The following is a 72,089-nucleotide window of genomic DNA, read 5'->3' as shown; positions in this document are numbered from 1 at the left end:
AGACAGCTACAGTGTACTTAGATATAATAATAAATAAATCTTTAAACAACAACAACAACCAAAAAAAAAAAAAAAGAGTAGCAATGAACATGGATGAACAAGTGTTCTCTCCTGTAAGGTAGATAATTCTTTGAGATATACTTAGGAGTTATAAAACTGCATGATATAGTGAATCTTTTTCCAGCTTTCAGAGGCACTTTATACTAAGTTCCACACTGGCTGTGCCAATTTGCACTCCCATCAAAAGTGAATAGGTGTTCTACTTCCCTTATATCCACACCAGCACTTGTTGTCACTTGTCTTTTTGAGCTTAATCGCCTTAATTTGAGTAAGATAAAATCTTTAAAAAATGAATTTGTATCTCTTCAATATAAAATGTTGAACAGGTTTTAAAAAAATAGTTCTCAGCCATTTTTATTTCCTCTTTTGAGGACTCTTTGTTTAGTTCCATTTCTCAATTTTTAATTGACTTGTTTGTTTTCTTGTTGGTTGATATCTCTCTCTCTCTCTCTCTCTCTCTCTCTCTCTCTCTCTCTCTCTCTCTCTCTCCTCCCTCTCAGTTTAATTCATCTTCTATCAAAGCAGTGTTCAGGAGATGACTAAGTCTTAGTGGGTTTGAGATGCCCATTTTCTACTATGGAACTGTTACAGTAGGTTGCTGGGCAATGTGGGAGGGCCTAAGCATAGGATATCCGAGTACAGAAACCTGTGTGGGCTGGGTTCCTCAAGTAAAATTCCTGAGAGCTGTAGGTGGGCCCAGTGCTGGAGTCTATGATCCTTAATTTTTATGAGTTTGTATGTGTGCCTCCTTGTCTTTATGTTCCCCACATCTATGAAGGTGTCACCAAAGACTAGAAGAGGCTGTAGGATCCTCTAGACCTGCACTTACTCAGTGGTAGTCAGCTGATTGATGTGAGTGATAGAATGCAAACCTGAGACTTCTACAAGAGAAGTGAGTGATCCTAACCACAGAGCCATTCAGCTCTGATGTCATGTTCTTAAAAAAAAAATTATACAGAGTAAGAGTGTTGGGGAATGAAGATGCAGCTGAAACAAGATGAGCCATGATGTGTTAATTGTTGAGAAAATACTCCACATGTATTATTTTTAATTTCTGTGTTAAAAACAGTACCTTGTGGACCACTTAGATTGCAACAAGTCTGAAATGGCTCTGAGTGTGTGTTTGTGTGTGTGTGTGTGTGTGTGTGTGTGTGTGTGTGTGTGTGTGTGTGGTTAACAAATCACAGCAAGAAAGAACTACTATAGGAAAGGAGCTGACTTATGTGGAGAAGTCAAAGGAGGGGCTGTAAAAGTGTATTGTAAGCAGAACTCAAGAGCAAAGAGGGAAAACAGAGCATGAAGGGTACATCTCTTTTATGGTTGGTGTTGCTTGACACAGATGTAATATTTAGATAATTTCCATCCCTTGATATACTTTCATTAAGTCCTAAACAACTGTTTTTCAGTGGTTCACTTTTATAATTATTAAAGTAAACCCCAAATTTCAGTAAAAATTATTTCTTCTACTTAGAGCATTGTATTATGAAAACAGCATTATAAAATATATAAACACAAAAAAGTCATTAAGAAATAAAAATGGATCATTCAGAAATAGAACTATTCAGAATATTTAGGTAATGCTCTAAAAACAAAGTTAAATAAAAAATTATAGTACATTAAAACAAAAGGCATATACATAAATACCTACATTTATACATTATTGTGCTGTGACAGGTATAATGCCTAAATTACATAGCAGTTCTCTCTAGAAGAGGTGGCCTGATGCATAAAAACAAGTAGGAAAGCTGAAAATAATAAGGCACAAATAAATTGAGAGTCATTCTCTGTAAATCAACAATGACAACAGCAACCAATGAAACCATCCTGGGGGGAGGGGCAATTCACACCTTCCCATGCCTTCCTCTCCCTTTCTATTGTTGTGCTGGGGGTGAGGAGGGCAATATGGCATGATGATAATAAGAGACAGTCAGACAGACATGCCTTTACTAAGGTGAGACCCGGAGGGAATCAGGCTGCACAGTGCTCCAGCAACTTGCAAGCTGGCTCCACAGCCAAGAGCAGACTTACTCACTCTGCTCATTTTAACACTAGTTTGAAAGTCTTTGAGTGACTGCCTATGACAGCAGTGGCAGCATTTCAATGACTAGGAGACAACCCAAGAAATTGCTAGCCTCTGGTATTTGATGCAGGTTTCTACATAATTTAGATCCACTTAACTTGGGGAAACATTTCAGGAGTTAGTGTGATTGAATCTTGTTCATTTCAAATGTTATTAAAGGCACTAAACAAATAAATTGTCAGAGCCTAACTATCTCCCATTTCCCACATACAATTACTGTCAGAGCCTGCATCTTCTTTCCCTGGGTCTCAAAACCCTGGATGTCTATGTAAGGTACAAGAAAAATGCCACTCCTAATACAATTTTTCCAAGAATTTTGCCCAGTCTCCAAGAAGTTTCTTTACCTGACCTTTAACAAATCACTTTTCTCACTACTACCTATCTGTAATGTCTGCCACTCATACAGCTATTTATAGAAAGCTCAGAGTTTCTATTGCTGTACTACTGCAACTCTTATAAAGGAAAATATTTAATTGGGGCTGGCTTGCAGTTCAGAGGTTCAGTATGTTGTCATCATGGCTGGAAGCATAGCAGCACTCATGCAGATGTGGTGCTGGAGAGGTACCTGAGAGTTCTACATTTAGATGGACTGGCAAAGAATGCCACACTGAGCCCCTCTTGACTATCTGAGACCTCAAAACCCACCCCCAGTGACATACTTCCTCCAATAAAACCACACCTATCCCAACACGGTCATACCTCTTTTATTAAAAACGTCTTTTTTTAAGATTTATTTATTTATTTCATGTATGTGAGTACACTGTCACTGTCTTCAGACACATCAGAAGAGGGCATCAGATCCTGATTACATATGGTTGTGAGCCACCATGTGATTGCTGGAAATTGAACTCAGGACCTCTTAACTGCTGAGCCATCTCTCCAGCCCAAGCTCATACCTCTTAATAGCACCACTTCCTATGGGCCTATGAAGCCCATTTTTATTCCAACTGTCACATAGGCTTGTATCAATTTCAAAGGCTCCATTGTTTATCACAGTACCTGTGCTGTTTAAAAGTCCAAAGTCTCAGATTCACGTAATTTCTTAATTATAAAATCTAAATAAAAAAGCAGCTCATATGCTTCTAACATGTAATGGTACAGGATGTTGCACATTACCATTTTAAAAAGTTGGAAAGGAAGCACAATAAGGAAATGTTCCATCCAAGTAAGAACAACACAAGCTGGGCAAACTCCAAACTGCATCTCCATGCCCAATGTCAAAATGCTCTTCAGATCTTCAACTGCCTTCAGCTTTGTTGACTGCAGCACTGTTCTTTCTCTTAGTCTGGCTCCACACCCTGTTAGCAGCTTTCCTTAGCAGGTATCCTATGTCTCTAGCATCTCTAACATCTTACAAACTAATCCAAGCTTCACTTTTATAGCTTCACGCAATGGTCTATCTAGGCCTACCTCCATGCAGAGACATGCCTGATACCTGCTTGGCCTCAGTGGTTTTCATACTCACAAAGGGAGATTTTATAACCCCTTTCTTTTATCCTTGACTCTAAGCCTGGAACCACATGGGAGAAGCTACCAAGTTCTGTTGCATGCTAGGGCATGGAACCTGACCCCCCCACCATGTCCACCCCCTGTTCAAACACATTTTTACCAGGTTTCTGGGGCTTGCTGTTCTTGTTTGTTTGCTTGTTTGTTCAAGACAGTATTTCTCTGTGAAACAGCCATGACTTTCCTAGAACTGCATTGAGACCAGGATGGTCTCAGGCTCACAGAGATCCACCTGTCTCTGCCTCCTTTCCTGAGTTTTGGGTTTAAAGGCCTGTGCCACCACACCTGGCTCAGCTTTCTGATTTTGATGGTTTCCTCCACTGCCTAAACTTGGCTGTTTTGAAACTTGCTCTGTAGATCAGGCTGACCATGAGCTCTGAAATCTGCCTGGCTCTGCCTCCCAAGTCCTGGGATTAAAGGCATATGCCATCCTGCCCTGCCCTAAGCATTTCTTTTTTTTTTTTTTTAAAGTTTTAACCAATTATATTTTTCAACATGAAACACAGAGCAACAATCATTCAAACAACAAAACAAAAACAAACATGTATTGACAGACATATGGACAATTTGGTGCACCAAAAACAGATAATAGACAGACAGGGAATAGAGCTTGGTGTCTCAAAGGGACCCAGATATCATAACCAGAGCTAAGAATATCTCCATAGGAACCAGAGAGGAAGCAGGACGTCTCCTGTTTTCCTTCTGTCCCTAGGAGAGCTCTGAAATAGCTTATTTTCATTTTTTCTCTTCTTCTGGGAAATCTGCACAGTGGCTGCTTCTGATAGTTACTCCTCTTTCCCTGAAAGCTATCTTTAAGCCTTTGATGAAGGCTGCCTCTTTTAGTCAAAGTTTGATCTTCATTCTTTATATTATCTTTTATATCTTTATATTTTATATTATCTTTTGTATCTTTATTTTTTACAGTATCTTTTATATCTTTATATTTTAGGTTCTTTTCCTTTTCTCTTTTTTTTTAATTTTTTATTAGGTATTTAGCTCATTTACATTTCCAATGCTATACCTTAAGTCCCCCATACCCACCCACCCCCACTCCCCTAACCACCCACTCCCCCTTTTTGGCCCTGGCGTTCCCCTGTACAGGGGCATATAAAATTTGCGTGTCCAATGGGCCTCTCTTTCCAGTGATGGTCGACTAGGCCATCTTTTGATACATATGCAGCTAGAGTCAAGAGCTCCGGGGTACTGGTTAGTTCATAATGTTGTTCCACCTATAGGGTTGCAGATCCCTTTAGCTCCTTGGGTACTTTCTCTAGCTCCTCCATTGGGAGCCCTGTGATCCATCCATTAGCTGACTGTGAGCATCCACTTCTGTGTTTGCTAGGCCCCGGCATAGTCTCACAAGAAACAGCTACATCTGGGTCCTTTCGATAAAATCTTGCTAGTGTGTGCAATGGTGTCAGCGTTTGGATGCTGATTATGGGGTGGATCCCTGGATATGGCAGTCTCTACATGGTCCATCCTTTCATCTCAGCTCCAAACTTTGTCTCTGTAACTCCTTCCAAGGGTGTTTTGTTCCCACATCTAAGGAGGGGCATAGTGTCCACACTTCAGTCTTCATTTTTCTTGAGTTTCATGTGTTTAGGAAATTGTATCTTATATCTTGGGTATACTAGGATTTGGGCTAATATCCACTTATCAGTGAGTACATATTGTGTGAGTTCCTTTGTGAATGTGTTACCTCACTCAGGATGATGCCCTCCAGGTCCATCCATTTGGCTAGGAATTTCATAAATTCATTCTTTTTAATAGCTGAGTAGTACTCCATTGTGTAGATGTACCACATTTTCTGTATCCATTCCTCTGTTGAGGGGCATCTGGGTTCTTTCCAGCTTCTGGCTATTATAAATAGGGCTGCTATGAACATAGTGGAGCATGTGTCCTTCTTACCAGTTGGGGCATCTTCTGGATATATGCCCAGGAGAGGTATTGCTGGCTCCTCCGGTAGTACTATGTCCAATTTTCTGAGGAACCGCCAGACTGATTTCCAGAGTGGTTGTACAAGCCTGCAATCCCACCAACAATGGAGGAGTGTTCCTCTTTCTCCACATCCACGCCAGCATCTGCTGTCACCTGAATTTTTGATCTTAGCCATTCTGACTGGTGTGAGGTGGAATCTCAGGGTTGTTTTGATTTGCATTTCCCTGATGATTAAGGATGTTGAACATTTTTTCAGGTGCTTCTCTGCCATTCGGTATTCCTCAGGTGAGAATTCTTTGTTCAGTTCTGAGCCCCATTTTTTAATGGGGTTATTTGATTTTCTGAAGTCCACCTTCTTGAGTTCTTTATATATGTTGGATATTAGTCCCCTATCTGATTTAGGATAGGTAAAGATCCTTTCCCAATCTGTTGGTGGTCTTTTTGTCTTATTGACAGTGTCTTTTGCCTTGCAGAAACTTTGGAGTTTCATTAGGTCCCATTTGTCAATTCTCGATCTTACAGCACAAGCCACTGCTGTTCTGTTCAGGAATTTTTCTCCTGTGCCCATATCTTCAAGGCTTTTCCCCACTTTCTCCTCTATAAGTTTCAGTGTCTCTGGTTTTAAGTGAAGTTCCTTGATCCACTTAGATTTGACCTTAGTACAAGGAGATAAGTATGGATCGATTCGCATTCTTCTACATGATAACAACCAGTTGTGCCAGCACCAATTGTTGAAGATGCAGTCTTTCTTCCACTGGATGGTTTTAGCTACCTTGTCGAAGATCAAGTGACCATAGGTGTGTGGGTTCATTTCTGGGTCTTCAATTCTATTCCATTGGTCTACTTGTCTGTCTCTATACCAGTACCATGCAGTTTTTATCACAATTGCTCTGTAGTAAAGCTTTAGGTCAGGCATGGTGATTCCACCAGAGGTTCTTTTATCCTTGAGAAGAGTTTTTGCTATCCTAGGTTTTTTGTTATTCCAGATGAATTTGCAAATTGCTCCTTCTAATTCGTTGAAGAATTGAGTTGGAATTTTGATGGGGATTGCATTGAATCTGTAAATTCCTTTTGGCAAGATAGCCATTTTTACAATGTTGATCCTGCCAATCCATGAGCATGGGAGATCCTTCCATCTTCTGAGATCTTCTTTAATTTTTTTCTTCAGAGACTTGAAGTTTTTATCATACAGATCTTTCACTTCCTTAGTTAGAGTCACGCCAAGATATTTTATATTATTTGTGACTATTGAGAAGGGTGTTGTTTCCCTAATTTCTTTCTCAGCCTGTTTATTCTTTGTATAGAGAAAGGCCATTGACTTGTTTGAGTTTATTTTATATCCAGCTACTTCACCGAAACTGTTTATCAGGTTTAGGAGTTCTCTGGTGGAATTTTTGGGGTCACTTATATATACTATCATATCATCTGCAAAAAGTGATATTTTGACTTCCTCTTTTCCAATTTGAATCCCCTTGATCTCCTTTTGTTGTCGAATTGCTCTGGCTAATACTTCAAGTACTATGTTGAAAAGGTAGGGAGAAAGTGGGCAGCCTTGTCTAGTCCCTGATTTTAGTGGGATTGCTTCCAGCTTCTCTCCACTTACTTTGATGTTGGCTACTGGTTTGCTGTAGATTGCTTTTATCATGTTTAGGTATGGGCCTTGAATTCCTGATCTTTCCAGAACTTTTATCATGAATGGGTGTTGGATCTTGTCAAATGCTTTTTCTGCATCTAACGAGATGATCATGTGGTTTTTGTCTTTGAGTTTGTTTATATAATGGATTACATTGATAGATTTTCGTATATTAAACCATCCCTGCATCCCTGGAATAAAACCTACTTGGTCAGGGTGGATGATTGCTTTAATGTGTTCTTGGATTCGGTTAGCAAGAATTTTATTGAGGATTTTTGCATCGATGTTCATAAGAGAAATTGGTCTGAAGTTCTCTATCTTTGTTGGATCTTTCTGTGGTTTAGGTATCAGAGTAATAGTGGCTTCATAAAATGAGTTGGGTAGAGTACCTTCTACTTCTATCTTGTGAAAAAGTTTGTGCAGAACTGGAATTAGATCTTCTTTGAAGGTCTGATCGAACTCTGCACTAAACCCATCTGGTCCTAGGCTTTTTTTGGCTGGGAGACTATTTATAACTGCTTCTATTTCTTTAGGGGATATGGGACTGTTTAGAAGGTCAACTTGATCCTGATTCAACTTTGGTACCTGGTATCTGTCCAGAAATTTGTCCATTTCGTCCAGGTTTTCCAGTTTTGTTGAGTATAGCCTTTTGTAGAAGGACCTGATGGTGTTTTGGATTTCTTCAGGATCTGTTCTTATGTCTCCCTTTTCATTTCTGATTTTGTTAATTAGGATTTTGTCCCTGTGTCCTCTAGTGAGTCTAGCTAAGGGTTTATCTATCTTGTTGATTTCCTCAAAGAACCAACTCCTCGTTTGGTTAATTCTTTGAATAGTTCTTCTTGTTTCCACTTGGTTGATTTCACCCCTGAGTTTGAATATTTCCTGCCGTCTACTCCTCTTGGGTGAATTTGCTTCCTTTTTTTCTAGAGCTTTTAGATGTGTTGTCAAGCTGATAGTATGTGCTGTCTCCCGTTTCTTCTTGGAGGCACTCAGAGCTATGAGTTTTCCTCTTAGAAATGCTTTCATTGTGTCCCAAAGGTTTGGGTACGTTGTGGCTTCATTTTCATTAAACTCTAAAAAGTCTTTAATTTCTTTCTTTATTCCTTCCTTGACCAAGGTATCATTGAGAAGAGTGTTATTCAGTTTCCACGTGAATGTTGGTTTTCTATTATTTATTTTGTTATTGAAGATCAGCCTTAGTGCATGGTGATCTGATAGGATACATGGGACAATTTCAATATTTTTGAATCTGCTGAGGCCTGTTTTGTGACCTACTATGTGGTCAATTTTGGAGAAGGTACCATGAGGTGCTGAGAAGAAGGTATATCCTTTTGTTTTAGGATAAAATGTTCTGTAGATATCTGTCAGATCCATTTGTTTCATCACTTCTGTTAGTTTCATTGTTTCCCTGTTTAGTTTCTGTTTCCATGATCTGTCCATTGGTGAAAGTGGTGTGTTGAAGTCTCCCACTATTATTGTGTGAGGTGCAATGTGTGCTTTGAGCTTTACTAAAGTTTCTTTAATGAATGTGGCTGCCCTTGTATTTGGAGCATAGATATTCAGTATTGAGAGTTCTTCTTGGAGGATTTTACCTTTGATGAGAACGAAGTGCCCCTCCTTGTCTTTTTTGATGACTTTGGGTTGGAAGTCAATCTTATCAGATATTAGGATGGCTACTCCAGCTTGTTTCTTCATACCATTTGCTTGGAAAATTGTTTTCCAGCCTTTCATTCTGAGGTAGTGTCTATCTTTTTCTCTGAGATGTGTTTCCTGTAAGCAGCAAAATGTTGGGTCTTGTTTGTGTAGCCAGTTTGTTAGTCTATGTCTTTTTATTGGGGAGTTGAGACCATTGATGTTAAGAGATATTAAGGAAAAGTAATTGTTGCTTCCTGTTATTTTTGTTGTTAAAGTTGGCATTCTGTTCTTGTGGCTGTCTTCTTTTAGGTTTGTTGAGGGATTACCTTCCTGTTTTTTCTAGGGCGTTGTTCCCGTTCTTGTATTGGTTTTTTTCTGTTATTATCCTTTGAAGGGCTGGATTCGTGGAGAGATAATGTGTGAATTTGTTTTTGTCCTGGTATACTTTGGTTTCTCCATCTATGGTAATTGAGAATTTGGCTGGGTATAGTAGCCTGGGCTGGAATTTGTGTTCTCTTAGTGTCTGTATAACATCTGTCCAGGCTCTTCTGGCTTTCATAGTCTCTGGTGAAAAATCTGGTGTAATTCTGATAGGCTTGCCTTTATATGTTACTTGACCTTTTTCCCTTACTGCTTTTAGTATTCTATCTTTATTTAGTGCATTTGTTGTTCTGATTATTATGTGTCGGGAGGAATTTCTTTTCTGGTCCAGTCTATTTGGAGTTCTGTAGGCTTCTTGTATGTTCATAGGTATCTCTTTCTTTATATTTGGGAAGTTTTCTTCAATAATTTTGTTGAAGATGTTTGCTGGTCCTTTGAGTTGAAAATCTTCATTCTCATCCACTCCTATTATCCGTAGGTTTGGTCTTCTCATTGTGTCCTGGATCTCCTGGATATTTTGAGTTAGGATCTTTTTGCATTTTCCATTTTCTTTGATTGTTGTGCCGATGTTCTCTATGGAATCTTCTGCACCTGAGATTCTCTCTTCCATCTCTTGTATTCTGTTGCTGATGCTCAAATCTATGGTTCCAGGTTTCTTTCCTAGGGTTTCTATCTCCAGTGTTGCCTCACTTTGAGTTTTCTTTATTGTGTCTACTTCCCTTTTTAGGTCTAGTATGGTTTTGTTCATTTCCATCACCTGTTTGTATGTTTTTTCCTCTTTTTCTGTAAGGACTTCTACCTGTTTGATTGTGTTTTCCTGTTTTTCTTTAAGGACTTGTAACTCTTTAGCAGTGTTCTCCTGTATTTCTTTAAGTGATTTATTAAAGTCCTTCTTGATGTCCTCTACCATCATCATGAGATATGCTTTTAAATCTAGGTCTAGGTTTTCGGGTGTGTTGGGGTGTCCTGGACTGGACGAAGTGGGAGTGCTGGGTTCTGATGATGGTGAGTGGTCTTGGTTCCTGTTAGAAAGATTCCTACGTTTACCTTTCGCCATCTGGTAATCTCTGGAGATAGTAGTTATAGTTGACTCTGTTTAGAGATTGTTCTTCTGGTGATTTTGTTACCGTCTATCAGCAGACCTGGGAGACAGATTCTCTCCTCTGAGTTTCAGTGCTCAGAGCACTCTCTGCTGGCAAGCTCTCTTACAGGGAAGGTGCGCAGATATCTTGTTTTTGGACCTCCTCCTGGCCGAAAAAGAAGGCCCAAAACAGGGCCTTTCTCAGAAGCTGTGTTGCTTTGGCAGTTCCCAGAAGCTGTCAGCTTCTGTGGTGCAGACTCTCACCTGTGCAGACTAAATTCCTAAGTTCCAGGGAGTCCCGGAACCAAGATGGCGACCGCTGCTGCTGAGGCTGAAGCCGCCTCCCAAGCCAGCCGGACACCTGTCCTCTGGTCCAGACGGTGGCCGGCTGTCTGCAGCCCGCCAAGGGTGCTGCCTTAGCAGCTCTGTGCTTCCGCCTGTTCCAGAAGCTGTCCGGTTCTCTGGCGCACCCTCTCACCTGTTCAGACTAATTTCCTAAGTTCTGCTGAGTCCCGGAACCAAGATGGCGACCGCTGCTGCTGAGGCTGAGGCCGCCTCTCACGCCAGGCGGACTCCTGTCCTCTGGTCCGGACGGTGGCCGGCTGTCTGCAGCCCGCCAAGGGTGCTGCCTCAGCGGCTCTGTGCTTCCGCCTATCCCAGAAGCTGTCTGGTTCTCTGGCGCACCCTCTCACCTGTTCAGACTAATTTCCTAAGTTCTGCTGAGTCCCGGAACCAGGATGGCAACCGCTGCTGCTGAGGCTCCCTAAGCATTTCTTTAATTCCTTTTCACAAGTTGGAAGTTTAGTTGAGTGGGATCTTGCTCTGAGGTCACAACTCCCTTTATTCCACCTAGCATCTGTCTTTTCTTTAATCTTCTTATTGCCTTGAACATAGGACTTTGTTCCATTAGACTTCCTGGTGCTCCTCTCTTCTCAAACTGTACATTTTGTATTTTCCCTTGCTCAGTTTGCTCCTTTCCATTATAAAAGTTTAGTTGATTTATTGTCATGGTGGAAAGCATGACAGCGCTCAACCAGATGGCAGGAAGAGAGTGAGACACTGGACCTGGCTTAAGTATCTGAGACCTGAACGCTCACCCCTAGTGACACACTTTATCCAACCAAGCCATACCTACTGCAACAAAGCCGCACACCCTAACAGTACCACTCCCTATGGGGGCCACGTTTATTCAAACAACTACACTCAGTGACAATGACCAGGGAGATGATAAGTCTAGCATTATTAAAACCATAATCCCCAGAGGCACCACAGTTCTGCCTTCTCTTCAGTCCATAGCACCTCCTTGTGTAAGTCAGAGCAAAGCCCTCTTACCTCATTGTGTGTTAGGAGAAAATCTGTTATTTTCTCAGTTGTCTATGAGCAAAATGAGGGTTCATTTAGCAGAATAAGTAGGGATTTTTCCAGGCACACTGGAACATAAAAACCCATGGCCTTTGGGCTATGAACCTTCTTCCTGGTTCTTCACTAGTCCTTAGAGCAAAACCACTTCAGCACCTTCCTTCAAAGGACTCAGACTGTCTACAGGCTCCATGGGGCAAAGGTACAAACTGTCCTTGTCATTGCCTATTCACCTCACTCTAGCTATATACAAAACCATTTCCACTTGACCAAACCTACCATCCCTGGACTCCCCTGGCCACCATGACCAAAATATACCCCATGCAAAATACCCAAGAAACTAGCCCATCTAAACTCAGAATTAACATACATCCCTACAGGAGAAAAGTCCTTTGCCAAGGCCGTTTCATAAGTTTGTTCATTATGAATCTCCACAAATAAAGCTTGAATTGTCTCTTCATCATTAAATATTGATAACTTCATCAGCCTAGTATCTGGAAATATAAATAGCAAAGCAGTGTTAGAGAAAATCATGTTTGTAAAGCATTATTGATCTTTCCAAAAAGGAAATTATATTAATGATAATACTACTGGTATTCCCAAAGATAAGTTCAAATGAGAAATCCACCTTTTTAAACTACAAAACATACACAAAATGTTTTTAATACTAATTATTTGAAATTAACATATCCCTACAGTCATATGCATTTACTAGCTGTGGAGAATTTATAAGTAACTGATGATCACAGTCTAACAGTTAAGTGTGTATATTCCACAGGGAACTCTCACACTGTACTGGCTAGTTTTGTGTCAACTTGGCACAGCTGGAGTTATCACAGAGAAAGACGCTTCAGTTGGGAAAGTGCCTCCGTGAGATCCAGCTGTAAGGCATTTCCTCAATTAGTGATCAAGGGTTTCAGGTCCCTTGTGGGTGAGACCATCTCTGGGCTGGAAGTCTTGGTTCTATAAGAGAGCAGCCTGAGCAAGCCAGGGAAGCCAGCCAATAAAGAACATCCATCCATGGCCTCTGCATCAGCTCCTGCTCCCTGACCTGCCTGATTTCCAGTCCTGACTTCTTTCAGTGATGAACAGCTGAATAAACCCTTTCCTCCCCAATTTGCTTCTTGGTCATGATGTTTGTGCAGGAATAGAAACCCTGACTAAGACACACATCTTTGAGTGAAGGTTTTAGTATTGAACTTTAAACAATGATCAGAAACATGAAGCTTTACAGAGGAAGCCTTACATAATTATATGCGAGCTTGGGAAGAAAAGAGACTACTTAGATCAGATTTTGCCTGCTACTACAGTGAAAATAAGAACAAGGTATTCAGGTACCTATTACATAGCCAGTCTGCCAAGTGTGAGCTTGTTGCACTAATCTAGATTGCTTCAGGAATGGTGACATAAAGCCAACACAAATCATAGGCCTTTGTGTACTCTGCTTGCTTGGTGACTCCTGCTGGTTTGCTAATGTGGAAATGTTCCCAACCAGATGGGAAATGCCACCTTTCTGAAGACAGGAGACTTCCTCAAACTGTAGACTAAATAAAATATGAGGTCCCTTTTCTGATAATGGAGAAGTGACAATCCCTAAACAGGTAGACAGGCAGAGATGTTTGTGGAGAGACTCAGGTCAGAAGCAGCAAGAGAAGGCACAAATGAAAATGTGAAGTCTATGAGCATTTAGCACTGCAGCAAGGTTATCATCAGGACAGCTCACCACATGTGTGACGTGCCCAATATGAACTTCCTTAAGGTTACCAGAGGAGTCAGTCTTGATCAGTGTCAGATCCAGACCAAACAGTTCTTCATCACCTCCCTGACTTCTCCTGTGCCTTAAATTCCAACAATATAGACTCATTCTTTCTCTTCACATGGTTTCCCATAGAAAATGAAAGCCAGCCATGTGAATGTCAGATTTTTGAGACAACTCTCCCAAATATACATATCTAGTCCCTTCATGACTATTTTGTTGAAGAAATTTGAGAAAATTCTATGTATTTTATTACTTTTTAGTACTGATAATACTAAAAGTTATACTAAATAAAAATCACCTAAAATCACATTGCAGACAAAGCTTTATATAATTATTGCTGTTGAGTTCAATATTTGCAAAGTTCTGACGAGGAAATACTAAGGAATGCTTTTTAGCATCCAGAATACTGCAACATGAACTCACCATGAATCATCAATGTCTGGAATTGTGAACAATGTGATCAGCAGCCAGGAAGCCAGGAATAGTTACTGGGTGACTGGAGCCCTTGTCATGGCAAGTACTTATTGAAAAAATAGTAACTAAGCAATACCAGCAGTGTCAGGATTTTCGTGGTTAGTACAACCATTAGAGAAGGACATTTCCTATTCTACGTATTTCACAATTTTATCTATCAAGAGGAATCAAATATAGAACACATTGAGTCTGTGAGGAAGGAAACATTTGGTCAGCTGATGAATTGTACAGTTCAGGAAGTAGTCAATGGAATTGGACTGAGCGTTGAAGTGTGAGTCGCATTTTGGGGCACAGAAGGAAAAGGCCAAAAAAAAAAGAAGAAGAAAAAAAAAAGGGAGTGAGCAAAGGGGAGCAGCTGCTAAAGCATACCACACCAGCACTGGGAGAATCATCTGGAGCCTCTGCAGACCAGTGCCACATGAAGCAATAAACCAGGGAGCAACACTCCTCAAAGGGAAGTATTGTGGACCAGAACTATCTTCCAAATCACAGCTAGGAGACATTGACAAAAACCTGATGCCACCCAGCCAGCTGATGAGAAGACTGCTTCTGACTACCCATTGACCAAAAAAAAAAAAAAAAAAAAAAAAAAAAGACTTGACATTGACATTTAGAGGCCTAGTAAATGAATTAAAGATTGCCTTATTATCCAGTATTCTAGCCCTCTGTTGATTCTTGCTAACAATGCAAATGTGTTCTAGCATTGACACAAGGGTGGCTACTCAGATGTTGTGCTGTTAGAAGCATCATTGACTGATGCTCAAGATGCTATACCCCTGGACCTAATCATATCCAAGCTCAGTTACGTTTATCATGTATGCTCATAGTTGACAGATAAGCCTACTAAGCATACTTATGTAAACCCATTTTCATGACATGGAACTTTCTGGATGCTTAGGAAATATTGGCACACAGTTCCCCATGTACCTGGCTAAACATTTCTTGGAGGTTTGATACAGACTCTCCCTGCACACACTTCCCTCCTCTTCTAAGTCTTCTTCATAGACACACCAGCAGAGTGACCTGATGACCCACCCCTGTCTTTCCAGTACCATGTCCCTTTACTATTTATGGACTTTTTTTTTTTCTGATTCCTTTCCAACACAGCCAATTCTGGCTTGGTATTTGTTTCTTAGGGAACCCAACTAACACAGTCAGCCAGCCATGATAAAAACCCATTCTAAGGTTCTATTCTGTTGTGTTTTGCAGGAAGTTTATCTCTCAGAAGTATCCCAGGGCTCAGCTATGATTCTAAGAGAAAGACTTTCCTTTCCAATGCTGACATGTTCTAGGTATCAAGTAGGATACCCAAAGTTACCCTATATCCTAAATGTACTTCAGTATGAAAAAAGTCAATATTAGATTAAGGGATTTAAAAAGAAATTAACTTCTAGAGATTTAGCACTCGATGTGAAGAGTTTAGAAATGCACAAGCAGGATGGGAGAGGATAAAATAGAACCAGAACACCAGAGCCTAGAAGAGGTCACTACTGAGATTTTGCACAGTGACCACCTCCTATGTGGAATATGTTGAAGACCTAGAGGTTCATGCCAGAGTGGATGACTAAACATCAGAAAGTTATTCTCTTGGAGGATGGACACTAGCCATTTAAAAGCCAGGTTGTCAGTGTGACTGTACTCTCTCAAGGTATTGTGTGAGAAATTGCTACATGGTTCCTGGTATTATCTGCTATCCTGGGTGTTCTTGGCTTCTTGGGTCACTATCTTCCTCTGCAGTACATAGTATTCTACTTGTGTATTTTGCTGCCTCTTCTATTTCTACAAGGACTCCAGTCATAAGAAATTGGAGCCACATCTAAAGACAACATCTTCAACATTATTATATCTGAAAGGACCCTTCTCTCCAATTTGATTATGTGCAGTTATCACATCTGGGACTCTTTTGAGGAAGCACACAATAAATTGGCTGCTGAATCTTGTCCACAATCTTTACACCTTTACAATTAGCCAGCACTTATCACTTTGTGTCACTGGTAAATATTGCTGAATAAAAATGATTGGAAACCAAATGGAATTTCCTAAACATAGTCTGTGGGTGATATGCATTGTCAGGTATATTTACTAAAACTGGCAGTTTCTCAGAAAATTGGGAATAGTTCTACCTCAAGATCCATCTATACAACTTCTGGGCACATAACCAAAAGATGCTCCATCATATCATAAGGACACTTGTTCAACTATGTTCATAGCAACTTTATTTGTAATAGCCAGAAACTGGAAACAACCCATATGTTCTTCAATGAAAGGATGGATAAACAAAATGTGATTCATTTTCACAAAGGAATACTATTGAAAAAACAAGGACATCATAAAAATTTTAGGCAAATTGATGAAAGTAGAAAATATTCTGAATGAGGTAACAGAGACCCAGAAGACATGCATAGTATGTACTAACTTATAAGTGGACATTAGCCATAAAGGAAAGATAACCATTTTACAATCCACAGACCCAAAGAAGCTAAGGAACAAGGAAGACCAAAGAGATTATCCATGATCTTAACTACAGAAAGACAAAGCAAGGTAGAAGACCTCGTTAGTGTTTTCATCAAATGGAAGAAGCACAAAGTAATAACATTCAGGAAGCCTCACTACACTGTAACCTGTCACATTTTACAAAATTGTAAATTAACCAATACATATGTCTTACCTTTGTTACGATTTGAAGACACAATAGTATTTAGTTGAAATATATAAAACTTAGCATTTTTCTACCATACTTTTAACAACTATGACACATTCTGGAGACTAATTTGAGGATTTAAACTTGATAGCACTGTTCAGTAAACACAGGCATATGAAATTAAAAAGGCTAAATTATATTTATTTTACAGGAATTGACTAAGAGACTGAAAATATCTTAATTAAATCTCCAATCATAAGATATTTTAGCAAATTATGAGAGTACACAAATAATTAAGGACCTAGATTTTTCTTGCCTTTCCACATTTGGTTAGTTTAACTCTTCCATTTCAGTTATAAAAAATAACTTCATCAAAGGCTTGGGTTTGGGGCTAACTAAATAAGACAAGTTTCTTAGTTAGTGTTTCTATTGTGATGCAGTACCAGGAGCAAAAAGAAGAAAAGACTTATTTAGCTTGCACTTCGATATTACGGTACATCCGTCATCCAAGGAAGTCAGGAGAAGACCTCAAAGAGGGGAGGAACCTGGAGACAGGAGCTGATGCAGAGGCCATGGAGGGACTCTGCTTATTGGCTTTCTCATCACAGCTTGCTCACCCTACTTGCTCATAGAACCCAGGACTACCAGCCCATGGAAGGCATCACCCACAGTGGGCTGGGCCCTCCCCCATCAATCACTAATTTAAGAATACTCTATAGCCTAATCTTATAGTTGCACTTTCTCAACTGAGGTTTATTTTCTTCAGATAACTCTAGCTTGGGTCAAGCTGACACAAAATCAGCTAACACAGGTTTTTTTGTTTGTTTGTTTTCTATAATATAAGCCACCAACACTTCTAGGTCTAAACATGAACTTCCATATTATGTGGACCACATTTAACCTTACTATTTAAAAGGCTGATAGGATAGTCCTTCAGATGCAGGGAAGCAGGAGAAGCTGCTCAGTTGATTCCACAGCCCATGTTAGGAAGCTATCCACTGACCCAGTCACCATTTATCTTTATTGTACTTAAGTCTCTGACTGCTGCGACAGTAAGGCTCTAGCAAAAGACAACCTTATTGTGAAACTCATACTTACTCTTATTAAGGAGAACACAAATTGATTTAAGTGTGTACTTTTAAAATCTTTATTTATATTTTCTCCGTGTAGAATAAATTAATAGTAATCAGCAGTTTCAAGAGTCTTTTAGGATGGTAAAACGATGCTGGACTCTCTGTCCTACCTATAATTCCTCTCCGTCTCTCCTCTCAAGGTTCTTACTGCCATTTCGGTCTCTGAGTTCCATTGACACACCCCTGTCTCTCACATGTCTTTTCACCTGGTCCTTCTCATCCATCCTTTCTGTTCCTAAAGGGAAGGAATTCCCTGAACCCTCTTTGTTTTTATGTGTTACGGACCTGTATTTCTTCACAATATATTTGTAGATTTCACTCATTTTGTGCATTTCCTTGTCTCCTATAAACCCTTGCTACTTTATTTTGCCTTATTAGGGAATAGTAAAACATGACACTATGTTTCTGTTTGGTTCAGAGTGTTGTTATTTTGGTAAATGATACAATTTATAGTTTGAGTGATTTTAAGAGACAATCATGGTGATGTTCACTACTTTTACAGAGTTGGAAAGAATCACCACCTTCTATTACCAGGCTAATTTGTTTTGACCCCTTGAAGCTGTGTACCTATAAAAACAATCCTTATCCTTTCCTATCTCCAGATTCAGCATCCAGTATTGTATTCTATGAATTCGAAAATTCCGGGTATTGCATATATGCATCTGCTGCCATTTTGCATGCCTTAACTCTCTCAGTGTGATGCATGAAGGCATACATGTGCCATAATTTTCTTCCTTTTTTACAGCTAGATGAAATTATATTATGTGTTCATATTGCATTTCTCCATTTTTCAATTGTTAGGGAACACTACTGTGTTGATTGCAGTTGTAGCTACTCTCCTTTCCATTTTCCATCAGCTATGTCTAAAGTGTCCCAAAATCTCAGCTCCCCACCAACCATTGCTATTTTACAGGGCAATTCTTTTTTATTAGTAACTATCTTAATGGGTATAAAGTAGCATCTTTCTGTGGGTTTTAATTAGTGATATTGATCATCTTTTCATATTGATTGAACACATACACACACATGCACATGCATGCACACATAAACACATGCACTCACACAACCTTTGAAGAAATAACCATTAAAATCTCTTGCCCATTTTTCGATATTTTTTAATCTAAGAGAAATATTTAATGTGTATAAATGTGTGTCAGCTTAAGTGTTTGTGTTTGCCTGTTTGTGGGTGCATTGTGTGGGCAAGTGCACATGTATATTTGTGAGGGTAGGAATAGAAGCCAGAGGTTAATTTTAGGTTTCTAATCATTTTCCAATTTATTTACTGAGGCAGGGTCTTTTGCAGATGCCACAGGCTGCTGATTAAGCTAATCTAGGTGGATAGTTTGCTCTGTGGTTCCCATTTTGCCTCCCGAGTACAGGGAGTACAGGCAAGGAACCATATTGGCTGACATTTACATGGGTTCTGAGGCCATAGTCTCAGCCCTTAAGCCTGTCCACTGGGTGCTTTATACAGTGGCCATCTCCCAGGCCCTTTTAAATTGTATTGTTGTACGCAAGCCACGGGAGTTCTATATGTATTCCAGTTATCAGCCACATAATTTGCAAATATTTCTTCTCATTCTGTGTTGTCTTTTCATTCTGTTGATCGTGTCCTTTGATACGCCTAAAGTTAAATGACAATATTTAAACACAGTTTGCTTAATCCTAATTAAAAGGAAAAAAATTCCGTAGAGTACATCACTATTGTTTCTAGCTTCTTTATGAGGAAACTGAGAAAGAGGGGGTTTGAGAGATGTACAGGAATTCCATAGAAGTAGCAGAGCTTATGTTTGAGCCCTAGAGTTTGCTTCTAGGGACACTACATCTTGAAACCTCTTATAATGGACACAAGTAGCTTCCAGAATACTAAATCCAATTTTGTTTCTTCATATTTCATTCTGCTGATTGACATCTCTGTTGGTTAAAATTATGGATCCCTTTATGTGAATGTCTTTCTTTGGCTATTCTGCTTTTCCTAATTCCCTGCTAATTCCACAATATACACCTTTCCTGAACCATACTCAGAACCTATTTTATCTGCTCTCTTTGTTTGTTCTAAATTCTTTAAGTATGTTCAACTGTTTCAGGAAAGATAGCTAAGTCTTAATTCACAAATTCATGAACAATTACCTTATTTGAGACTAAGTATTTACCTACAATCCAGTTAAAATGAAGTTATTGGTGTGAGATGAAAAGTAGTATGTTCATGTCCTTATAAAGGCAGACATTCAGACACAAGAAAAAGGTATACTCATAGGGAAAATGATGGGAAGACACAAGAAGACCACATCTTCAAACCTAAGGTTCTCAGAAGCTAAGAGAAGGATGGATGGGTAGCGCTGCCCACATCTTGATTTTAGAACATCCAGAACCCGGAGACAATCATTTTGTTACTGTTGTGACTTAAGCCATAATGTTAATGGTACTTATGATGGCATCTCCAAGTATATAAGGGCTGGGGGATAAACTACTTCATAAAGTTTCTATAACTCATACTCTAGTCCTGATTTTCTTTTTAGCATTATATCCATAATTCCAACATCATCTATTCCTGTCTAATTTTCCTCTTGCCTTTCAGAATATTACTCTGCTCTTCTCTTTTCACCTTTGATGCCTGCACTGAGCCTTTGTAAGTGATGTATCTTTGGCTCCTCAACCACTCCAGAGAAAGCACAAAGTTACCTTTGAAATCTCATTTTCCATTCTCTTAAAGTTATCTCCAGTTCTGTAATCCAAGAGCCATGTGTGGTCCATTAGTGTAAAAGATTGGCTCCAGGCTGCTAAACTGGGCAAAGTGTCTTTCACCTTGTGGCCAAAATCTCATACAGATGCAACACTATCTACTAAGCTGAAGAATTAAAGGAACCTTGGCCCAGTTGACACAGAATACGAAGCCCCTGCACTTCTCCCAGTATTATGACACAGTGCTTGGCCTTGTTTCCCACCTTTTGAGCACTCAGCTTTTTGCCTAGATTCATAACATATGCATACTCAGGTTTAGGGATTGGGATGTAGCTTAATTGTAGAGCATTGTCCCTGACACATATATGTTCAGTCCATAGCACTGCTAAATGGCCTAATAACTAAAGCTGGACTCAAATCTCAGCAGTGGCTAGAGTTCTGAACCTTCTTGTGGATGCCTTTGAGGTTTGAAATCCCAACCCTTGGTCTAATCTAATTACTCATCACAGACACCTGAACATCCCTAGGAAACTAAGATCAACCTCTGTGTCTAATTTAGCACATACTGGCTATGTCGCTTTTTATATGGTCAGATGTACATAAATATGCATATCAAATATCATGTTTACATTTTTGTATTTAATTCTAAGAACCTTAAGGAAAGTAGAAAACCCAGGGTTAAATATTAATAAAACTTTGTACACTTAATTAGCATTGATAGCACTAGCACTTAGATATGAACCTCCCATCTCTAAGTTCAAAATTTTAAAAGTCCCTACATTTTTGGAATCTTTTGTTCATACAAAACTTCCTTTCAGATTGTATCAGTCCCAAGGTGTCCTGTAACTAGATACTTGTCTTCCTTTGCTGTAGATAAATAACCCGTGTTTTGTCAGGTCAAGGTTTCCTTAAATCCAAAGATTTGATGGATGTTTTTAAAGTGACTTTAAGACAAATGGTTTCCCTTCTCAAAAGCTTGAAATGGTTTAAAAACTTGTAGGACAAATATGTTTCATAAAGAAGTATGCAAGTTCCTGAGTGCATGTTTAAACAATGTGTCTCTGATGAAGACAAATGCATGATCAGATGATAAAGAGTCTGTGAAAGTCTATGCAGTGCCAAGGTACGCTGTAACTGTAAGATGAGAGAAATTGCATTTATCTTTTGAATATTCACCTAGGAGCACCCTCCATTTTCATTTTCTGTTTCGAGATGTTGTTAACATCTTGTTGGTCTTCTCTTCTTAGCTTAATTCTTATAGACATCGTGCATGTCTCTAAGATACAGGCTCTCAGGGTAAAAACACAGTAGTGAAAACATGGGCTCTAGGATAAGTCTGCTCTCATGATAGTTTCCACAGTACCATCAGTAACTATGACCCTGAGTGAGTTACCTAACCTTTCTACCTCTTACTCTTTTTCTCACTGTAAAATGATTCTATTAATGGCGGCGTCTCTCAGAGAGTCATTGTGACAATTGAGTTATTAATAGAGGTAAGGCACCCAGAATAATGCCTTCTTCCACAACTGCCTAGCTAATTTTCTGCTACTATATACATACAGGAACAGGAAATTTATGGGCCCCAATCCCTTGAGGGATCCTTGCTGCTTGATAGACAAATTTGAAAACAGGATAATTTCAGAAATATTATTCTATTATTTGCCACAGGATCTCTCTCTGTCCCTTTCTGCACTCAGTGAATATAAATAATTACTTTTCCTCTAGGACATTCTTTTTTAATCTAATTAATATGGATGATCCTATGGTGTTTGTTAGAAGGTATCAGCAATGGACTTAGATTCAGAGCAAGGAAATACTGCTGTAAAATAAGTAACTAGTCACTTTATAAAATTCTTAGGCAGATAGAAGGATCTGGAGGATATCATCCTGAGTCAGGTAACCCAATCACAAAAGAACACACATGATATCCACTCACTGATAAGTGGATATTAGCCCAGAAACTTAGAATATCCAAAATACAATTTGTAAAACACATGAAACTCAAGAAGAAGGAAAGCCAAAGTGTGGATACTTCGTTCCTTCTTAGAATGGGGAACAAAATACCCATGGAAGGAGTTACAGAGACAAAGTTCGGAGATGAGACAGAAGGAAGGGCCATACAGCGACTGCCCTACCTGGGGATCCATCCCATATAAAACCACCAAACCCAGACACCATTGCACATGCCAAAAAGATTTTGCTGACTGGACCCTGATATAGCTATCTCTTGTGAGGTTATGCCAGTGCCTGGCAAATACAGAAGTGGATGCTCACAGTCATCTATAGGATGGAACGCAGAGCCCCTAATGAAGGAACTAGAGAAAGTACACAAGGAACTAAAGGGGTATGCAACCCTATAGGAGGAATAACAATATGAACTAATCAGTACCCCCAGAGCTCGTGTCTCTAGCTGCATATGTAGCAGAAGATGGCCTAGTCAGGCATCAATGGGAGGAGAGGCCCTTGGTCTTGCAAAGATCATATGCCCCAGTACAGCAGAATGTCACGGCCAGGAAGTGGGAGTGGGTGGGTTTGGGATCAGGGTTGGGGAGGGTATAGGGGACTTGTGGGACAGCATTTGAAATGTAAATGAAGAAAATAACTAATTAAAAAAAAAAGAAAAAGAAAAAAAAAGTTGCCATGAAGGGCAGAACATTCTGCCCAACAGAATTTTTTTTCCATCCCACCCCCTACCCCAGCCCCATCACCTGACCACACACATCAAGTTGCTGCAGGACTAGGCACATCCTCACCCTCTGACGCCAGACAAGGATTTCCACTTAGGGGTGATCCTGAGGCAGGCAGGTAGATAATGGGCTCAGGAACAGCCCCTATTCCCGTTGTTTAAGGAACCTACACGAAGACCAATCTGCTCATCTGGTACATATGTGCAGGAGGCCGAGGTTCAGCTGTGCTCCCTCTTTGGTTGATGATTCAGTCTCTGGGAGCCCCCAAGGATCCAGGTTAGTTGACTCCGTTGGTCTTCCTGTGGAGTTCTTGTCCTCTTTGGGACCCCTAATCTTTCTCCCAACACTTCCATAAGACTTCTGGTGCTCCGTACTCTTGGTTATGAGTCTCTATATCTCTTTCCATTGGTTGTTTGGTGGAGCCTCTCAGAGGACAGTCCCAGTTATGCTAGGTTCCTGTCTGCAAGCATAACAGAGTATCATTAACAGTGTTGGAGATTGGTTCCTGCCATGAGATCATTCACAATTTGGGGCAGTCATTGGTTAGCCATTCCCTTAGACTCTACTCTATATTTGTCCCTGCACATCTTGTAGGCAGGACATACTCTCTCAATGGAAGAATGGATTTAGAAAATGTGGTGTATTTATACAGTGAAATACTACTCAGCCATTAAAAACAAGCACATCATAAATTTCAGAGGCAAATGGATGGAACTAGAAAATATCATCCGGAGACAGGTAACCGAGACCCAAAAGGACATGTATGGTATGTACTCACTTATAATTGGATATTAGTCACAAAATGCAGGATAACCATGTTATAATGTACAGACCCAAAGAAGTCAAATAACAAGGAAGGCCCAAGGGAGGATGGTTGAATCTTTCTCAGAAGAGGAAATAAAATACATCCCAGAGATTGATGGAAGGATGGGACTGGATAGAAGAAGGGATGGGGACGAGAGCGGATCAGGGGGAGTATCATATGTAGGGAAAGCAAGGGAGAGAGAAGGGCTGTGGGGCTGGGGGGCAATCTCTAGGACATGCTAGAGAACTGGGATGGGGAGAGCCCCCAGCAGGTATAAGTGGACAATGCTAGCTGAGGTTCCTAGCAGTGGATGATATGGACCCTGGAGTTGCTTGCCACTTCCTGTAGCCAGGCAGAAGTCCCAGTGGAAGGATAAGGACAGCAACCCAGAATTTCTTACAGAAGGTCCTACCGAATTCTGGCTCTGATGACTTAAGCAAAAATCTCTTAGCATGTTAAAGATCTGTGGTGAAGATGCTTCCTTGTACTTTTATTGTCTGTTTTTACAGATTAATATATGAGATAATTCATACAGAAGCTAAGAAAATTAATTAAAGACACTGTCTTGTCCTTCTGGATTCTTCCTTTATACTGGGAAAGTGAGTTCTTCATAGCAGTGTCAGATTCTACAGAATCCTTCATATAAGGTACAGAGAATTGTCTTTCCTATTAATTTCTATTCACTCCTTCCTCTTTGCAAAAGCTGGGCCTGGAATCAGAAACATTCTAATGGGTTATTACCCTTATGAATTACAGTATAAGTTGTATGAAGGCAAATATGAAGCATCATCAGACAGGCAGCTTCATGCTATATTATGAATAGAGCTGTCAATTAGACACCATGTAGATATAATACGTGTGCATTGCAAGAGACATGTCAGGAAGCATGTTACCGTGTCTGCATTTCAGAAAAAGGGAATCTGTGTAGTTTATAACATACTTTATACAGTCACTTTAAAATTATGACCATTGATGAGCCTATGATATAATCTACATTAAGGCGCAATATAAAGTAAATAAGGGCCAGTAATAAGAATTTTATTAAAGAGGTTAAAAACAGAAGATACTGATCACAGTAAATGAAGAAAATAATAAATGAAATTTGAAGCCTTTCTCAGGTCTGTGTTCACAGTGTGTTGATAGACTATTGCCACAAGCTGAGCACTGTAAGCAGACCATGAAGTAACACTGGGAAAGGCTGATTTAACTAGTTCATTTTCGACTTCAAAAAGGTGTATTGAATATCCAATGGCAAGATTCCTGCTCTGATAAACTCTGTCTATCTAAATACTTGCCTTTCTTCTAATTGCCATTGACTCCACCAGCCCTGACGATAGTGACTGCATCTGATTAAAGATAGACTTCTGGGCCTGTTTTCCAACTTCATTGAAGAAAACCTTTGAATTTGTGACTGGGCAGAAGATATTCATTATACAGTCTTCATTCACTTGCCAGGAGTGCTGAAAGTAGGCCATGGTGACTCTTGCTAGAATCAGGCCTCTCTGCTTTTCTTTGTTTTTTAAAGTATTAGAATGCATTTTTTGAGAATTTATGAGTTCTTTATCTTTAATGTTTCTTTCCTTCCTATCTTCCTTCCAATGTTACCCAATACCCTTGTTCTTTCTCAACTTAGTGGCCTCTTCTTTAATTATTAATGTTTTACACACACATACACACACACACATACTCAGACAGAAACAGACAGAGAGAGAGAGAGAGAGAGAGAGAGAGAGAGAGAGAGAGAGCAAACACACAAACCTCCATTTAGTGTTACTGTGTGTATACGTTTCTAAGGACTGACAACTTTGTATTGGACAAACACATAGGGGATTCATCCCCTAGGGATGCTGATTTTTCCTCACTTAGATTTCATTATTTACCCATAGCTCTTCATGGAGGGTGGCTTCTGTAATTTTCCCCATTTGCATTAGCACATCAACTGGTATTACCATTGTTCATGTCTTGTTTAGGTGACCATATCTTGAGACTTCATGGGTTAGCCTCTCTGTCATATATAAAAGAAGGTATGTATAATCTTTGCAGCAGATGTCATGGTCACTTGGCTCTACACTTGGTCTGCTCTGTCTTCTGAGATGTTCCCTCAGCCTTAGCTGTAGAGATTGTGTGACAGATCTATTAGTTGAGACTGGGTACCATGGTCAGCACTCCTGCACCTTGACCCGTTTTGAATTTCTGCACTGGTCTACATCTTCTGCCAAAAAGAGTCTCCTTGCTGAGGGGTGAGATGGGGAGTGGGTATAAGGTTAAGCCCTCATTTAGATTGCAGTCTGAAATCATAATCACTTAGTAAAGTGGAAGGAGTAGGATATCTTCTGGGTTCTAATGCTTCAACAGCCACTTGCCATGTTGGAAACAGCATGTCACTGTGGGGGTGGGCTTTGAGATCTAACATGCTCAAGCTACACCCAGTATGGCATACAGCCTCCTTATGCTGCCTATGGATTGAGATGTAGAAATCTCAATTCCCTCTCTTGCACCATGTCTGCCTGCATGCCATCATGCTTCTTACCATGGTGATAAGGCACTAAACCTCTGAAACTGTAAGTCAGCCCCAGTTAATGTTTTCCCCTATGAGAATTATAGCAGTCATAGTGTCTCTTCACAGCAATATAAACCCTACCTAAGACAGTACTTTCAGGATATGGCTTCCCTAGCTACTATAGTATTTTCTACTTCCATTCATTTTTATTCATATTTTATGATTTTATTTTTCATTACAACTGAATAGAATCTTGCTATAAACATGTTATCTCTTTTTCATTAACCTACTCATCAGTTGAAGGACATTCAGTGTGTTTCTACTCCCTTGTTCTTGGGAATAGAGCAGGAGTGAACATGGCTGAGCAAATATTTGTGGAATAGGACTTTGACTCCTTTGGGCATATGCCAAGGAGTGCTATAGCTCAGTCATATCAGTGATTGGCTTTTAGCTTTTTAAGGGTTCTCTATGTAGATTTCCAGAGTGGATGGACCAGTTTGAAGTTCCATCAATATCATCACCAACATTCGTTGTTTTTGGTTTGTTTGTTTTTGTTTTGGGATTTGGGATTTTACATTGTTTGGTTGGTTTTTAAAGACAGGACTTTTCTGTTTCACCCTGGCTGTCCTCAAACCCTCTGCTTCCACCTCCCTAGTACTGGGAATGTGCCACCACCACCTGGCCTCATTAGAATTTGTTGTCTGTCATTTTCTTGATCTTAGCCATTCTCACTGGGATAAGATGAAATCTCAAAGTTAATTTAATTTTCATTTTCCTAATTGCTAAGGATGATGAAAACTTTAGAGATATTTCTGAACTATCTTTTGTTTCTTCTTTTGGGAATTCTCTGTTCAAAAGCATAGCCAACTTTTGCTGTCATTCTAACTCTCTGCTTTTTAAATTCTTATGTGTAGATATTATGATCTACACATTAATCACCTATCAAATTTATAGCTGTCAAGGATTCTTTCCATTCTGGCAACACTGAATTTTGCTGCAGTAACCAGGGAAATCCTTTCTTGTCTTGTGGGTGAATTTGTTTAACGTACGTGGTATATTTTCTAAAGGAAAAACTGCACCAATGTTCCAGATCATACCTCCTCCTGAGAACCCACCACATTTCTAGTTCTCTTGGACTCTTTGTTCTTCTAAAATAGTGTGTTGGTACAGATGCTTTGCCAACATGATCTGTAGTAAGTTTCCATCAGAGAAATTAATTTGAAGGTGACTCAAAGCAGAATCTAAGAGAATGGCATTCTATTTTTAAATCATTTATTATTTGGAACCTTCATACAGATGTGCAATGAGTTTTGATTATATAACCACTGATCCCCCCCATCCTAATCTGTTGGACAACCCCACTTACATCCTTAGCCCCACTCCTCCATCACCTGTTATTGCTTTAACTTTCTCTCTCTTATAACCTACTGCGTCCAACTCCTGTTGCCTATATGGGCAGGAGCACAGGACCCTCTACTGGAGCATCATGGACATTCTACCATAAGCCACACCTCTGAGGGTAAACATACTGTTTCTTCCTTAGGAGTCATCTACTAATGTTCTTGAGCCAAAGATGTCCCATAACATCTTAAATGTGCCTCATATTGCAAGAATTGTTAGCTTTAAATATATAAGCTCAATAGCAAAGAACATTTAAAGAATGTCAAGTAAGACACTTTGTCAAGGAAAGAATTAGCTCCAGTTTTTTTTTTCCTCCTCTACATTTTCTCTTTCCTGCTGATATTCTGATGGGTCACTTTCTGGCCTTCATCCCCACTGTGTCTGCACTTTCTTGATCTAAGATATCAGGCCAGCCTGCTAATAACTAAATCTATGCTGCTATCCAAACCAGCCTCAAGGCCAGGCATGGTGGTAGTGTCAGTGCTCACAAGGCAGAGGCAGGTGGATCTCTCTCAGATCTAAGCCAGCCTGGTCTACATATCTACAGAGTTCCAGGCCAACCATTGCTCCATACTGAGATCCTGTTAAAAGGAAATTCTAAAAGATCCCCAAGAAATGCTAGTTTGCATTTTCTTGAAGCTTTCACTCTAACACCAAATTCACCCTGTACTTCAGTAAACAGTTACCCATGTTGGTAATTAATAAGTCAAATCTTGCCTAGTTAACAAATACTTAGCAAAATTTTGTAACAATGGCAAGAGTTAAAGCCCATGTTCTTCTTCTGTTGGTATTTAATAATATTTGCTGGCTACGGGCAATGCTGAAGTCTGGCTTAAATGTAACCAGTAGACAGGCACCTAGCATATAACACACCACAGAAACTGGAAGGTTGAACCATTGGAGCTAACATTATATGCTTTGAAATGAAAAGTCCTTTCATGGGAATGTAACTATGATGCTGAATCTGCTATGATCTATAAGTAGAAGCAGAAATTTATGAAGTTGAGGAAAGGAGAGTCCTTGTTTACCTAAAGCCAGAATAAGGCTGGTAATAAAAATATCTGAACAGATAGTTGTTATATAGTGTGCTGCATGGCACAATAAAAGAGTCCTATGTTACAGTCTTTTTTAAAAGACCTGACCTCTCTGGAACACTGGCAAAGGCTTCTATGTGAACATAACTTTAAACTGAGGAATGCTCTGGCGTGATACCTGAAGAACACTCAGGCAGCAGGATTTAAAATATCCACAAATAGAGTGGCCTTTACAAACACAGGAGGGTAGACAAGGTTCTTGCTGGTTAAGGAATAAATATTGATCTGACCACAGCATTTAGATTATGGGTGTGGTGAACAATGGAACTGATAAGGAACAAGGTGTGGGTTGGATTACAAAGGACTAAGAAGATTCTATTTAAAGATTAAACTGTACCTTTTCTTCAAAGGAAAGGCATAAAAATGTTAGATAGTTTCAGATCTGTATTTTCAAAAACCCACCCGCAAGTGAGTGGGCAACGAAAATGTGGCATCTCTCTACTTCTCTGCCTTTCTGTATCACACACACACACACACACACACACACACACACACTAGAGATTCACTATGCTAGCAAAAGGAATGAAATTATGTTCCTTGTAACAATAACAAAAACAGATTAAGAAAGATCTCTATATTAACTGAAATAAGCCAATCCCTTAAAAATAAATACTAGATGTTTTCTCTTATATGTGGAAGCTGGGTTTGGGGATGGAACATGAAAGTAAAAGGAGAAGTACTAGGAATATGGAAGCAAAAGGAGGTAAGAAATAGTGCGGGTGTATCACACACACTGTATGCATGCATAGACGCTTCATAGTGAAACTCTTTACTCTTTACTTTGTACTGTTAACATACACCAAAATATGATAATCTTAGCCATGATACTTAATAAGTCTCATTTGTTTTTCTAAAGAACAGATTGGAACACTAGACCTAGAAAATAGAAAATCCTAGGGCATGTTGGGAGATATGAAACCAGGGATATTTTTTCACAGGGTAGTTCTGCAAGGAATGATGAGGAGATTTAGGGCAAAATTTATCCATAAATGAGAAGGACTGAAGATGGAAAGAGATGCCAAAAATTTAAATTTAAACATAAGTTGAATTAAGGCAGGATTCACATACTATGGCCCAAATATAGTTATTGGTCAACATGACCAATAATCTCTTATATAATTTTTGAGGTCTTGGGAAAGAAATACAGAGAAAAATACTCTGATAGATTAAAATATACTTAGTGTTAAAGTTTCAATGCCAGTTTATGATACTTTATTCTAAATAGTTAGCCATAGTTGTCAATGTAACATTTTCTTTGCTTTTGTGCTACAGCAGAAGAGTTGAGGTTGAAAAACCTAAGATTTCAACCTCTTTATAGACATGCTTGTAGATGATATATAAAGAACACCATAAGAATGCCACCTTCTTCCATAATGCCACTAGGTCAGGAAGGAAATATTTGAACTAGAAGTAATGTAAATGTTCATGTACTGTGTAGTATAGACAAGCCAAAGACTGAAAGCCTTGTTCTACTCTTGTTTGAGCTCAGGGAAGTTTGACCTCCTGGGAAACCCACATTTCCTGTCCCAGTTTTCCAGTGTCTAGAAGTTAGAGGATAATTATTGTTATTCATCTATTTTTTCTCATGTATATATGTTGTGTGCATGCATATACATATTCACATGTGTGTATTCACATGTGTGGGGGTGGGTGAATGTGTACTTAGGTTTGGAAGCAAGAATTTGTCTTTGGCTGTTTTGGTCAATAATTTCCTCTTATATATTGAGAAAACTATGTTCACTTGAATCTAGAACTTATAAAATTTCAAATTTGGCAACTATCATCATTTCCCAGGGATTCCCTGTCTTCATGTCCTGAATTCTGAGATTGTAGGTAGCAGTTCACTTCTTCTTTGGCAGTTATATGAGTATTTGGGACCCAAATTAAGTTCTTTATGCTTATGTGACAAGTGCTTAACCTATACTCACTAAACTGTATATCCTTAGCCTAACTCTAATCCTATTAGTTTTAAAATGAGTTTTGAACATAATTCAGAAGGCTAACTTGGAATTTTAGCAAAATAATTACAATGTTGTAGAAATCAATTTTGAAATCAACCTCTTTGTTGTGGATGGGCCTGGTGCTGTTTGTATGTTGATACTAATTCCGTTCTCCTGGGAGGGGTTGCAGACAAGGATTAAGTCATACTCTGGTGACTTCTTGTGAACCAATCCCCTAAGGAATAAAGGAGGCAATCACTGGGCAAGTAGGCAGGGGTTCTGGGTTGGAGAGGGGAAGAGATGAAACAGGAGAGAGTTAGGTCTTTTTTTTGGACAGGGATACCATTAGGACAAGATGTAGCTGCGAGTGTCTCCTAGTTTTAAAGGCAGATCCATCAGGATTTAGATTTAACAAGACTTCCAAGATTAGGATTTTAGTTGCTGCACTCAGTGATTGAATTACCGTCATTTCTTAACTAAGTTTGTGTTGTGTCAAATACACGTGTACACACACACACACACACACACACACACACACTCTCTCTATATATATATATAGAGAGAGAGAGAGAGAGAGAAAGACTGGTTTCTTCTCCACTAGGGAACACTGCCTAGTGATTTAAGATATGTTGGGATTTTTACTTATGTGGTTGAGCCTAAGTTGATGCGACTTAAGAGCATCAACGCTTACAAACGAGTCAGCTTGGCAGCATGCCAGTAAGGCTTCCTGATGACTACACACTGATACTTCAGATGATTGATGGAAAAGTAGCACGTAGGATTTGACATTAGACATTAGTTTCATGAATCATAATTTATCACCAGCTTCAAATTATGTCAAGAGTAAGACATTTGGGTGAATATTCAAGAGCGTTTACATGAATTCACAGGACTTAAATTAAAATATATGTATTGGTATAATCCCTATGATACAACTCTGGAAAAACATTGGTAGTTCTTCAGCCTTAGTACATTGCATTAAATGTCACAGAGGATTATACTTCATCCATTGCAAAAAATAGTTTTCTAGTGCTAATGATGCACCAGCCTTCTAAAGATGCAAAGAAAAATGAGGCAAGGCATTCTTCTTCAAGTAACTTACTCCTATCCCAAAAGAAATCATGAGGGACAACAAAAATAGTTAGAAAACAACAAAGAAGAATTCATAGATAAAACAAAAGTATTTTGGGTTTAGTTATAATATGAGGGGTTGTCATTTCAAGATAAATACATTAATATGTATAAGCATCTGGAAGTTTGTGGCAAAATAACTCTAAGCAGACAAAAAGAATTATCAAAGGCCCTGCGAGTTTCTTTATTCCAGACACAGTAGAGAAGGTTTGGATGATTCTTTGGTCTTTGGTCCTGGAGTTACAAAGGCAATATCTATTCAGATAAACTGCCACATACCAATGGGCACATTCTTGACTTAATTAAAATATATGTATCCAGATGCTAGCCCCATACAACACATAGAAAAAAGACTTGGTATGCATGAGCCTGACTACTATTTGATGGATGAGTAGTTTGAATGTATTTGCAAAATGTAACTCCAAACCTAGTCTTAGGAAATTTAAGTCAGTAATAAAACAGTATTGTTTTAGCTACCCTGAATGACAATGCAGAGTGAGACAAGAAGCTCTGACACATAGTTACTAATCCTTCTGTAAGGATCAATGAGAGGTGTCAAACCCAGTCTGTTCTTTAAAATAGTCCTCAAGTGTGTTACTCTACACAAAGTACAAGACATCTTAATACAGTAACAAAAAATATTAGCAGCAATAATAGAACCAAGTTCCAATGTAATGATAGATAGCTCAATTGATATTATCGCTTTCCAATTTTTAGGACTACATGGGAAGTTCAAGTATACATCAAGCTATGCATTCCTGATCACCAGGCAGGCAGACAGACAAAAACAAGGTAAGTTATGCCAGATCTAGTGGGGTGACACTTATAGCTCTCACTCAACATTAAGTGCTCCCCTCAAAAGAGACAGCCCCACCCACAGACAGGACCTATATACAGTTGATAGTTGCTGGTGGGAGGCAAGGGGGTGGGGGTGGGAGGTGAGGGTGGGAGAATGGTTCCTTTTAATGCACTGACTTCAGTATATCAACCAGATGCAGGGCAGTCCTTCTCATCAGGAATAGTTGGCCAGCACAAAATGGATTCTTTTTTAATTTTGCTTTTTAATTTAAATGTTTATATGTTTTGCTTTTTAAGTTTAGTTTTACTTTGTTCTTGTTCTGTTTTTTAATAGAGGGATAAAGAACATGAAGTTGGATAGGTAGGAAGAAAAGAGGAACTGGGAGGAGTTCAGGGAGGGGGGAGAATATGATTGAGATATACTGTTAAAAATATTTTTTTAATGATAAAGAAGTGTTTCCCTTAAGAAATAATGCTGGAGAATAAATTTGTGGATTTAGTGAGGTATAGCTAGGTGTGATAGGTGTGAGTCAGTTGTTCCAGCCTGAGAAACAATGTCAATACATACATACATACATACATACATACATACATACATACATACACATACACATACACATATACATATACATATACATATACATAAACACATACATATACTTATACATAAACACATACACACATACACACACACGCGCGCGTGTGTGTGTGTGTGTGTGTGTGTGTGTGTATGAATAAAAATAAGGAAACATATAGAAATGTTATATACATGTTAGCTGAGATACAAGCCATAAATCTGGCTTTAGGTTTGGCTTCTTCAACATCAAAAGCAGTGACATTTAGCTGCATATGTATCAAAAGATGGCCTAGTCGGCCATCACTGCAAAGAGAGGCCCATTGGACTTGCAAACTTTATATGCCCCAGTACAGGGGAACGCCAGGGCCAAAAAGGGGGAGTGGGTGGGTCGGGGATTGGGGGTTGGGTATGGGGGACCTTTGGGATAGCATTGAAAATGTAAATGAGGAAAATACCTAATTAAAAAAAAAGCAGTGACAAAGATTCAAGTGCACACAGTTACTTATGGGAAGTATGCTAGTGGAAAAGGTAAGAAAGAAAGACAGGCAGAAAACAGCAGCCATTTGAATACACTGCCTATTCCCACTGAGAGTAAGCCCAACTTACCACACAGGGGAACCCTGAGAGGTGGTGTGGAATGGCAATCTCAGTTATATCTATTTAAAAAGAACATCCTGGGCAGATGTCATTCGGACCCTACGACAACACAAATGCCAGCTCAGGCTACTATATCCAGCAAAACTCTCAATTACCGTAGATGGAGAAACTATGATATTCCATGACAAAACCAAATTTACACAATGTCTTTCCACAAATCCAGCCCTACAAAGGATAATAGATGGAAAACTCACACTAGTCAAAATGACTAAGATCAAAAACTCAGGTGGCAGCAAATGCTGACCAGCATGTGGAAAAAGAGGAATACTCCATTGTTGGTGGGATTGCAAGCTGGTACAACCACTCTGGAAATCAGTCTGGCACATCCTCAAAAAAATTGGACTTCTGGGTATACCCAAAAGATGCTCCAACAGATAACAAGGGCATGTGCTTCAATATGTTCATAGCAGGCTTATTTATAATAACCAAAAGCTGGAAAGAACCCAGATGATCTTCAACAGAAAATGGATACAGAAAATGTACATTTACATTTACAGTACCACTCAGCTATTAAAACCAATGACTTTATGAAATTCTTAGGCAAATGAATAGAAATAGAAAATATCATCCTGAGTGAAGTAACCCAATCACACAAGAACGCACATGGTATATTCTCACTGATAAGTGGATATTAGCTCAGAATACCTAAGATACAATTCACAGACCATATGAAACCCAAGAAGAAAGAAGACCAAAGTGTTGTTGCTTCAGTCCTTCTTAGAAGGGGAAACAAAATAGTTCCTGGAGGTAGAGGTTGGGAGGGACTTGGGAGAAAAGAGAGAAGGGGGGAGGAAAAATTGGACAGGATCAGGAATTAGAAGAGACAGGGATGATATACAGAGGGTCAGGAATTTGAATAGAGGTGTGTAGCAATGGGGGATGGGGAACAGGGTTAGCTACCACCAAGTCACAGATGCCAGGAAAGCAAGAGGCTCCCATGACACCACAGGGTTGAGATTAGATGAAATGCCCAGTAAAGGGGAGGGAGAACCTTTAGAGACCATATCCAGAGGTTAGGCAATTCCTCCAGTTGGGGTTGGGGCCACCCACTCATCTCCAAATTTTTAACCCAGAATGGTTACTGTCTAAAGGAAATATGGGGACAGAAAGTAGAGTAGAGACTAAGGAAAGGCCATCCAGAGACTGCCCCAGTAGGAGGAGGGGGATGGGAGAGGGGTTTTCAGAGCAGAACCCAGGAAAGGGGGTAACATTTGAAATGTAAATACATAAAATATCCAATAAATAAAAGAGAATTGGTGAGTGCATTTATCCATCAACTTTTTAATATCTACCTTAACTGTTTATATCAAAGAATATGATAAAATTACAAAAAAATAGAACAATATAAGGGGATCAATGGAGGGTGGGCATGTGTAAAAGCTTAAAAAACCAAATCCGTAAAATCTGGCAGCGCAGATATTGTGTGCAGCAACTTGGTTGTTTTCTTTCAGCTAAAGACAGCTTGGAAAGAAAGAACTCAAGCTGCAGGATGTCAAATTTCCTACAGTGGTAAGGCCCTTGTTTGGGATTGAGGAGGCAGGCAGCACTCACTGACAGCTTACAGCAGACAGAGAAGGCAGGTTCTATCAGAAGAAGTAAATAGCGAGGTTTTTATTTTAAATAAATGGCTTGAGCTTTATTCTGAATATTAGAATTTTTTTTCTGAAAGAGTTGGGGAAAATAGTCTGGGCTTTGTAAAGCCTATTCCTGTCTCTTTGGAAGCTGAATTGCAAGGGTTGAGGTTAGGTGTAGGCGGCTCTAATTTAGGAGCTATGCTTCTCACCAAAAAAAAAAAAAAAAAAAGTCATGCTGTTTTCCACAATAGCTTTGCATTTGTGTGTGGAAAAAGCAGAGCCCTCATCAGAGTGCCTCTTTTTTTTTTTTTTTTTTTTTTTTTTTTTTTTTTTTTTTTTTTTTTTTTTTGCAGTAGATGGTCACATACACTGGGCAGAGTGCAGAGACTACGAAAATGAAATGATAAGCCTCAATGGAATGTCTATATCGCATGTCTTCTTTTCAAGGTTCCGGAATCACCATGAAGGGGTGTGTGTGCTAGAAAAATTCTAAAAAGCCAGAGGTGTGGGGGAATTGGGGAGAGCTATTTTTCAGACATGATAAGGACATTTCACACAAGAACTCACAAGGCTGTGGCTGTATGCAGAAGGCCTGTATAAGTTCAAGCCAGCCAAAGTTCCAGCAGGAGTCAGGGAGGGGCCCATGCATACCCATAGCTAAGGAGTTATTGGCAGTTGATGACTGCTGAGACGAAGAATACATATAAAACCAACCTGCCCAGGCTACTTAGTGTTACTAGTATAATTTATGATTTCAGGGCTGACCAACTGGTAATTATCATTTTGCTATAACCTAGAATCACTGGAGAAGAGAGCCTCAGTTGAGGAATTGTCTTGATCAGTTTGCTGGTGGAAATGACTGTGGAACGTTATCTTGTTGTTGCTTGGTGAAGAAAGACCTAACTTATTGTGGGAAACAGCAATGCCTTAACAGAAGGGTCCTGAGCTATGCCAGAAGAAAGAAGAGAGAAACCAAGCAAGGAGCATTCTTTACTCCCTCTGTGTTTTTTGACAATAGACATGATTCCTTAAGTTCCTGCATTGTCTTGAGGCACAGTGGACTGTAACCTGGACTGGTGAAACAAGCAATTCCTTCCTCCTGTTGCTTTTAGCCAGAATATTTGTCACAGCAACAGAAAAGAAACTAAGAAGGAGACCTGTGGGGATACTCTCTGGCATGTAATTGGCCTCTCTTTACTCCCTTCACTGACCAAGATCTGAGGACACTAGCACATAGGTAAACTCAGCTCATACTTTTTGGGTGTAACTTGAAATTTGAATAAAATTACACAGGAAGTAAATATGGGCAGAACATATTTATTTCCTTTACAATATTTGAAGTCATTCTGTCTACTATAATGCTAGATTTTTGGGTTGGATCTTTATTTCTTTACTTCCTACATAATATAAATGTTCAGTTCAGTTTAATACAGAATTAGCTTCTGTTGCTTATTATCAAATAATTCTAATGGTATGTAGCTCCATGATTCTAGAAAGTATAAGAAAACGAAAAGTAGGAAACGACAAAGAAGTGTGCCACATGACAGATACATTAAAGTCTGTCTATAGATGTGTGTTTAACGCACGGTTGTAAGATTTACTGAGCATGAAGATGCCTTAAGGATCATGCAAATTTGTCCTCCCAGAGATTTCTCTCAAAGGTTTCGATTTGGACTTGCCTTTATGTGACCAGCAATCCTCACCGTTTAAAAGCTTCCCAGATGATTTTGAGCCCAAGCTTTTGGAAACCTTCCTTTCAACCCTGTTGTATACAAAAATGGCAATTAATCAAATCTGTAAGCACAGCAAAATCTGCCTACTCCCTGCTATTTTGCTGAGCAGTGCCAAACTTTCAGCACAATCCCTGTTTGATGAAATGCTGTAGCTTTGCCAGTGACCATGCTGCCCTAGTAAGTAAATGTGTAAGATCTATTTACACATAACAAATAGCAAAGATGAGCGTCACTTTTTTATTTTGTTGAGTAAGAGCCAATGGAACTATAAGATGGAATATTTAGCCACAAAAAAACAAGACTAATAATGATACTACATAATCCAATTTTATAATTTACATAAAAGGAGAGTTTTAAAGACAGGGGTATAATTTTATTTTCTATGTCTTTACGTAAATTTATGTTCATTCCAAATACCATTATCTGCCTAAGGCTATCTCTAGCACAAGAGTTAAAAATTCATGATGATATTGTATCTCTTCAAACTGACATGAAGCCACATATGGTGGAATTCACCTTTAAGCCCAGCACTCAAGAAGAAGAGGCAAGCAGATCTCTTAATTCACAGTCTACATAGTGAGTTACAGGACATCCAGGGCTCTGTAACGGAACCCTATCTCAAAATAAAATAACGAAATCAGACCTTTGAATCACTGGCATTCTGTAAGGTATGTGATAATTTCTTTAGGTAAGATCTCTAGAAAACCTAGATATATCATTTAATTTCTACAAATATTTAAATTTTTAGTTTACATTTTCAAAAGAGGGGAAAAACAAACGGTATATACCAGGTAGAACTTCCCAAGCATCCTCAACAAAAAAATGATTACAGACACTTTTGCGTTAATGTAGATAATTCTTTTTCAATATCTACTTATTAACAAAGAAAAATCTGTACAAGTTATAAATTGTGAGACGAGTATACTGTATGAAGTAGTCCCAGTCTGACTATGCCTGTGGTCAATGTCCAGCCTTTATTAAACTGTATTTGCTTAACTAATTTTATAAAGTTGTTTAATAGAGCCCATGCAAAGCTTTCATACTAGACAAAACCAATATGAGTTTTTAATTCCTTTTAGGTTTTATTCAGCTTAAATAAGGACTTCTTTATAAAGTACAAACCATTCCCAACATCCATATGGTGCCTCACAACCACCTGTAATTCCAGTTTGAGGGTATCTTCTTTTGACCCTCTTCGGCCTCTGTGGGCACCAAGCGTGCATGTATGCACATATAAACATGGAGAGGACACACACACACACACACACACACACATTTTTAAAGCATGAAATGCAGACCTTTTAACAGGAATATAAAACCAAGAGCATTAAAGACTGATTTAAATTTTGCAAGGGACATGTGGGAAACAGCAGCATGTTCACAGAAGTTTCTGCCACCATGAAGTACCCTCCCTAGGATCCCACTGGGGAAGATTTAAAATGTGACACACAGTGTGCAGCAGAAAAGAGAGTTGTTGATACCAGAATGTAGCTCACTTTAGAGTGATTACCTAGCATATACAAGGCCCTAGGTTCAAGTCCCAACAGTGTAAATTAAAAAAAAAATGTAAAAGAGTTTCTTGCTAGTAAAGAGGCAAGAGTGAACAATTGCCAGGGGGACTATGGTGCCAACCACACTCTCTGCAGGCTTTTAGTCTACTTCCTCAGTTTCTGCAACAAGCAGCTTTTTCTGTGGCCTCAATCTTGTGCATGTGATCGAGAGGCCAATTTGCAATCTGTTACTGGAAAGACCAGTGGTATGCCATTGTATTATCAGGAAATTTCCTGCTGAACACTAATCTTACAAGGTTTAGAGTTCCTAGAACAAGGTAGTTGTCTATTAATAACCTTTCATACAGTTCAAGATATCATGTCTTGTCCCAGGGCTACAGACAGGAATTGGATTCCCTTCTTCCCAGTGGTAATTAGGGTTCTTCGGTTCCATGCCTTAGTGTCCCAGGCTGCACATTAGGCAGCAGGGATCCAGCACCAATGTCCTCATAGCCAGCTCATCTCTAACTAGATACCCACCAGTCCTAGTAAAACAAGCACCGGGTCTGTCCTCCTGCCTCCTTCTTTCACATGACACTCTCGGGGTTCTCAGAAGGAAGAGAACACACAGGAAAAGCCAATTTGAAACACTGATTAGCATTACTGAATTAGTCATGGACTTGAAGCTGTAGCTTTCCTTATTCACACATGAGTTCATGGGGTGGGAGGGGTTTAAAGAAATGGTATGAAATAGACACAGAGCTGTTTATTAGGAATCTCCTCAAAACTGCTTTGTGCTACGTTGCTGAAGCATGTGACAATCACAAGGGACTTTATGTTGTAACATTTTTCAGACATCCCCTTTCTGACACAGAAATAAGGTCTAGTTGAGAGAGGAATTAACAGTGCTTTTAACTCTTTTGCATTGTTTGGCTTTCCCTGGCCTGTGATCTTAGTTCATCTCATAGCCTTTATGTTTAATAATCTGTGATAACAACACATTTTGTTGTTGTTGTTGCCTTTATTAGCACCAAGAAAACAGAAAACTTTTTTGAAGTTAGTGCAGCTCAGCAATTACTTTGTTTTGGGTTTTATTTTATCCATTCATTGATGTTATTTACTCATTTATGTCAACTGACACAGAAAAGCTGAATATGCTAATGGTGTCCAGAAACAGAAGAAAGAAGCCGCCTTTACTAAAATACATGAATTCTACACCCGCACCTCATCCTTCAGCTATCATGCTGCCATCCTTTTTCACTTTCAAAATTAATGTATTTAACAGAAGTGCAGAAGTCTGCATCTTTCAGAAAACTGCTAAAGTAAAGATAGGAAAAACTTGAACTCTTCCCCCAATGAAAATTGTAGTTACCAATAAAAACTTCGTTCTGCCTGTCCTGGAACAGGGTGGATTTCTCCATCTCCTAAACTAATGGGGATTTTTCAGATTCCATTTTCCTTCCCCAAACTTAAATACAACTCTCTGGAGACAGTGGTGGTCTCAGTTTTGCTTCCTCCAAACAAAGAACTAATTATGCTGATAGTTAAATTAGCACATTTCTTGCTTTTGTGGTCCTAGCTTTCTATAAGTTGTTGTTATATAGCCACAGAGACAGCAAGGAAGAAATTAAAACTTTTCCCCAGAGCCAAACTGGAAAGAAATCCATATCCTTTCTTTGGTTTCTGTTTCATAATTGGATTAAATTTAGCTGAAACAGTGGGGAACTGTGCAGTGAATTCAATGCCTCCAAGTGTCCAGTAACAAACAGTACTGTGAGATATTACAATGCATGAAATCTTAAAATTGGAGTAAACATGACCATCTCCCCAAACACTTATCATTTCATTATGGCAAAAGAATTCAAATATCCATTCTTTTTGTTAACTTTTTGGAAATATACAATGCGTTGGACCAGGGTTCCAAAGTGCTGCTGAGGCCAGGCTTCACAGCAGGGCTGGTCTCCCTGCACAGATACTTGAAAGAGCTCTTTGTCAAGCCATGAAGGTGAAGCATACATTGCAGTAGAAACCCCAGAAGATGCCCGAACCATGGGACATTCGGTACAAAAAGCTGTATCAAATGTATTGTGGATCCCACTGAAGACAGAGCACCTCAGATAACAGAGCAGTGAGGGTTCCTGGAGCTGATGCCCTAAGATCCTTGGGATCTAACATGGAACTTCAAGGTTTGGTGTTTTCTATGCTGGATTTCCGTTTTGTTTTAATCTGATGTTTCCTTGCTATACCCCCATTCCTTTGTATATCCCATGCCATTGCATATCGGACATGTGTATGCTGCTTTTGGATTTCTACAGAGGCTAATAGTTACAGAATTTATCTTGTCTCTCAGAAGAGACTTTGGAATTTTGAACAGCATTGTGATTTCTAACACTAAAGTTGAACTAAATGCATTCTGCTTTATTACATGGCTATGAGCCCAAGGAAACCAAAGGTGGAACATTACAGTTAAAAATGATTGTTTGTATGTCCAATTGACAAGAGATGGATTCATGGTGGTTATTCTCAATTATCAACTTGTTTAGAATAAGAAACACTGGGGGTACTAATTGATAATACTTCTGGGTATGTCTGTGACTGTGGTTCCGGTGAGATTTACCTGAGGACTGAAGATCTAACTGAAATGTAGAGAACATCCTCCAATAGATTGAGTCACAGGACTACTGAGTAAAAGGTGGGGAGGGGGCGGGGAATAGCTGAGCATTTGAATTCCTTTTTTCCCCTCCCAGGTAGCACTGTAAACCATGCCTTCCCTGTGTGATGGACTATATTCCTCTGAACTGTAAGACAACAAAATTCTTCTTCCTTTAAATTGCTCTCTGTTGAGCATTTGGTCATATGACAGTATTAGTGGCAAAGCATAATGAAAAATACAATACCTTAGCTTCACTCCTGGGCTGTTTATACCACATCAGTGAGTTTCAAATGAGGTTCTCAGATTGGCAAGATCAGCCGTAAATAAGAGCACACTAGAAATTCTGCTTTTTAGGTTGTCTAGTGCTGTCTTTAATCCATTGACTGAGGTCTGAGAGAGAGGACCCAGAAACAGGGTTTACACAAGTCTTTAAGTGTGTCTAATGTACAGTACTGGACCGAGGTGATACACTGTCACAAAGGTAGAATATGCCCATCTAGATCATGATTATATTTGTGCAGTGAGAAATCCAAATACTGGGCTGCAGCATGTGGAAGCAGCCTTAGAGATCACACTGCCTGGGAGAAGGAGACAGTGTTAGTTAGAAGTACAAGTTCAGCAGCTAGATAGGAGCTACTCTGAGTCACTGGTTCTAAATCTGCAGGGAGAAAAATGATCCTTCCAAGGGACTCCACATCAGCTATCCTGCATATCAGATATTTATATTATGGTTCAAACAGTAGCAAGATTATAGTTATGAAGTAGCAATGCAGTAATCTTATGGTCGGAGGTCACCACAACATGAAGAACTGTTTTAACCTTCACAGCATTATGAAGGTTGAGAACTACTGCTCTGAACACTGCTGGGTCTGCTGAGGGAAGTGGGGATGGGGGGTGGGGGAGGGGGGTGAGCTTAGTGCCTTCCTAGTTCAGAGAGCTTAACTCCAGTTACATTTTCTACTCCACACATGGGCACAAAAGAACTTACTTTATATAGTAAATGAGTAGAAGGAAAAGGGCTTACTTTTCAAAACATCTCTGTTGCTTTTTTAGCTCAAATATGATTATTTTAAAAATGACATGTGTAAGATTAAAGGAAAGGAAACAAAAGATCCTTAGGATGAGGAAAGATGTGTCTGCCAGTATTACGTCACTATACAGTTCCTTTGCTCTGAAAAACAAACATATTTTTCCATATGGCTCACCAGCAAGCATTTCTTCTTCAGATGTGGGTCCTGTGCTGTGTAGCTCCAGATATCAAATAACCATGGCTTATACTTTAATCCAAGAATTTCTATCTCAAAGAACAAAACAAGGAGAATACTTTTTCATGATCAAAAAGATTGCATTAAGCTTAGCAGCATTAATCAAATTAAAGTATTTTTGAGTAATATCCCCAGGACAACTATGGATCATACAGGCTACAACAAACACTGTTAGCATTAGTTGAACTTGGTTCATGAAAACCCTTATAAACTGTTCCTAAAATAGGCACTATACTAAATTTCATCTACTTCCTTTTATTCCTTTCTGCTATGTCTGGATAATACCTTCTAAACTCATTATTAAATAATTAGGCAATAAATATCAACTGCTACAGAGAAATAGAACTATCTGGACTCTCAAAACTGCACCATTCAGGTAATGATGAAGACATGTGCTAATAATTTCATATCTCTAAATATCTCACCATGTGCCTGTGCTGTTATGAAAAAGTGTTTTCTATTACTTTCTACCCTACAGTATAAACATAATGAACAAATGAGAAGAGGAGCTGTTAACTTAATAAAATAATTACCATTTGGAGAAACTATCCCAGCCTCAAGGATAAAAGGAAAGCTTAATTGTGTGAACAAAATAAAAATATTGAAATAATATATCTCTGTTTTCAATGCATTTTTGTTTTGTTTTGTTTTGTTTTGTTTTGACCTCTCTTCGCTCTGGTCAACCCTGTTCCCTCAGGCCCAAAGATTTATTTATTAGTATACATAAGTGCACTCTAGCTGTCTTCAGATGCACCAGAAGAGGGCTTCAGATCTCATTACAGGTGGTTGTGAGCCACCATGTGGTTGCTGGGATTTGAACTCAGGACCTCTGGAAGAACAGTAAGTGCTCTTAACCGCTGAGCCATCTGACCAGCCCTTTAATGCACTTTTAATGCACTACCACTCTCTCCCTCTCCCCCTCCCCCTCCCTCTCTCTCCCTCCCTCTCCCCCTCCCTCTCTCTCCCTCCCCCTCCCTCTCTCCCTCTCCCTCTCCACCTCCCCCTCTCCCTCCCTCTCCCTCTCTCTCTCTCTCTCTCTCTCTCTCTTTCTCTCCCTTTCTCTCTCATAAAAACAGATTCTGAGAGTCCTGGCATTCAAAAACAGCCACTTAACAGCAAGCAATTTAAATTCATATCACAATTGTAGCTAAATCCATTATAACTTCCCTACAAAAAACCATAGAATCTCATTTATAACATTATAATCAATGCTAGAGAAAAGAAAGAACATTTTAGTAATTCTTCTTCCATTGCAACTTTAAAATATGATTTTCTTGGTCCCTAATTAAAAAAAATTACCACTTTCAAGTCCATTCTAAAAGTCATACCTAATGGCAGTGTATAGAGCACGTCACAGAGTTCAGGAAAATGAAGCAGGAGAGTCATACTTTCAAGGGCAGCCTGTGATAGACAGCAAGAGTTTATAAGAAAAATTAAAGGCAAACAGGCAAAAAAGACAATTGCTGTAATGTAAAACAGCAGATTCTCCTTTTGTTTTTTTCAAATTATCAATTTTTATTTATTTTTATCTTGATAATTTTAGTTAAATAGAAATTAAATATAGTTGTTTACTTCACAGATAAGAATGTGGGTTTTTTCTTTTTTATTTTTCTTTTATTGGATATTTTTTTTTATTTACATTTCAAATGTTATCTTGTTTCCAGGTCTCCCTTCTGGAAATCCCCATTCCATCCTCCCTCCCCCTGCCTCTATGAGGGTGCTCCCCCACCCACTCACCCATTCCCGCCTTCCTGCCCTGGCCTTCCCAGTGCCCTTCAGGACCAAGGGCCTCTCCTCTCACTGATATACAAGGCCATCCTCTACCACATATGTGGCCAGAGCCATAGGTCACTCCATGTGTACTCTTTGGTTGGTAGTCCATCCTCCGAGATCTCCGGAGGGTCTGACAGGTTGACAGTGTCAGCAGATGCTCTTAACACACCAAAGATTTGCTTCATTCTAAAGTTATGCTACTCTTTACTATTCTACCTGCCTTATCCATCCCTAGAAATATCCCCTGAAGGAACCTGGAACAGCTTATGGTTTCTTTCAAATATTTTTAAAAGAAAATTGAAAATAGGAAGAACACATATTTGTAACAAATTTACTATATTTGAAACACAGAGTTGACAGGTTTTCATGTGCACCCTTCCCAGTGCTATCATTACAAGTACTTGGTTTTGTACCCATTTTACATGGGACTAAATCAAAACCCAGAGATACAGCTTGGCCATAGACCTAAAGGGGAAAGAATCTTATTTGAACGTAATTCTATGCAAATCCTAAATGTATTTCTTTATAGGCTTTGCGAGACATTAACCCTGTCATATGTATTAGTAAATTCACTATAAGTACTACCTTTATTTAATAACTAAGGTTTCAAAGCATTCTTATATGCATCACTCCATTTTAAGGCAGAGACCAGAACAGTGGGCTTGCCTGGCTTTCTGTGAAAATTACCAGTGCTGTATATAAAATATAATATCTACTGTAAGGCATGGGCTCAATAACTATTGTTATTATTATTGATTGTCTGAGCAGGTTTAGAAGTTATATAATACAGCTGCCAACATTCCCTTTTGACAGAATTTCTCTAAGAAGATTAATCTCTTTCACATTATACTCCAGAAGGGAAAATTACTTTACAATTTTACTTTCAAGACAATTACAGGGATTTCAAACATACCCTCCCCCTCTTCCACTCCAGCTTGCTTCAGACTGGGTGGGTATTGAGTATTAGAAACATAGGAGTAGGAAGGATTAAGGTCTTTCCCAGCAGAGTCAAAATATGGACTGGACCCTCTGTCTGCCACAGTGCCTTTTCACTACACTTCAGGAAAGTGACATGGAAGGCTGATCTTTCTCCTGTGTTTTGCTATCAGAAACTTAGACAAGGAAGGCAAAGCCCTGCTTCGGATCTGTCACAAGGAGGGACAGGAGCACACACTGATGAGCTCGCATGCCCCTCGTTTGCAGCTGGGAAAATGGTTATCACCGCATACATGTTTAGCGTCCACAGCCTCATTCCTACTCTCCTGATAGCAGGCTATGGAGTGCAAGAAAGCAGCTCTGTATCAATGACTCACAGCAACAGGAAATCTCAAACAGGCCCGCCCTTCCTTCCTCTCTCACAAAGAGCTGAGTTGTAGAACCACAGGCCACAACCAGTCTCAAGTCTTGGAGAAAGGAGCTGGAACCAGAGACTTTTGCATGAGTCCTGAGATGTTCTCTTTATTGTGGGAACATAATCTCTGTTGAGATCTCTTCCACCACACAGTGGCATAGTCTGGGCTTGGTTCTAATTTTAAACATGAAAACAATGGATTGAGGTAGGGGATTGAGTACAGATGTGCCATTAGTCATAAGGCTGCAGAACAAGACCAGGAAAGAAGGAAGGAAGGAAGGAAGGAAGGAAGGAAGGAAGGAAGGAAGGAAGGAAGGAAGGAAGGAAGGAAGGAAGGACATTCCACATTAAGAAAACGGAAAAGGCATTTGCCTTGACAAAAGATTTTTAATGGGCTATAGAACTCTCTCATTAATGTCATATTATTTTTCTCTTTCCTTGAGTGGTAGATGACAGTGGGTGTGGTGGTGATATTGAAGACAATGACGTTGATGTGAGGGTAAGCCTAAGAGCTGTTTGTTACTGCAACAAGTGCTCTCTTCACCAGTCACATTTCAAAGTAATTATAAGTCTTAGCGAAACTCACTGACATACCCATCTCTGTTTCCATTTTAGAGTAAAGGAATCTGTCAAAGTGAGCCCCTCTTCAGTGTCCCTCCATAATGGTTTTTAAAATGTAGAAATAATAAATAAAACCCAAACAATATATATTATATACACAACCATACATCAGAAGTGCAGCTACTGTTTGTGGTAATTTGTTGTGTCAAATGAATAATGCTCCAACTGACTGTCTATGTGTTTTTCACATCTGTCCAGATCCTGTGAAATATCTTGAGTTCATTCACAAAACGTTCTAAGATTGCTAACATCAAAGTTGGAACTTTAGTTATATCAGATCAAATACTTTGGTGTCTTCTGTTACATTCATTTCCTTCACCCTTTTCCTCAAGGCACAAGGTTGTGTGCAAGTGTGTGGTGTGTGTGTGTGTGTGTGTGTGTGTGCGCGCACACACACACACGCAGGCTATGATGAAAGAAATATCATTTCTATTTTTTTCTGTTCCTATTCTTCTTGAATCTTATTTTGTACTGTGAGTTTCAGGTACAACAACATTGAATGTACTTGCTTTCTTATGTCTTATAACAAACTCTTTTCCATGTCTAAAAATCCATTTTCTTTTCTAATCTGCCCAATGTGTGCCTGCTAATCCTCCTGAAATTTTCTATTTATCTTTTCATGTATTATGGAGTAATATACTGACAACATGCTTAAGGACAGGCGTAGGAGTGAGAAAAAAATAAGACTGATGTTTCAATGGCACTGGAAGGGAGGGGGAGATGGGGAGAGGAAGGAACGGAGGAAAGAAGGAAGGAAGGAAGGAAGGAAGGAAGGAAGGAAGGAAGGAAGGAAGGAAGGAAGGAAAGAGTAGTGGTAGCTAGAAGAAAAACACACACATACATGCACACATCATCGTCATCATCATCATGATTTCTATTATGCCTGCTCACATGATCTCCAGTGACTAGGTAGTTATTTCATAAAGTGTGAGGGATTCAACCATCTAATCTGAGATCTGAATGACAAGAGCATCTAAATGAGATCTGAATGACAAGAGCATCTAATGATATAAAATAGGAGACTAGCATCAGGAATTATTTGTTCAAAGGTGTTGATAAGCCAAGAGAACCACTCAGTCTCCCCCCTGTCTCCCGCTACACCAAAATAGAAGCTAGAATGACTGAGGTACATTCAAAATCCAAATGTCTTTGTCTATTAAACCAATAGAGCCAAGGTTTGATATAGTATAGTATATTTCAGTTTTGGTTTTGTTTTTAAAAGATGGAATTTGTATATGTAGCCCTGGCTGTCCTGGAACTCTGCAAACCAGGCTGACCTTGAATTAAGAAATCTTTCTCGTTCTTCAAGTGCTAGGATTAAACATTTGAACCACATGCCTCGTTTAGTCTAATGTGTTTTAATAAATTCCTGTATCCATAGAGTGAGTGTTATATTTTTGGACATCAAGTAAAGAAGCTGGAAGAGAGGTGAGTATGTAAGTGCAAAGTTAAACCAAACCTGTCTTCTCTTTGATCACACGACATTTTAAAAACACACAATATTCATATTAATATAGTCTTTTAAAGCCATTTGTGTTTGTTCTCACTCTATGTGTAATGAGACCCTTGAGAATAGGGATGGTCCCCTCCATGCCCTCTGATTCCTACAATCATTCTTCCCCTCTTCCCACAATTCCCAGAGCTCTGAGGAGAGGGTCCCAGTGAAGACCTATAGTTTAGACTCTTTCCACTTAATGTCTGGCTGTGGGTCTCTGCTCCTACTCCCATCTGCTTCTGTCCAGGAGAAAATGGCCCACTGAATCAACTAAGCAGGGCTCATATGGACTCACAAACACTGAAGTGGCAAGCATGGGGCCTGCACTGGTCTGTGCCAGGTCCTCTGAATATATGCTATGGCTGTTAGCTTGGTGTTTCTGTGGGACTCCTAACAGTGAAAGCAGATGTGACTCTGACTTTTTTTTTTTTTTTGTCTGCTCTTGGGACTCTTTTCCTCCAACTGGTTTGCCTTGTCTAGTCTATATATGAGGGCTTTTGCATTGTCTTATTGTATTCTGTTTTGTCGTGTTTGGTGGTTGTCTCTTGGAGGCTTGCTTTCTTCTGAAGGGAAACAAAAAGAAGTAGGTCTGGAGGAAAGGGGAAGTGGGGGGAGGTCGAAGGAGTGGAGGGAAAAGAAACTGTGGTTATGATGAGAGAAGAATCACACACACGCACACACACACACACACACACACACACACACAGAGAGAGAGAGAACCTGGATGGCCAACCAACATACTGAACACTGCCTGCATAAATAAACCCATGAGGCAATGGATGAATAGAACAAAGACTCTACTCGCAGAAAGCTTAACTAATCTAAAGACAACAATCTCCAATGGAATATAAACTGCAAAATGCACATGCATCCGTTACCTTAAGGGAACTAGACAGCATTGTACTGAGGGCAAAAGAGAAGTGCATCACCCTCCCCTTTCTTGTTTGATGGCAAATTGGAGCCTTCAGTGTGATATTCTGAGAGAGTGAAAACACTGGGATCTTGGCAAGACTATCTCAGGACATACTCTATGGCTGATGTTTCAGACCATGAATGTGTGTAAAATTAGTTTTGGATCATGATGAAAGTCAAATGAATCTACTGAGTAACCCCCTGTTTTTCTAAACCAGTTACTAAAAAGCTTCAGAACTACTTTGGGTTGTTTAAATTACAGTCGAATTCTGCCACCAGATAAAGCCCTCACATCCTGTCTAACTAGTATGCTGTCAACTTGACACAAGCTAAAGTTATCTGGGCAAACTTGCACTGTGAAAGTGCAAGTCTGTGGAGGTATTTTCTTATTAGTGATTGATGTGGAAGGACCCAAACACCATAGGCAGTACCATCCTGGCCAGGTAGTCTTCAGAGATATAAATAAGGGAGGAGAACGAGAGCTCAGAAAGCAAGCCAGTAAGTTGCAGTCCTCTGTAGTCTCTGCCTTGGTTCCTGTCTTGAGTTTCTGTCATAACTTCCTTTCATGATGGACTGAGAGATGAAAATTTCAAAGAGACATGGCTGCAAGGATATAAGTAATTTGCAACCATATTTATAGTGCTGAAGAAACACACGAGGTCAGTTTGTATTTCAAGTAATAATGACTCCTAACACAAATATTTGCTTTTATGTGGCCAAAGTTCACACCCTTTCCTCCTTTACATTGTTTCTGGTCATGATGTCTTTTTCCCAGCAACCAGAAGCAAACTAAGGTTTTTGTTTTTTTTTTTAATCATTTTACCATGTCTTCGTTTCTTTTTAAAAAATTATTTTAAATGATTTTTATTTGTATGGATGTTTTGCATAAATGTATGTATGTGTAGCACATACATGTGTTGTTCACTTAGCATTCAGAAGAGGATGTTGCCTCTCATGGAAATGGGGTTATAGATGATTGATGGGGTTATAGATGACCGGGACTTAGGAATTGAACCCATGTCCTCAGCAAGTACAGGAAGTGATTTTCATCATCCTAAATCTTTCTTCTTGGAACTACAATGCAGGCTGACATGGGGACCTGTGAACGGTGCTTCAGTGCATCCCCTTGCCATTTTTCCATAATTTTGTACCTTGTGGGCCCTACCTCCTCCACAGAAACAATAGAAACTTTGAACTCCACAAAAGATAGACCAACTCCTTTCCCCATTGGCTCATTGTACCTGCTTGGTCCCCCTCAGTTGCCAATGTGCACTGGTGAGCTTTTGCCTCATCCAAGCACCACAGAACTTACTTAAATTACAGCTATTTATCATTTCTCACCATTCTGTTGATGATATAAATCATGGCAGATCATTTTGGACTTGCCATCTCAGATGTGTACCCTGATTTCCAATAGTCTTTCACAAAGGGTCACAGAAAAAGGTCCCCAGCAGCAAGGGAAGGCAAACTCTGTGGCAAACAAGCACCCTTCAGACCTCTTTCTGCCTTTTTGGATGCTCCTCTGACTAAATCAAGTAAATGGCCCAGTTTAAGATTAAAAGACAAATAAACTGAACCTTTAGATGGGAGGTATAAGAAAAAAAAATTTCAAAAAGACATGGTTGCAGGGATATAAGTAATTTGCAGCTATATTTGTAGCACTGAAGGAACACATGAGGTCAGTTTGTATTTTAAGTTATAATAACTCTTAGCACAATGATTTGCTTTTATATGGCCAAAGATCACACCTAGAAAATCAAGATATGGGGCTGGAGAGATAGATCAGTGGTTAAGAGCACCGACTGCTCTTCTGAAGGTCCTGAGTTCAAATCCCAGCAACCACATGGTGGCTCATAACCATCCAAAACAAGATGTGACACCCTCTTCTGGAGTGTCTGAAGATAGTTACAGTGTACTTACATATAATAAATAAATAAATTTTTTTTAAAAATCTAAGTATAATTTGACTTGTGGGAGAGAGTGTATGTATTGCTTTACTCCCTCAGATGCTTGCCACATAACTATTCAGTAATTGTTGAATCAATTGGAGAAAAAGTAAGAGAGACAGAGAATGCATAGGCATCAGCTCTGTACTAACTACTTCTTTAAAGAATCAACAAGTACCACAGCAGAGTTGAGTTGGCATGAGTTCTAAAGTGAGATGAACATACTTCCTGTGTAGCCTCTGGCAAATCCTTTGCCCTTTCAGCCTTCTACTCCTCATCTATAACATGATATGATATGTATACTACAGGACCATTACATATAGAGAAAAGAGCCTCAGTTTAAAAACTGGCTCCATGAGTGCCAACAATTTCTCAATTAGTGACCAGTGGGGAAGTCCATTGTGGGTGGTGCCATCACTATGCTGGTAGTCCTGGGTTCTATTATAAAGCAGACTTAGCAAGCCAGGAAGCAACACCCCTCAATGCCCTCTGTGTCCACTCCTGCCTTCAAGTTTCCAAGCCTGCTTGAGTTCCTGTCCTGACTTCCTCCAAAGCTGCACTATAATCTGGAAGTCAAAGCCAAATAAACCCTTTTTTTCCTCAACTTGCTATTTGGTAATGGTATTTTGTAGAAGCAATAAAACCCCTAAGACACAACTGTTAGCAATCAGACACCGTCCTAACCAGTGCCCAGGGACTCAGCATGACAACATACAACAGGACATGTCGCCAAGGACCAGACTCAGCTAGATTCAGGTTCCTGAGAAAAGTGACATCGGGGAGCAGTGAAACAAATGACTGGAAGTCAAATTGTGGGTTCAAGCTGACACCCTATGTTCTGCTTAAGATGACTCCCTAGAAAACTCTCTGTAGACAGCTCTTGGTTCTGTAGTTTGCTCTAGATAGTTTTTCAGATTGTTCTCTGTGTTCTGCTCTGCTGGACACAGCTTCTTCTTGCTACTCTGAAAACTCTCTAGTTGAAGACAGCTTTCTGCTCGAGACAGCTGTCTCTTCTATGAAAAATTCTAAAAGCTCTCTGTATATAGTTCATGGGTTTTTCTGACAAGAGTCAGAAAAGCTGCTATAAAAAAAAATCTTGGATTTTCCAATCAAGTCAGAAATCCTGTTAGAAAAATTCTAAAAGCAATTTTTCAGTTTTCTGATCAAAATCAGAAAGCCAGAAAACATTCTATAAGAGCTATGCTAGCTCTCTAAGTAATTCTTGGGATTTCCGACAAAGGTCAGAAATCCTGTTAGAAAAAAATTCTTGAAAAGTTGTGTTCACTCTCAAGAGATTGCCAGACAGCTCACTTTCACACACACACACACACACACACACACACACACACACACACACACAAATCTAAAAATGAATTGCTATGGTTCACTGCCAGCTCACCTCAGACCAAAAGCCCAATTTTTAAATCACATATCAATACAGTCATTTACTCCAGGTTCTCTTTTGGATATCCTATGAATCAGCATCCCATGGCCCCAGCCCCTTGAGATAGCAAGCATAAGTACAAGATAATAAGATAGCTAGTTGGACCTTGCCTTTAAGTTTCCATTCTGACCTTGCCTGGGCCTAAATCAGCTCTGTTCCAGGCTGACCTTGAACTCAGTAATTATCTACCTTTGTAAGCATAAACAAATAATCAAAATAGCTGTGTGGGGTCTTGCCTTGCGATCATCACTCCCTAAATCTCTTATCTCCTTCCTTTCTATCTTTCTGACAAATAGTACAGCTACCTCTACTTCTTTAGATATGTGGGAAACTCCTTATACAATTCATAGTGCATCCTTATATTTTCGCATAGTTGAGAAATTACATAGTTTTGAACTCATGGTTTTAGAGTTCTTCCCATAGCCTTTAGGGCTGTCCTGAAGGTCAAAGCATTCTTCCATTTGGCTGGGTCACAGCCACACCCTTGCCTCCCAGACTTGTGCTGTCTTTGATTGTCGTGGAGTCATTAACCTTGGCTGAGAAGACATTCCTCAAAGGAGGAGCATGAAAATATGTACACTATTATATAAACAAGCCTTTTGAGACCAGCAACCATCAACACTCATGAAGCCCCACAGCCTGAAGGCTCTGTTCCAGGGCAGGAAGCCATGGCACACTGTCCTTTACATGGCCAAGGCAGACAGGCAATTCATCAACCCTAGATGCCCAGAGGCCACATATTTCCATTGTCACCCCTGTCTCATGTCCTCCCGTGCATGTGCCATGGACTCTCACTTCAGCATCCCTCAGCCATCTACACTGCTAACTGTCTAAGCCTGTTAGACAGCTCTCACCCAATAACTAGTTTTCACAGGTTTCCAGGTCAAGTTTATTTTAATTTGGCTGTCATGATCTTCTTTGTCTTGGATTACCATTTCATTTTTACCTTCATAGAGCCCAAATAGTATTTTCATTTATATTCTTTTTCTTTAGAAAGTATGCAGAGAAAGTAAAAAGCTCTAACCACATGCACGTCTGAAAATATGTTTTGAACTTGAAAAGTAGTTTAGATTGGTGTGCAATTCCAGCTTTAAAAGGATTTATCCTCAGAACTTTAAAGCATTTCTCATTATCTTTAATCAATCAGTTTTCCTGGGACGAGAGTGGCACACTCCTCATTTCGGTACAGGTAATTTGTTTCTTCTTTAAGAAAGTTTTTAGGCTCTTACCTCTTATACAGTGATGTTTCATAAAAGATGCTTAGGTGTGGAATCCTTCCCATTGTCATTTGATGATAGAGACATCCCAGTCACCCACAGACGCCTTAGCCCTTTATGAGAAAACATGTCAATTATAATAAAAAATACTTTTTTGCTTTGGTTGGAACAAAAGATACACATCCTTTTTGCATGAGAATATGGGAGCAGAGAGTTAGGTGAAGGTAGGTTTACATGGCTTCCTCTGTAGCTCTTCACTCAGTACCTTGGATTATGCATTATTCTACCCTAGAATTCTTGCTAATTTTAAACTTAGAACTTATATTTGTGCACAGTTGTCTGTTGGTATCTATATTAAAAATGTAGATGCTTTTGTTGGTATTATGCCCCAAGTGATGTGCTATGATAACTGTTTCTAAAGAATCTACATATAATAATCTATAATAGTTTAAAGCATGAGAGGGGATGCACATTGGCTATGAGCAATCTGTATTCATTTTGAGCTTCTGCAAATTTTCATGTGTGAGGAGTCCTGGATGTTAAGAGATGACTATACTTTCTTATAGATTTCTCTCTCTCTCTCTCTCTCTCTCTCTCTCTCTCTCTCTCTCTCTCTCTCTCTTTCTTCCTTCCTTCCTTCCTTCCTCCCTCCCTCCTTCCCTCTCTCCCTATCTCTCTCTCTCTCTCTCTCTCTCTCTCTCTCTCTCTCTCTCTCTCTCTCTCTCTCTCTCCCTTCCTCTCTCCCTCCCTCCCTCCCTCCCTTTCTCCCTCCCTCCCCCTCTCCCTCCCCTTCCCCCTCCCCCTCCTCTCCTTCTCCTCCTTCTTCTGGTTCTGCTTCTTCTTCTGCTTCCATTCTTTTTGCTTCCATTCACAAAAACAAATCCCAAATTTTATTGAGCAGTCTTCCAGGAGTGGCTCTGAGCACTTCCTATGCTCTAACCTGGCTAATCTCCACAAAACACATTTGAGAGAAATACTGTAATTGCCTGCATTCTATAATGAGACTACAGAGATGCTGCCACAGCTCATGACTGGCTCTGCTGTCATGTGAATCCTTGCACTCCACAGTCCCGCCCTCCACTTATCTCTGAGAAGTATTTTAGAAAGCTTCAATTCTCTGATCCAGGGATTTATTAGGAGCTCATTCTCCTTCATATTTTTGAGAGGCATTTATTTCTGTGGAATGTGAGGTGCAGAGGCCAAGAGGGTGAGGCTGTGTTCTGTCTGCAGTGTTGCAGTGAAAGCAGCCTGTGATTTCTGAATGTGAAAATCACCAAGTCATCTGGCTGGATCCAGACATAAGCAGTTGTTTACCCTGGGGTGTATGTGGCTCCACAGTGACAGGCAAGAAGTAGCCAGAGGTTTACTTTTAGAAGCAGAAGAATATAAAATTATTGTATCCACTATAAGAATTAAGTTAATTAGAATTTTCAAAGACTTCCTTTTAAATCTGAGGAAATGTTGAAACAGAAGATTCATTCATGTGATCCTATTATCTGTAAAGGAAATTCCAGCTAGACTTTAATTTTTTTTTTAATGGGTGTTTTTCTGTCCCCTGGTTTCTAGTTTGTTTTTCAGAGTGGTGAAGCAGTCTCAGCTTTTCATCATGACATGGATATATTTGAGGCAGTCAGGTACATAAAGTAAAGAAATTATCAAGCTTCTCTGGAGGGGGTAGGCTAGAGATGCACACACAGAGCCCAAAGTCTACAAAGACCCCATGGTAGTTCATAGAAGGCAGCGTACAGGAAGGCTCACATGGAAAGGCAGAAAGCAGACATGGGCCAGCTGGTCCCCTTTAAAGGCAACACCTTTTTGAGAAACCTTTATAAGTCCCTTTTGAGAACAAGAGTCGTCCTGTCCTCCCACCCCCATCCCTATGACCTGAAGGAAAGTCTACAGGATGGAACTAGAGGGTCCATCACTACCCAACATAACCACTCTGGGGACCAAACCTATTAATGGGACTTCATTAGACATACAGAGCACAGGAGAACAACAGTAAGAACTATGAGTATTCACTAAAGTGACTTAACTATGTTCTGAGTTTTGGAAATAAAATTATGCTTGAACTATAATTTCAGAGCTCCAGAATACCTAATTACTGCTTATCCACATATTATCTCACACACACATATATAAACACATACATAATAAATTTAAAACATACTTCTTCTTTACAGTATGAGAGTAGCTTACATGGATCATGTCACTTTATCTGCTCATACTTTAATCCATATTTTCTATGACAAGATTTATTTCTCATAGAGAACCATGGGATAACTTTTAAATTCATGTCATTTTACATTGGCACCACACTTTAAAGTCTATGATAGTTTTTCCAATTATTATCAAAAATACCTGTTGTAGCCTTCTTCTCCTGTTCAAGACAATGTCTAGTAGTACTGATTTCATGTACTTATTTTGTCTTCTGGGTCTCATTTAATTTGGAGCCGTGTTCAGCCCTCCTTTGACTTCATGCCATTGGAATTTCTGATGGAAGAAAGCCAATTATCCTTAGCATATATCTATTTAACACTGGGTTTCTCTGTTGTTTCCTTGTAGTTAGACAAAGGTGATACCTGTTCAGTTGGAACTTCATGTATGTGCTGTGGTTTCCAGGTGGTACTCGCTCACATTTTGGTGATGCAGATACTGACTTGTGTTGGCACTATATACCTCCTTATTGTTTATGTTATTGAGTAATTGTTGAGAGATAATTTAAAGTACTATATTTATCCTGTTTCTCATTAAAACTTGCTCAGCTGCATCATTTGTTGATCTTTCTCTATGTTCAGTTTAACTGTGATGATTGTAAAATTGTAAATTTCTACCTGTGAGGAGCGGGTGTGGCGGCAGTCCCAAGAAGGCGCCAGGGACTGCAGCTAAGTCTTATGATTTGCACCTGACTTCCTCACCTGAATATAAGCCACAACCATCGTGAGAGCTGCGCAGGTGCACCAGGATACTGGCGAATCCATTTTGGTGGAGATATGTCCCTGCTGCCCTGATTAGCTGAAGCTGCGTACCTGGTGAGGTGACATGGCCTGCTGTGAGTGGATGAGGGCTGAGAGTATATAAGAGTGAGAGGGCGGGGTTAGAGGAGGATTATTATTCCAGAGAGGATTATTATTAGTGGGAGATATAGATGAAGAGAAAGAAGAGAGAGGAAGACTGAAGTTTGCTGAATAAACTGCTGTTAGAAGGACTGGTGGTCGTGTCATTCTTGCTGGTCGAGAGCGGACGCGACATCTACCTTTAGTTTTTCTATTTTTCTGTAACTTCGGTTAGTCACCATTTTTTTTTTTTGTAAAGAACAAATTCACCTTCTTTCTTATTTAATAATAAATCATATTGGCTATATGAATTTTAGTGGGTTTTTAAAAATTATATTCCATAAATCTCTCTCAATTTCCTGGTAAAATTGCCTGGATTTTTCTAGTGGACATGCATTTAAGTTGGCCTCTTTGTAAACAAAAATTCAATATGACTTTCTTGTCCCAACTGAGGACTCCTCGCTTTACCCCAAGAAGTTTCAGTTTCTATGTAAGTTGACCAATTTTTGAAATTGGCATCATGGAGGTTGTAAGTGCCCTTCTGAAGTATATCTTCTGGTCTCAGGGATAAACCAAATCTAGATCACAAGAACTGTGTCTGGCATGCAGACTGAAATCATGCCAGCCTGGAGACACTGCATCTATTCTTTATAGAATCAGTGTTACTGAGTCTGTGAAACATGATTCCATACCACCAAAATGTACTGAATTGTAAATAGTTATTTAAATTATCACATAAAATTAGTCTATAAGACAAACTAATTTAAAATGTAATATTTTAAGTGATCATAGACATCTGCTTCACAATGCAATGGAGACAGTGATACACTGTGCTTTGGAGTGCCTTAGGAGGCCCAAAGTGATTGATTTTTGATTCAGATTGAAAATAGTATAGAACGTAAATACAAAATGTTATTTCAAATATACAGTATGATGAGTTTGTTAGGATGGCTGCTATGAGCATGTACTACTCTTTCAGAGGACCCTGGTTGGGTTCTCAGTGTCCAAGGCAGGTGGCTCAAAACCACCTCTAACTCCAACTACAGGAGTTCTTGGACCTCAACTGGTACTTATATTCAAATATGCTCCAACACATGATCACATGATCACAATAATTAAAAATAAAGTAGATACTAAATACACACTATGCAAACAACAAATTGTTGTAGTGCTAAAATTGTGTTAGGTGAATTAAAGAGATTCAAACATTTTTACCAATGGCAGCTCAAATTAAAATGAATATGAAGGGAGAAGGGCTGAGAAAGTCACCTTCTGGGCAAGGCACAGCCTTTACCATCAAAAACTCAAAGCAGCTCAAAATCTCTATGCTGAGTCTAGGTAAAAATATGTCTTTACCAGCAGGTATGGATGGAGGAGAGGCTGGAGGGCGGTGGCTACCACTCAACAGTAAACTAGTTACTACTGATGGATTCAGAGAATCCACAAGGCTCCTGTGGATACCTTTAATACAAAGTCATAGATGGCCCAGGTTAAACTAAATGGTTCACAAAAAACAAAGCTCAAAATCATGATTCTGGGAAAGAAGGGATGAGACTGAAGTGACAGGGATGTGGAAGATATAAGAGGAAGCATGAGGAGAGCAGTCACAATACATTATATGCATATAATTGTCAAATTTCACATACGTGAAATTGTCAAATCATAAAATTAATCAATAAAAATGCATATTATTTAATATAATCCACTTGTCTTCTCTAACTTATTAATATATGACCAATTTCCAACCTAAGTAACATTTATTTGAAAACTTGGCTGCTCTTTGGAAAAGCCATCTGGGGAAGCAAGGGAATACAGAAGAAAGAGTAGCTTATTGCAGAGGCAGGCTGGGGAGCAGGGTTTCTTTGTCCAGGAACATCAGGCCAGCCTAAACCACCAAAGCCTATGACAACCTTGCGTTGTAAAATCAGCTTATAACAATACCTCTTCTGCAGCCAGGATCCAATTCAATATCTATCTAAGACTGGACAATCCTCTAATTGATTTACAAGTGTTAAACCCTGCATCAGAATTTGTCATAACTCAGCATATGTTGTAACCAAATGTAAAGACTTGCACTTTTCTGTGGCCATAGAACCTCAGGGTGGAGAGGGAAGCTAGCATTTGCAGTTGCAGATAATGGGAGATCTCATGATGTGATGGGAAAGCATGACTCACACTTTACTTCCCCCCAGTTGGTTTGCCTTCATTTGATTCCCTAGTTTATTTCAGATTCCCCAGGCTTCTCAGCTGCCACATTTGTAATAGAAAGAAACTGAGATCAAAAGAGGCTTTCAAGGCAAGACAGGGGAACAGGAGCGTGACTTGACTAGAGTGTCCGAGTCCTGTTGCTTTCTCACAATGGAACAAAGGAACATGAAAGAAGAGGCTAGGTTAAAACACAGAAAGGAAGCTAGGCCAAGAGAGCTTGAAGAGACCAGAAAGGAAGAATCATGGGCAGCTGTGCCAGGACTGCTTAGTCTTATCTTTTAGAGAGAGGTGGCATGCTTGGTGAAACTATAGTACATTAGGAGGAGAGCCCTCTAATTCTAAAAGAGACTGCAGTCTATGACGGTAGAAATGCTGGAAAGGGTTCACATATAATTCCAACAACTGGTCTCGGCTGAAGGAGCTGAAGAGTAATGGGACTTAAATAGGTGAGAGAGACTGGACTTCCCACCCAGGAGGAAGGGGTAGAATAACCAGGTTTACCTGCTCTGAAAAGCAGTGACAGTGGGCACAGAATGGGTGAACAGCAATTACAGGTGGAATAAATTAGCCCAGAAAAAAGCAGGAGCTGCACAGCTGCCTCCCTCCTCCACTCTTGGCTTGTTGCAGGAAAATTGCATCCCTGGTGAAGTAGAAATTTCTGGTTTCTTTGGAGATTCAGTTGTGTCACGTGATGTTTCTCTGGAAGCTCTTTTATGAGAAGATGCTAAAGTAGACCTGTGAGAGAATGTTTTGCTGAAGCAGGCACATGAGAGGATGTTTTGTTGAGGGAGACACTTGAAAGGAGGCATGATGTTTACAAAGAGTGTAAGTAGTACCCAACAGACAATGATCGACGCTCTTGCATTGGTTTCCTCTTGCAATGTTTCAAGGGTCTTTGCTGGTCTTTGCTTGTTGTGACTTCATAGTGGAAAATGCACCAGAGAACTTCTCATTGTATTCCAGCTGCTTCTAGCTGTTTCTGCAGACTCGTGCCTTGGGGTTTCTTACGGATCCAGCTGCTGCTACTCTGTGTTTTGTGTTTACCGATTGGACTGGACTGCCATTATTGATTTGGATTCAATGTTTTGCCTTGTATTGCTGATATCCTGACAACAAAGATTGGAATCTCCCCCAAAGAACTACTCCTAAACAGGCCCATGATCCCGATTTCCTATTCACTTCTCATTTGCCCTACCTCTGGTCAGTGGGCTAGAAGGAAGGTTGAAGAGGTTAAGAACCCTTTTTAAAGTAGATTTCGAAAAATCTAAACCTATACCCTGGTTCATGGCCTGCTGTGTTTCTAGGAGGTGACTCAGGAGGCCTGAGGGGAAGCCAGGAGTGACTCAGGATGGCAAGAATCCCTGAAATGTGTTTATTTTTCTATACTCAGGTGGACACACAGCTCTAAGAGGCACAGAACCCTGTGGGATTCCCCACAGGGTTGAATGAAGTAAAGACTGTTGAGTCATGACCTGAGTGACAGTGTTTGCACCTCTATTTGCTCCTTGCCTTAGCTCCTGGAGAAAGCGAACAACAGAACTGTCCTTCATCACTGAGGCTCAGTGTCTTCGTCTTTGTCCGTGCTTCTGATTACATGTCAAGCTGGGTAGCATGATATTAGGAAATAAAGAACTATACCCTACTACCCACTCCGTATCTCCTCATTGTTTCCCATTCCTTACTCCCTCGCCTTCATTTCCTCCTGTATGAAAGATGAAAATGTTAAACATTTTCATAAAGCTAGAAAGAGGATTCTTTTCATCAAACAACTTCAGATCATTACAGGATAAAAGCTGTTAGAATCAATCTCCTATTATTTCTTATAGCTACCAACCATATCATTGATGTTCAAAATGTATGTCTACCATGCTTCAAATACCATAACCTAGAGACTAAGTTATATTCACTATGGATGTATTGCTATTCATTCCATCAAATTCAGGTTTTGACAATCCATGCAAAACAGTAAGCAGAAGCAGAAATAAAGCAGAAACATTCATTCATCAAGAAAGATCCTCGAATTGATTACTCAGAGGAACAAGACAGAGTAAAACACAGCCCAGGTTCCTCTGGAAAGCCTGTTTTATACACAGATGGAATCAAGTTGAATCTCTGTGTGGATAAGATGAAAAGGAAGGCCAGAGTCCTCATTCTGTCTTTGAATCTTTGTGTAAACAGAAACTAAATATGAATCATTTCTGAAATAGATTTGAAAAGATCAATACCCATTGTAGTGATCAACGTTAGCTTGCACATGGATAACTCACTGCACAGCTTCGAGTGCTAGGGGATCACAGGAGAATCCGTGCCTTAAAAACGAACAATTAAGCCTTGGAATCAGAAAACACTATTTTTAAGGGAAGAGAAGGAAAGGGGGAAAGTAGCTCATTGCCTGCTTCGGATGAGTGAAAGTGCATCAAATTGTGAAGATAATTGATATTGACATCAAGAAATAATGAAAATTTATGCTATGCCTAGTGCATAAGACTGCATGCCTGTTGTTTCTTTACATAGAATAAGCTGTCAATCATTCTAAAATTCATATAGAATCCCCATGCCAATTTATACTCACAAATTTAGGGTAATAATGACCAATTCAGCATCTTAGCATCTACCTTTCCTTTGAAAAAATATACACACATACACATACACATACACACACACACACACACACACACACACACACACACACACATATATATATATGATCATATATGTAATCATAATTATATATAAGATAGTATATATGTACATACATATACATATATATTCAGCCAGAATATGTTACCATGTGAAAAGCAAATTTAGAACTTTAGAGGCAAATATTTCAATGTTTTCTAAAACTGCAAATAAGGCATTTTTGTCTCATAACTCAATAATGTTAAAACAATATCATATTTAAAAGAATGGCCACAAATGTGGGTTTATGACTAGATTCAAGATTCATGCTTTCTTTGTCTTGGGAAGTTTCACATAATAGACTTTCAAAATGATATTCCCTTTTAGCCTTTTTAATGGTCAGAGTTTGGGGAGCAGTTTTCACACATCATTGGGATAGTTGGCACAGGCTTTAGTCATCTTTGGAGTAAGGAGCCTGAAGTCACTATGTCCAGACTAAATGACCATGGCCCTGCCGGTCTGCACATTTGCAAGTAGGTGCATGGAAAGTTGACACCATTGTGTAGAAAGTAATTGGTGCTGAAAGCTTGCAGCGAAGCAAGTGAAGGCGTGTCCCCTCCACTTCCTCTTCATGGAGATCTGGACTCCAGTACAAGTTTAGTAGAACTTAAAAATGAAAGCCAAAGTTCAAGACAAATTGGCTCAGCTCAATAATTCATAAAAAGAAGAATGTGGCAAATTCCTGTTGGTATTTCTTAAATAAATTATAGATAGAATATATATTATTGTTAAGCACATAAATAAAACTCAAAATTTTTAAATGTAAAAAAAAACTACAACTCTTTTTTAAATAAACTATTAGGAATGTTATGTGCTTTAAAACTACTCACAATTTCATTCTGAATTCTTATATTAAACTTTGTTTTGTGACACTAATACTGAAACTTGGTTTTGAAGGAAGAAATTAATAAAGCTAGCTTTCAAATATTTGTCCTAAACAGAGTTAGATGGACACTACATGTCAGGTCAGGTTCCAGTTTTGTTTAAAAAGACGTACAGAGAGTTTAAAGAGCAGCTGAAAGGGACTTTTGGTGCTGTGACCTTTCATAGTGCATTCAGAGGACTCTAGTGGTGCAAGGTGTCCTGAGCCACTAATGCTCCACTAGAAGTGGAGGGGGAACTGACTGTGAGTCACCAGTGCTCCAGTCTCTACCCAGTAAAGTCATTGGTGCACCAAGCTGGACTATGACAGCTCCTTTTCTTTATCTGCTGTGCCCTCTCTATCTGGGGAGAACAGAGGGTTTCTTACATCTCTCCAGGAGAGGTTACGCAACATAAAGGGAGTCATTTAAATTTATGATCAAGTCTCTGGTAGGCCTTAAGCATTATAATTTACTAGCAGAATGTAAATTAATCTTCAAATAACTGCATAATGTAGTTCCAGTGTGGAGAGAGAATAGGAATAGAGAGAGAAACATCAAAATTAACATTTGGGGGAAAAAAAAAAACCTAGTTGGAAAAGGGAAAACAAAAAGCAAGAAACAGGAAGCCTTTCCCTGACTGGACTTATGTGCGTCCAAGCCAGGATGATGAGGAGAAGCCCGGGATGCATAAGTGTGAGGGAAGCAAGTGCTTTCAAAATGACGTATGAAGGGCAAAGGTCATGAGCCTCATCGCCAACCGCTTTTGAGTTCATGCCTTTTTCCTGCTCACTGGCCCAACTCCATCTCATCCTTAAGAAACTCTCTATTTCTGTTTATAACCACATCCCTGGTATAATCCTCTGTCCGGAGACACAAGTACCTGGGAGTTTCAGTGGATGTTCTGGAATACAGACCTACACCTTCAATGCCAAAGAGTGACAGGAACTTGCCCGAGTTACCCAGCTGACAGAAGCAGACTAGAGATTTTAGTAAAATTGTTCTGATTACCAAGGTAAGTCCATCTGTAAGTTTGCTGCAGCTGAGAAAGCAGATATGGAAGGGATGTGACAAGAGGTAGCAGGTGAGTGGACTGTGACTTACCAGGTCAGAGTTTCTCCTGTGAAACTGTCTCCTTCAATCTCCTATTTCACCAAAACAAAGATGAATAAATGAGCTTTTGCCTGTCCATTTGTAGATGATGTCTTGGGAGTCTGGAAGCCGCTGAAACATTGTAAGAGAAAGGATTCACGGATCAAAGCTTCCAAAGAACTCACCAATGAAGAAGTAAACTGTGAGAAATTGAATGTTCTGTAGAAGAAAATTGCATAAAAACACCCTGAAGATTTCATGCTTTGATTAATAGTTACCTCTGTGAGTTACTGAAACTTTACAAGCTGATCTTTTTAAAGAAAGTTTAAAGACAAAAACTTTGAGTTCTATTGATAAAGGTCTGCCAAAATTAGGAAGTATTGTGTAATTCAAATTTTAAAACGTAAATAAATTCCAGATACTCAATCTATCCATGGCCGTCTAACTCTGCATCTCCCTTCACTGGGAGTCGGTTTCATTTGGCTTATCTGTGATTTTGGCAAACAAGGATTCCCTCTTTGGAGTGTAAATTTCCCCTGGAAAACAATGTGAACAGCTTCACTCTGCATTCTGGAAACAGTGACTCAGCCTTTCCTCACCCTCTCTGTAAGCTGAAATATGAGTGCTATGTGTTGTCTTAGAACCTTTCTTCATTCTCTATTTTTTGAAAGGGAATATAGGTGGGACATCTCAAGATATACATATGCATATGTACCTGTATGTGATGCTGTATGTGCACATTTCTATGTGTGTGCGTAGTACCACATTATAAACATAAAATTTAAAACAAACATTCTTTGAGCAGCATCCTAATCAGAGTTGGAGGTACAGTATAGAGGTAAGAAAACCGTGGTTCTCTGATACATTCTCTCAATCTCTCTTCCTTTCATACTCCTCAGTTTGCCTTATAAGGCTGGAGAGCTCAGTGCTGTTTACTGTCACACACAGGGCGTCCAGCAGTGTTGTGTTTTATAAAAGAAGATAAAGAGGAAGGGTATGTTTGGTGGAGGCGTGGTATGGTGTGGGGGAAGGGGATACCTCAAGCAGAATGTCCTTAGCAGTCCTCCACCTCCAAATCAATCAGCCTTTATTATCCTTTGATACATTGTGTTCCTAGAGGAACACATTGGTCACCTGACTTCAGAAAGAGAGATAAAAGACAGTGTTTCTCAATGTAGTTATTATTTTTACTGAAATAAGAGTTACTGTCAGGAAAACATTATCCTGATTTCTTGACTATCCATGATTCTGGTGTGCTGAATCTCAGTTTCTCCTGTGCCCCAAGCACAGTTAAATAAACAAAACGCCTCTCTATGTATCAGCAAGAGTTTCCCCAGTAGCAAAGGCTAATTGAAGATAACTGCCTTCTTCGGGATTGATTCCCAGGAAAAGAGAAGCAAACAAAATCAGGTTACTGGGAAACTGAGTCACGGAATGATGAAAAAGTAGTCCCACATCCTGTAGTCAATATGCTGGTTCCTCTTTGTGTCATATTGACAGAGCACACTTGTTTAGTTGAAGTAACTTTTCCACAATGTTTTTTGTCATCTGCAGAAGTTGAATCCAGAGCCTCACTCATGCTAGACACATGTGATAACTCTATAGCTCTATATGCTGTCTTTTTTGTTCCCTCCTCCCCCTCCCTCTCCTTTTCTTCCTACTTCTACTCCTCCTCCTCCTCTTCTTCCTCCTCTTCTTCATCTTCTTCTTCTGAAACAGGCTCTCACTAAGTTGCCCAGGCTCATCTTAAATGTGTAATTTATTTGCCACCACCTCCTGAGCAGCTGGGATATCAGGCATGACACCACCTAGGTCTGAGTAGAAATAATGCTCTCTGTACAGAGAGTGAAAGACAGAGAAGAAAGCAGCATTGTGTTGTATATTTAAGCCAAATCGTGTTGAATGTCTGCCATGTCTCTTGTATGCACGATAAGCTGCCTGAGCAGTAGCTCTTATGGTTTTTCAAAACAGTGGAAGCTAAGATGGACCAAGTGTCTAATCTGTTGTCACCCTGGAGGAAATAACTAGCTGTCTAAGGACCAGTGACAAAGCTCAGCTTTCAAGCTAAATGTTAGAATTTTGGAAAACTTGTAACAACTTTTACCATAAGCTTGTCAGATTCCTAATTCTTAAAGACTTTTCTGAAGAAATTGGCATGTATAGTAACAAATACATTTATTAAACATTAAACCCATTAATCATGCAAATTTTCCACATGACTGATCTGCAATGTTAGAGGATCATGTAAGAGTGGTGATTCCTTTAACTTGCCAGACAACCAGTAAATTTAGAACAGCAGAAATGAACATTTTTGTGGATCTGCCTTCAGAACCACATTTCAACCAACATAAGAAATGACCACTTTGTTAATGTAGAATTAAAAGTCATCAAAAGAAAGCGATGTTCAATTGAGTGGAACCGATCCTCAGTGAAGTCATGCCATTCTACTTTCCTTAGGAGTTAATCCAGTCGGGCACACCAAACTTCTGGCAGAGGGACCATCCCACATAAAGGCAGTTCTCTGCCTTAAGCCATGATAAAGAGATAATAGAAATCATATTCCTTTAAGGAGATAATGTACTTTTCCTTCCCAGATTTCTCACCTCCTAGTACTGTCAGCGCCAAGAGAGTCTGTTAAGTCTGCTTGAGTCAGACTGCAGTTTCCTTTTTTTTTTCCCCTTCTGTCTCTTTCTTTTGCGTGCTGACCAGAGCCTATGTCTGAAACTAAGGGTTTCCACTATTTCTCTAAGGGCTCCCCTACTTCCAGTTGGTTGCTTGCTCCCCACGTGGCAGACCTCCAACTAGTTTATTTCAAACAGCATGGCTTTTCCTATTTTCTTCTTCATCTTCCTCCTCCAGGAACCCTGTCTGTCACAGATTGTTCCTTTTCTGAATCCATTGTTAAATTATTTCATTAATGGAACTCAGAACCCCAAGCGAGGTTCTCAATTACGTCAGCACCTCGCGGCGACTCTGGTTGGATTCTCCAAAATGTCCTGTAACAACCTGACAAATTTAAGTGTAATATCAAACAAGAGGAGCCTTAATTATCTTTTTTAAAAAATAATCCTTTATCTGGTTGAGGCCAGATTTTCTTTTGATAATTCACTCAAAACATCACAACTAACCAAACAAAAAAAAAAACCTGGAAACTCTAAATATCCTAATTTCTCAATATGATCTATATCATCAGGTCACAAACAAAATAAGATGAATGTGAGAAAGAGTCTTGTGGAAAGACAGGATCATGGAGAGACAGGGAAGAGATCAGAGAGGGTAAGGGGTGAGGGCATACAAACTGTGCTATATACATAGGCCAAATCGACAAGGAACAAATTTAATCAACCAAAGAAATTTCTCATTCTAACTGATCATATAGTTTTAAAAAATGTATTGTCTTCATTTCTTACTGGGGATTGAAGCTAGAGTCTGGTAAATATCAGGCAATGGTTCTACCATTAAGCTGTGGCCCCACCCTGCTCTACCTGTTATTTATTCTATGGTTTTTACTTTGAGTCAGGGTCTCACTGACTTGCCCAGGCTTGTCTTGTACTTACTGTGTATCCTTGGTGGCCGTGAATTTGTGATCAATCCTCCTGCCTTAACTTCCAATACTGGGATTATGGTCCTATGATACCAGGCCAAAAGATTTTTGTTGTGGGATTTTTTTTTTCCTTTATTTTGTTTTATTGTTGAGACAGACTCTCCCTAGTACCTTGGCTGGCCTGGAATTTGCTGTGTAGGCCTGGTTGCCTATGCCTCCTGAGTGCTAACATAAAAGCATTGAAGGGCTATGCTTCCACACCCAGCTAGATTTATCTGTTTGTTTGTTTGTTTGTTTGTTTGTTTGTTTGTTTTTTAGTTTTGTTGGTATGGATTTTTAAATGTTTATTAGATTTACTTTTAAAAGAATTAAATATTTTAAAAAGTTTCCTTCTTTATAGATTGGTAAATACTAATAGATTTAAAAGAATAATAATAAATTCCTTTGAGTCCTGACATCTTAAAAAAAAAAAGAAAAGTATTCTGAGAATAAATTGTATGAGACTTGCCATATTAGATGGATAGTTCCGTGATACTTTAGGCACTGCCATTCTTTCCAAATAGTGTACCTTGGAACACTAGCATGTGAGCTGCCGGAACTTCTACTCTTAATTCTAAAAGTCAGCTCTGCTATAGTGACCTTGAGGGGAGACCTTGACTCTCACAGCCCTCAGAACTTTGTCGAAGTGATGTAGAGTGTTTCAGCCTTCAATGTGTTAACACTCAAGTGATTCCTTAACACAGCTAAGAAAGCATAAGGGCCGGAGATTCAACAGAAATAGCATCCAGTCCAGTGTCGGCTTCATAAAAATAATACCTGAGGAATTTTTGAACTTTTTGTCTTAGGGGAAATAAGGAAATCTTAAAATTTGGTTCTTGACAGCCATAATTGATCTCCAGGAAGAAAACTCAAATGTCTAAATTTAGCCCTTTATTTTCTGCAGCATCTTTTTAGGCAAGCAAGAGCGCATTCAGAGAAAGGCTCTATGCTCAGGTGAGGCAGGCTCCGAGTCAGCTGTCAGAGGCCCTCCTGTATCAGCTGGGAGTTCTCAGGTAAGGCATTCAAGTGTACTTGACTCAGTTTCCTGATCTGTAAATTGGTACCATCTTCCAAATAATCTTTAGAAGAACAATTGGTATGCAGACCCATTCATAAATTTGGCTCTTACTTTAGGAATAAACTGGCTGGCTGGTTGTGTATAGCTATATTCCCACTTGTTCAAAAAACTAAGGCAGGAAATTAAAAATTAATTAATGATTTCATTAATAAAGGAAAACTCAGTTTGCAACACTGTGTCCATAAAGGTTTGGTGATCATCTATAAATATGATATCCAATACTGGAACATGTATAAGTGACTATATTAGTACCTAATGACTTGGAAGAAATGAAATCAGAAACTCACGTAGTAAGAAGCTTGTCTGTGTTCAAACTGTGGTTAAAAATACAATTTAAAAAATTTTTGGATTTAGAGCTGGGGTACAGCTGAATGGGAGACAATGTCTTCAGCACTCAGGAAGCCCCCCTCCCCCAGTTTACCCCACACTGAAAAATACAGAGCCACTAACATTGCAGGAGGCTATTGCTTTTCAGGGATGGCAACTAGAGCCTTGAGGGTGTTAAGTGTTCTACCGCTGAGCTGCATCCCTAGCTCCAGGTGGCTTTGTTGTAAGGTTAGCACCAGCCTCATTTCTATGTAGTTTCAGCTGTGGACTACTCTCATACCTAATGAATAATATGCAAACTTCAGGAGTTAAAAGATGGATGACTATGATTCTCATTTTTAAAAGAATATAAATATACACAAGTTTATTTTCTTATATACATATACATATACATATACATATAGTCTGTTCCTAGACCTCATAGAGTTATTGTGAGGGTGAGTAACACATGAAATGTAAATTACTGAAAGCGCATCTGCTCCTGGACCGTATCAGTGTGAGAGTGAGGGATCATTTTATCATTGCATCTACCTCAGCTTCCAAGGTGTGCCTATGCTTTGGTTGAGTTATGTAATGAACTGCCAACATGTTCATATTTCTTTTCTCTGTCTCTTACATAAATCTGACTCTGAAACCCTTGTTTGGTTTTTTTTTTGTTTTTGTTTTTGTTTTTTTTTAATTGTCAATCACATAGAATGATTATGTTGTGAAAGCTACAAAGAAAGGAAACTTTGAAATTTGCTTCCTAATTATGAATCATTTCCCCTTGGTCCTAATCAGCCCTGTTTCCGTCTGTGAGGGCTATCATAACAACACATGCAGGCTGGCTAGTTTAAAGACTCAAAATACCGTTTTTATGTTAATTTTGCCAGGTAGACATCTAGACTCAAGGTAATAGTGAGGTTAGTCTCTCTGGGCTCTCTTTCACTCCGCAGGCGGTCAGGTCTTAGTAACTTTGTGAGGTTTTCACTCTGGGTGTCTGTGTCCCAAGTTTAGCTTTGTATAGCAAATTAGACTAAAGCCCACCTTAATAACTTCAATCTAATTTATTTTATAAAGATTCTATCTCTAAACAGAGTTGTGTGCTGAATAGTCAGAGTTTCAACATTTAATACCTGAATTTGAAATTGGCTACAACTGAGTGTTAAAAAAAAAACAAACAAACAAACAAAACGCATTATCATTCATTTCTAAATAATTTTGTTTAAAGCTGTGGAAATTGTTGATACCTAAATGTAAGATTTAAGAGTTTTTAGAACATTCAATTTCTGATATAAGTATGAATCCAAAATAACAATCTCCCTTAAATCAAACATAACAAAACCTGAAAGCAGCTTAACTTTAATGATAGAAAGTGGTATCAGCCACATGTGCTGGTGTGCGGATAGAGACCATCAGTTCTCTGGGATGCTGAGATGGGAGAATGAAGACTTCAATCAGTGTGGGCAACAGAACAAGAGACCTGTCTCAAAAACAATTTCTTAAAGCATCATAGATTCATGAATTTTCTATAATTCTTTACTTCATAGAAAAAAATTTTTTTCTTTCTGTTTAAAAATAGAGTTGGATAGCATTCTGTTAGTGAAGATACAACTAATTACCAAAAAAACATCTTTAATAAATGACTTAAATAATATTTAAAGCTAACTTTGGAAAGGAACGATTTAAAACTAATACAACTTGAAAATGTGGTAGAAGACCTTGGCAGTGGAAAGGGCAATAATTCAGTTTTAAAGTTTAGGCTTGGATCAGTTTTATTTTCAGTATGTTAATATTGCCATTATCACTTTGTAAGTGATCATGCTTTTGCTGTTATAACCAGCTGCACACTTGCACACAACTCGTCCTTGACTCTGTCTATGTCAGTCCAGACCTGAAGAGAACCATCTCAAGCTGGACTTGTGGCTCCAGAGCTGAGTCCTTGCTTCTGCCCAGACATATGCACTTAATAATAAAAATTAGAAGACAACAGGAACATTTATAGAGAAAATGAATTAAGAGGGTTTATTCGGATTTAAATAAATTTGTTTTGGAGTAAGGCTCATGCAAGTTTTTGAGTATAAAATTGTTTAAAATGCACTATATCCTGACCTTTAGTTATTTTGTTCTTCCCTTCAGCAAAGATTTGTACATGGTCTTGAGTTTGAAGGGTTTTTTTTATTAATATAACATTCATATAATAAATTTTATTTATTGAAATCACTACCCCATAATTTTTTAGACCGCAAGCAACTCTGGTATAAAGGAAACTTTCATGATTTTTGAACAAAAATATTAATACTACAGGAGTTATGGATGTATTGTTTAATCCGTTTGCAGCAAAACCTAGAGATAAATCCCGAAGTGCCAGACTTGAGTTATTCGCTATAAAATGTCTTGTTTAATGCGTCTTTAATGAAATCAAATCCCTAAGATAATGAAAATAAGGAGAAAGGTCAAGTCATGGAGGATAAGCCATTTAACCTTATATCTTACTGCATAACATAAGCAAAGGGTAAGAAGCCAATCTTCATAAATTGAATTTATTTCATATTCTTAATGCTTATGAATAAATCATCTTTGGTAATTAAATAATATATGCTGCTTTTCTAAAAAGCTGCCTATCAATTGTTGGGGTCCAGTGTGTGCTTTCCAGATTTAATACCTATCTGCTGGTACTCTCCCTGTCCTCGAAGCTTACTGAATCTGTCTGAGCATTTAGGAAAGAGCAGAAAGAAGAGAGGCCAACACATAGAAAAACACCTCAAGTTAACTCTGTCAATTCTATACATTAGCAAAGAACTGTGTTGTATTTCTTACAAAAGAAGTAATGACAACACAACGCAACCACAAGTCCCTCCTATGATGTAGAATTTCTATAGTCTAATTCAGATACTATACATTGCAAAAGTAATTGTATGCAGACATATACTCTAATAATCACAATTAATAGGCCCATTTCATTGTCTTTTCACTGGGTAATGTTTTCTATACCTGTAATTTAATCCTCTCCAGATTTTAAAATATATATCCAGGGTAGGAGTTCAAAATTAAGAATAACACTTCTTTTATGTTTTATCATTACTTATAGCACCTTTATAAAGCATTCATGAAGCTAGAACTGTAGTTTATGCCTATCTTCCCAATACTCAGGAGGCTGAGGTCAGCAAGCTCAAGACTAGCCTGGATTATATAGCTGCACTCTGCCTCAACTAAAAAACTAAGTCAACTAATACATAATAAAAAGTCACCTCCAACCTTCTAGAATTTTGCTGGCTTTTCATTTCAGAAATATGTGTGTAAATTCTAAGATTGTTCAGTAGTAAAGCACGTGCTCCCAGTGTGTAAATGTGCCCAAGTTTAAATCCATAGAACCCATGTAAAAGCTGGGCATCCTAGCACTACCAACCCGTAATCCCAGTAAGTCTGTGGCAAGACAGAAGGCAGACAGCAGAATCATGGGATGCTTGAAGGCTAGCTAGCCTCAAGTATTCAGAGGAAAACAACAAAAGAGAGACCCTGTTGTAAGCAAGGTACAAGACATGAAGTGAATTGTCCTCTACCCTCCATGTGTACACTTTGGCAAGCACAAGCATACACCAGAACTAACACACAGGAACTTACACGCACACATCACAGACACACATGCATATGCATCATACACACAAAGATTAGGATGTGTGTGTGTGTGTGTGTGTGTGTGGTATCGATATATTTACACACATTGTAGCCTTTACCATTTAATATTAATTAATTAATTTTGGGGATGGGGTATTATGTATCCCTGACCTCAAGCTTTCT

The 72,089-nt window shown here is 39.2% G+C and overlaps 1 long non-coding RNA gene and 1 other non-coding gene across 2 annotated transcripts; both read right to left on the bottom strand.

Annotated features, from left to right (window-relative positions):
* Positions 1-42,616: 42,616 nt before the first annotated feature.
* Gm40061 lies at positions 42,617-63,504 on the bottom strand. Its single transcript, XR_867334.1, has 5 exons — positions 63,334-63,504; positions 55,788-55,919; positions 53,439-53,539; positions 43,996-44,068; positions 42,617-42,696 (listed from the first exon to the last, which is right to left on the bottom strand). It is a non-coding gene; the product is annotated as a predicted gene, 40061 (long non-coding RNA).
* On the bottom strand, positions 51,988-52,052 carry LOC115489810. The gene has a single exon (XR_003954758.1). It is a non-coding gene; the product is annotated as a U7 small nuclear RNA (small nuclear RNA).
* Positions 63,505-72,089: the final 8,585 nt, after the last annotated feature.

Source organism: Mus musculus, chromosome 3 (assembly GCF_000001635.26).
Source record: "Mus musculus strain C57BL/6J chromosome 3, GRCm38.p6 C57BL/6J".
Lineage (NCBI taxonomy): Eukaryota > Metazoa > Chordata > Mammalia > Rodentia > Muridae > Mus > Mus musculus.
Note: the sequence above shows the minus strand (reverse complement) of the source record. Positions and strands in the feature narration are given on the sequence as shown.